Source organism: Salvia hispanica, chromosome 1 (genome assembly GCF_023119035.1).
Source record: "Salvia hispanica cultivar TCC Black 2014 chromosome 1, UniMelb_Shisp_WGS_1.0, whole genome shotgun sequence".
NCBI classification, from domain to species: domain Eukaryota; kingdom Viridiplantae; phylum Streptophyta; class Magnoliopsida; order Lamiales; family Lamiaceae; genus Salvia; species Salvia hispanica.
In genome coordinates, this window is record NC_062965.1 from 25,858,217 (window position 1) to 25,930,305 (window position 72,089).

The window sequence follows — 72,089 nt, forward strand, 5'->3', positions numbered from 1 at the left end:
CTAGAGTTAATAGTTGATGACGTGGAGTCGAGAATGCCTTAATTGCGTGAGATGACTCTATGTTGAAAGTTTGAAAAGTCAAACTTATTGATTTGATGATGTGGCATGTGTTTTATTTATTGATTATGTGGCAAATTAATTGTTTAAGGGTGAGTGTGAATGTTAGAGAAAATTTCCATAAATACATGTCGCCCTAATTCTTGAAATTTTCGAACCCTAGCCCCTCTTTGTGGAGGATTCCTATTTTTCCAGATTTAATTTAATCCTTGGGATATTTATTTAAATAAAGTCTAAGAGCCAATTATTTCCTTATTTAGAACACAAAAATCGAGCCTCATATTTTCTAAGTGATTTTCGAAAATCACACATGTAGGAAGGAGATATTATTTTGCCTATTTATTTGATCCCTTGTTTGATTTCCTTCCATACCTAGAATATATTTATTCTACCAAATCTTTCCATATTTCAAGAGATCTTACCTTACTTTATTCTAATTAATATTAAAAAATCCATGCCTTATTTACAAGGCATAGAAATCGGCCCCTACCTTATTCTATGAAGGATTTTCCTTATTTTTATTTTGCTCCATAATATCTTATTCTATATGGAAAAATACCAAAACAAAATTCTTGGCTTATGGAAAGCCTAATTTTCGAAAATAGGGAGATATTGCCATCTCCTATTTTTGTTAATTTTCCTTCTCTACTTCACCCTATTATTTTATTCTATTTAATTATAAGGCAAAAGATCTTACCAAATATTCTATTCTTATTACCTAAAGATCTCATTGGACTCTATAAATAAGAACCAATCTCCAACCCTAGCCCCCCCCCATATTTTCGAAAATTCCACTCCTATATACTCTCTCAATTTTCTTCCACTTTACTCCATAAATCCTTCATCTTTTGAGAAGAAATCGAAGTTTAATCCGTGGATATTGAAGAACCAAATGGATATGTTGAACTCTAAGTGTAGTTGTGTCACCATACATAGCTATGCTTTTCTCTTGGTCGTTTTCCGCTAAGTTTTTGATACTCTGATATTGTTTCGATTGAATGGCACTCTTTTCTTTCGTTTTGAGGCCTTAGTATTTATCTTGTGATTTTGTCTGGGATACCATGTCGTACATTTAAGACCTTTGAACCATTTATGATATCTTCTATTTTCTTTAAAATTTCTAGGTCAAGTCTTTACTATTAATTACTCTGATATTTCTCTCTAAATGTAACCCTGGCCTATATTTACATCTTTGGAGTCGGTTGGGTAGCAGTTCGCCGCATTTATTGTACCCTAGGAGGGCGGGCTGTTACAGTTGGTATCAGAGCCTCAGTTCTTTCCGCTCTGGACCCAAGAGTCTTTTCGAACTTTAGGTTGTCTTTGTAGTCGTGTCGTTAATAAATTAAAATGTGGAAAAGCTCAACACCGCAACTCGTATCATTCAACCGCGAAGAAAGAGGTACTAAATATTTTGTGATTTATGTTTGAAACTTGATGCTTTTGGAAACGCTGTGAATGAGAAGTAACGTTTTCCTAATGAGGATATGTTGAATATGAGAACTTGTGAAAAGCATGCCTTATGTGTTAAGAATTTTATGAATGCGAAGCGATGCTTCTTGAATGTTTGATGAATGTTGTATGAGAACTTGAAATGCGAATGTGATTGTTTGGGACTATGTTGGCTTGTTGTGATGCCTAGACTTGGACTTTCGAACCTAGTATGCTTTAGCGAAACGATCACAGCGCTTGAACCAACTCTAGAAACGCGAAAGAACTAGCTTAAGGCCGTTTGTGTACAAGAAGACTCGACGAAACGTGAACGGAAAACGCACGATTAGTTATCTAGGGACGAGAACCTTGGACGCGACGTTTTGAACTACCATCTTTTGACTCTTATCCACTTTCGCAGCACCATTTGAGATCACGCACTATCTATTCTTTTCCACTTTGGTGATGGTGCTGACTTGTTCCTTTTTCCCTTTTGTAGATGGTCCAACCCTATCACGCCCTTATGCGCAACCGTTACGCTAAGAACAGAGACTTTCCGGTGGAGCGCTTTAGAGAGATGGAATGGGACGGAGAGCAGTTCCTTCTGAACTTCGTCACCGACTTTTATGGTCATTGGCTGGACGCCTACGCGTACGGGACTACCCATCACGAGGGAATCATGCGACTTATCCACATACTACCTTCCCCTTGGAGCGAGTGGACCGCTCAGGCCTCAGTATCCTACGTCTGGTTTAGTCCGCCCAAGTATACGCCTCGAGGAGACTTCGTCGGCCTTATGGGAGTTTTGCTTCCGGCCATGTCGACCGCAGTTGACGGACCTCCGCTCCATCCGCCAACGCAAAAGTACTCGCCAGGAGCAGCACGCCGAATGAAGTATCGCGATGATGAGGAACCGCACGTTGCTCGCGTACCCCGTAGAAGGACCCTTAGGATGCGCGTTTCGGCCCCTCGAGCAGATCATAAGAGAGGCCGGAGAGATGCTTACCTCGATTCCTTCGCCCCTTAGCGACGAGAAGGAAGACGAGGGGATGGGACAGTTCGAGAGAGGAGAGTGTTCGAGCGCCGAGAGTGTTGGAGAGTCGGAAGAACCCGAGGAGGACGAGAACAGAAGTGGCTAGTGCTCAAGTAGCGATTTTGTTTTCCCTTTCCCCATGTTTTTTTTGAAATTCTAGAACCTTTAATTCCGTTGTTGTTTTCACAATTTCTTTGCACTTCTTTTCTTATTCATTGTACCAAGACCTTTTGAGATCTTTATGAAATTTATGGGGAAATCGTACCTTTTGTTCTATTGTTTGCCAAAAGACGTCTTCACTCTTTCTCATCCTTATTGAGTGAGCATAATTGCTTGTTCTATCAATTTTCAAGTGCTTACCACCTCATGGTGCAACCTTATTATGTTCTCTCTTACGCACCTGTTTACCTCACAAATGTTATTATATGGTCTTTCTTTAGACCCTACTTGAAAATGAGTCCAAATGAAAATCTTTGTATATACACATCTTTGTCTCAAAGTACCCTATCGCTACCTTGAAAAAAATAGTGCGCTAACAATTCGAGCTGTGAAAATCAGGATGCCGCCAAGACGCAACGTGAGGAATGAGGAACATGCCTCCCAGGTTTCGGTAGAGGAAAGTGTGACGCAACCAAGACCGCCGTCACCACCACCACCACCACCTCCCCCGCAAGTAGATAGGGAAGTCGTGAAGCTGTTCCTTGACCAGAAGCCTCCTACCTTCGATGGGATGGGTGAACCTGCACGAGCTGAAACTTGGATACGTGCCTTGGAACGCATCTTTAGGACCTTAGTGTGTAACGATGCGGAGAAGATGATCTGCGTGACGCATCAGCTGACCGGATCTGCCGATTTTTGGTGGGACACCAAGTTGAAGACCATGTCCCAGGATCGTATAGACGAAATGACGTGGGAAGAATTCAAGACTGAGATCTACGACAAGTACGTACCCAAGAGCTACCGAAAGGCGAAAGCCGCTGAGTTTCACAACCTCACCCAAGGACGTCTGTCAGTAACCGAGTACGACCGTGCACTTTGCGACATGACCCGCTACGCGCCGGAACAGACCGATACCGATGAGAAGCTGGCCGATAAGTTTCGTGAGGGTCTTAGGCACGAGATTAGGATGGCTTTGGCAGTTCGTGGAACCCTTACGTACGCCGAGGCGTTAGCCCTCGCTTTGGATGTAGAGGACAGCGATGCCAAAAGAGAAGAGCGTGGGAAACACCGTGACGACCCTACCCCCGCCGCGACCTAACCATGATAAGAGGAGATGGGAGGAGAATAGGATCCCCCACGATAACAAGCGATACCGCCCCAATCAGAACAGGCCACCGTACGGAGGAGGACAGACTTCGTTCAACCCCAGGAGTGACCCCCGTGCTAGACCACCCCAGTGCAACGTTTGCACAAGGTACCATTTCGGGGAATGTAGAGGACCGAACCCGACGCGGTGTTACAACTGTGGAGGGAACGGTCATTTCTCGAGAGAGTGTCCGAGCAAAGGAAACGGACTGAGGCAGAACCATAAACCATCAGGGTTTCCGGCAGCAGCAGAGAACGCCACCTACAGGCTCGGGAGCGAACCGGAACCAGCCACTGCGGCTACAGCAGCCTGACCGTCCAAGACTTCCTGCCCCGACTAGAGCGTACACAATAGAGCAGAAGCAGCCCAAAGGCGAGCAAGGAAAGCCCGAGAATGGAAATCTGGCAGGTATAGGCGAAATCCTTAATACCCCCGTTGTTGTTTTGTTTGATACTGGTGCATCTCATTCTTTCATATCCGAGTTGTGTGTTCGAACCCTAAGCTTGCCCACTAGGAAATCCGAACATAAGATGATGGTGTCCTCACCAGTAGGAGGACTAGTAGAAATCTCTCGTTTTTGCTTAAACATAGAGATCGTGCTAGGAGAACGTAGGTTAGTTGCTCGCGACCTGCAAGTCATGACGATGAAAGACGTTGACGTAATCCTAGGAATGGACTGGTTAACTGCGAATTTTGCGACGATTCGCTGCAAGGAGAGGCTAATAACCTTACGAACCCCGGGTGTGGAACCCGCCGTGTGCCACGGAATCTCGATGAACCGACGAACCGCGATAGTTTCCGCATTACAAGCCACCGCCATGCTAAGAAAAGGACGCCCGGCTTACCTTGTCTATCTCCACGGAGAGGAGAAGGAGGAAGCGAGGCTTGAGGACGTTGCTATCGTGCGAGACTTTCCCAATGTTTTTCCCGAGGAGTTACCTGGACCTCCGCCAGATAGGCAGTTAGAGTTTACGATCGACCTCGAACCTGGAGCCGCACCTATCTCGAAGGCGCCGTACCGCATGGCACCCAAGGAGTTGGAGGAGTTAAAGATTCAGCTGCAAGAGCTCATGGACTTAGGTTTCGTTAGGCCCAGTGTTTCGCCATGGGGCGCACCGGTGCTCTTCGTTAAGAAGAAGGATGGGTCAATGAGAATGTGTATCGACTATAGAGAGTTGAACAAATTGACCCTCAAGAATAAGTACCCTTTGCCGAGGATAGATGACCTGTTCGATCAACTCCGAGGAGCCGGAGTGTTCTCTAAGATGGATTTGAAGTCCGGATACCACCAGTTGAAATGCGAAAAGAGGATATCCCTAAAACCGCTTTCCGTACCAGATATGGCCACTATGAGTTCGTTGTGATGCCGTTCGGTTTGACGAATGCCCCAGCCGTATTTATGGACTTGATGAACCGAGTTTTCCACCCGTACCTAGATACGTTCGTCTTAGTGTTCATAGACGATATCCTAGTCTACTCGAAGAACGAGGAGGAGCACGCGGAGCACCTACGGATCGCGCTGGAGACGTTGAGGAAGGAGAAGTTGTACGCCAAATTCAGCAAGTGTGAATTCTGGCTGAAGGAAGTCAACTTCTTAGGGCACATCGTGTCGGCAGAAGGAATCCGAGTGGACCCCGCCAAGGTCGAGGCGGTACAACGATGGAAGGCGCCATCGACGCAGAACGAGATTCGGAGTTTCCTGGGTTTGGCAGGATACTACCGAAGGTTCATAGAAGGGTTCTCTAAGATAGCGAGACCAATGACCCAGCAGCTCAAGAAAGGAATCAAGGTGAATTGGACGCCGGAGTGCGAAGCGAGTTTCCAGCTTGTTGAAGGAGAAACTGACCACCGCACCAGTGTTAGCTGTGCCAGAGCTTGGAGTCGACTACGTAGTTTACACCGACGCTTCGAAAGTCGGATTAGGATGCGTGTTGATGCAGAACAACAAGGTGATCGCTTACGCGTCGCGACAGTTGAAACCGCACGAGTTGAACTACCCCACCCACGATTTAGAGTTAGCCGCGGTAGTGCATGCCCTAAAGATTTGGAGGCACCATCTCTACGGAGTTAGGTGTGAAATCTTTACGGACCATAAGAGTTTAAAGTACTTTTTCGAGCAGAAGGACCTGAACATGCGACAACGAAGATGGCTCGAGCTAGTGAAGGACTACGATTGTGGTATCAACTACCACCCAGGCAAAGCAAACGTAGTGGCAGATGCCCTAAGCCGAAGAGATCATTCGCAACTTGCCGTTTTTCTGGCATAAGAGGAAAGTTTAGTGCGGGAGTTGAGTAAGTTGCGAATAGAAGTAGTTAGAACCCCCGATACCGTGAGAAGTCGAATAGCCGCGTTAGTAGTAGAACCCGACCTACGAACAAGGATCGTTGCAGTGCAACGACTAGATGAAAGTTTGGAGGAGATTCGAGTCGAAGTGAGAACCGGTGAATCCGGGAGTTTTAGTGAGGCTTCCGATAACGCTCTTACCTTCGAAGGGAGACTGTGTGTGCCAAACGATGAGAGCCTTAGGAGCGAGATCTTGAGCGAAGCGCACGAAACCCCATACACTGCTCACCCCGGGAGCACGAAGATGTACCAGGATCTAAAGAAGTCCTTTTGGTGGAGCGGCATGAAGCGAGACGTCGCAGCTTTCGTGGAACGTTGCTTAGCCTGTCAACAGGTGAAAGCCCTGCACCAACGACCGTACGGGAAGTTACAACCGCTGGAGATACCCGAGTGGAAATGGGAGCACATCGCTATGGACTTCGTGACAGCGTTGCCAAAAACCCTTAAAGGGAATACCGCGATCTGGGTGATCATAGACCGACTTACCAAGAGTGCGCACTTCATCCCGATTCCCGTAACCCATGGATCGGATAAGCTGGCTCGGATCTACATTCGAGAGATCGTACGACTACATGGAGTTCCAGTGACGATTACGTCTGATCGTGACCCGAAGTTTACCTCGAAGTTTTGGATTAGTCTACAACGCGAGCTTGGAACACGTTTAAACTTTAGCACCGCTTTCCACCCCCAATCCGATGGACAATCCGAGAGGACGATACTAACTCTCGAGGATATGTTAAGAGCCGTGGTGCTCGACCGAGGCGGAAGTTGGGAGACCGCTCTTCCATTGATCGAGTTCGCCTACAACAACAGCTTTCAAGCAACGATCGGCATGGCGCCATACGAAGCACTTTACGGGAGAAAGTGTAGATCTCCGCTTTATTGGGACGAGGTTGGCGAACGAAGAGCGCTTGGACTCGATGCAGTCGAAGAGATGGTCGGAATCGTTCGACAAATCCGCGCGCGAATGAAGGAAGCTCAGGACAGACAAAAGTCGTACGCCGACGTCCGACGGACGGATTTGCAGTTCCACGCTGGCGATAAAGTTTTTCTCAAAGTATCCCCGTCGAAAGGGATAACGCGTTTCGGAGTCAAGGGCAAACTGAAACCGTGTTTTATCGGGCCGTATGAGATTCTAGAAGGAGTAGGACCCGTAGCTTATCGTTTAGCGTTGCCGCCCAGCCTTGGGAGTGTGCACAACGTGTTTCATGTGTCGCAGTTGCGGAAATACGTGTTCGATCCGAAGCATGTGATTCGTAATGAGGATATTGTTGTAAGTCCGGATCTGAGTTACGAGGAGCAACCCCTGTTAGTCTTAGATCGAAAAGTCCAAACCTTGAGAAATAAAACCACAGCCTTCGTAAAGATTCAGTGGAGAAACCACGGGCCCGAGGAAGCCACGTGGGAACAGGAGGATAAGATGATGGAGCTATATCCGGAACTCTTTCCGTGAAAGGTACCAAATTTCGGGACGAAATTTTCTTTAAGTGTGGTAGGATGTAACGCCCCGAAAATTTAAAACCCTAATCTTAGAGCCCTAGAATTTATAGTTGATGACGTGGAGTCGAGAATGCCTTAATTGCGTGAGATGAGTCTATGTTGAAAGTTTGAAAAGTCAAACTTATTGATTTGATGATGTGGCATGTGTTTTATTTATTGATTATGTGGCAAATTAATTGTTTAAGGGTGAGTGAGAATGTTAGAGAAAATTTCCATAAATACTTGTCACCCTAATTCTTGAAATTTTCGAACCCTAGCCCCTCTTTGTGGAGGATTTCTATTTTTCCGGATTTAATTTAATCCTTGGGATATTTATTTAAATTAAGTCTAAGAGCCAATTATTTCCTTATTTAGAACACAAAAATCGAGCCTCATATTTTCTAAGTGATTTTCGAAAATCACACATGTAGGAAGGAGATATTATTTTGCCTATTTATTTGATCCCTTGTTTGATTTCCTTCCATACCTAGAATATATTTATTCTACCAAATCTTTCCATATTTCAAGAGATCTTACCTTACCTTATTCTAATTAATATTCAAAAATCCATGCCTTATTTACAAGGCATAGAAATCGCCCCTACCTTATTCCATGGAGGATTTTCCTTATTTTTATTTTGCTCCATAATATCTTATTCTATATGGAAAAATACCAAAACAAAATTCTTGGCTTTATGGAAAGCCTAATTTTCGAAAATAGGGAGATATTGCCATCTCCTATTTTTGTTAATTTTCCTTCTCTACTTCACCCTATTATTTTATTCTATTTAATTATAAGGCAAAAGATCTTACCAAATATTCTATTCTTATTACCTAAAGATCTCATTGGACTCTATAAATAAGAACCAATCTCCAACCCTAGCCCCCATATTTTCGAAAATCCCACCCCTATATACTCTCTCAATTTTCTTCCACTTTACTCCATAAATCCTTCATCTTTTGAGAAGAAATCGAAGTTTAATCCGTGGATATTGAAGAACCAAGCCTATACTTTGATTCTACCGATCGATTTTCTCTAAAAAGGTATTTTCGTTTGAGAAATTATGTAGTTCTTCTTCTACCCCTTCTTTTCTTTTTCTTCCAACCGATTTAATCGGTGTTCTTGGACCTTCATGCATATTAATTGAGAGAAACGGGATGAGAAGGGATATGGGAACATGTGTGTGTGTGTGTGTGTGTGTGTGTGTATGCCGAGTGTGTGTGTGCGTGTGTGTGTGTTATGCGTGTGGTGTGTATGTGTTGGAGTGTGTGTTGCGTAGTATGTGCTTGATGGCTAAATATTTTGTACGACTTATGATGATAGATTTAGGGTTAAGACACTAAGAAATATATGTATGATAATCGCGACTAGAAATTAGTAATTCTTGATGAGTGTACTCGAAATCTCTAAGTTATGAAGTTCTAGGAGAATCGTTGGGGAAGAGGGAAGTGACGAGACATGCATGCGTTAAGAACCATAATTGAACCTAATTTGTGAATATGTGCCTATGTGTTTTAGAAGGTGAAATTGTGATTGCGAAGCCGAATAACGGGAGAGCGACACTACTTGAAAACTAAGCAGTCGAGGTGGGCTTTACTCTAAAAACTCTCTTTTTATTTTATAAAACCATTGTACGGTGTTATAAGGGTGGTTTAACTGTTATGCCATGCCTATGTTTGTTTAATTGCGATTGTTGGATATGTTATACGAATTCGGGTCTGAGTACGGGCCGCAAACCCTACCAGGCTGTGTACACGAGGGGATCGTGAGCCGTCCTTGCTAGTCGGCCGGTCTCGTGGGCGAAAAGTGTGGCCACACTTTCGTCGCACATGGATATGATTGTGATTGTGGAATTGTGATGAGAAAATGGGAGATATTTGACTGGCCAGTCTATGAAAATATATTTTGTGATACTCGTGCTATTTCTTTTATAACTGCTTAAAAACTCGAGTTCACTTGGTAAGGGTGGCATAACTTTTGAATAAAATGTTTTGGCAATGAGCTCACTGAGTATTTCAAAATACTCAGCCCTGCATGTGTTTTCCTTATGTGCAGGTTGAATGATGACGAGCGGTGGCGGGTGTTGAGCGGCTTACTTATTAAAAATGGATATGTTGAACTCTAAGTGTAGTTGTGTCGTCATACATAGCTATGCTTTTCTCTTGGTCGTTTACCGCTAAGTTTTGATACTCTGATATTGTTTACGGTTGATTGGCACTCTTTTCTTTTGTTTTGAGGCCCTAGTATTTATCTTGTGATTTCTTCCTGGATTTTATGTCATACATTTAAGACCCCTTTTGAACCATTTATGATATCTTCCTATTCTCCCTTTTAAATCTCTAGGTCAAGTCTTTACTATTATTTATTCTGATGTTCTCTTTAAATGCAACCCTAGCCTATATTTATTTCTTTGGAGTCGGTTGGGTAGCAGTTCGCCGCATTTATTGTACCCTAGGAGGGCGGGTTGTTACAGCTATAGTTCTGTGATATGCCTTACGGTTAGTACTAGGCCTGATATTGCCTATGATGTTTCTTGCTTGAGTAGATATATGTCTAATCCAGGATCTGTGCATTAAGAAGCTCTTAAGTGGTTTGAAAAGTGAGGGAAACTGAGAGTGTGTGTTGCTGTGTAAATTTGAACTTCCCAGATCCAGAGAATCTACTAGACACTGGGTCTAGGAACTCAGAGAATCCTCGAATTACCTGTCGTTGGGCACACAATCACTTCCTACTCCTTTCAAAATCCTCAACCCGCTATGCTAAAAAGATTAGTACAGGGAAGTAGGGATCGAATCCACAGAGACGGATGTGTAAGTAAACATGCTAAAAGACCTGGAAACTATTTTTGGTTGCTGCCACGCAATTTTCGGGGTTGAGATTTAGTTTCTAGACTTGGAAAATGAAATGCTCTATCCTAAAAGCTAGATCTAGGCAAGGATAACATAACATGAATAATGATAACCAAGCATGCTCGAAATTACTATTAAACTTGGTGAACAACTTCATAAACTAGCCTAGACAGAGGAAAACAAGGCATGGGGACCATTTCCCAAATTAGCATGGTACGACAGAAAAAAACTGCAAATCAACTAACAAAAGGTTTAACTAACAATGACTCCATCTTCTCTAAACTTTGATCATAAAATGCAGAGGAGAAACAGAGCAAACGAAGATCGAAACAGAGCAAATTAAACAAACAAAACCGATTAATGCGATTAACTACAGAAACTCAAGCAGATCTACTATTACTAGACGAGGTAAACAAGAAAACAGAATTTAAACATCACATCCATGCAAACGTGAACAGATCCAATCACTGGATGCTTCATCCACTCCGGATCCAAGCCATCCACAACAATCCAACACAAATTCCATCTCCGATCTCACAGATTCAACCAAATTCAGCCGATCAAATACAATTCTCCGTGCAATTTAAACTCCAAACTCAGATCAAGCACCAATAAGCATCAAAATGAACAGAAAATGCAACGATAATGTAAAATGAAACTAAAGCAACAGGTTCCATAGCAAGTGGTGCAATATCCAACAGAAACTTAGCAAAATGCGACCGAGATTCGAACGGCGAAAGCTCGGGAAATCCAAAATATAAACAGAAAGCAGGTAAAGAGATTGTATCTTCGCCTCCCGTGGAGACGGTGTTACACAATGACCGGTGAATTTTTGACCGTAAACCCCTAATTGATTCCCCTAAAAAGTGTGTGTAGAGAATGAGAAAGGATGAGCTAAGAGCTGATGGTGAAAAAGAAGACTCCTCCATGTTAGGCTTGTGCTCTTATTTATAAGGGATGAAGCTTCTAGACTCTTCCTTGTGCTTCCCATTTTGCCCTCCTTTCGGATGCTCCTTCGTCTAGTAAACTCCTCCTCTTCCTACTCACTTTCTCTGTCAGCTTCCTTCTCCAGGTGATCCTCTACTTCTTCCTGGATCTGGCAAATTCTCTACACACCTGGCTTATAAAACCTTATCAGACCCAAGAAATCACAGAATTTATCCCCATAACCAATGCATGAAATTAGCCTTATCATGGTTGCTTAGGTATTTGAAGAATACTTCTAAGTATGGTCTTTGTTTTTCTTAGTGTGAACCAGGTGTTGAACTATGTGATTTTATTGATTCTAACTATGCTAATGACAAGGATAAGAGGAAGTCTACCAATTCCTATATGTTTACTGTATGCAGGTCTTGTAGTTGGAAATTTCAATTGCAACATATTGTTAGTTTTAGTGTTTAAGGGTTTTGTGTAGTGTGAATGACATACTTGGATTTTGCTTGGTTTTAGAGAGTAATCTTGCATGAATTTGATCATATTTGGACATGTTTATATATACTTCTCTATTATATTGGTATGTTGACCATTTTGTTAAGAATGTGTAGAAAAAGGTACAAAATATGTGGATGCGCAACAGCCTTGCTTTGAGACAATATTTACTGGAGATTTTGAATTCCAATCAGCCTATAATGCATATCAATCTCTTCGTCTTCGAAAGATCTTCGCGTGGGTATCTCGTACGCCTCAATCGGAGTTCGGTAGAAGAAGTTATGGCCGTTATAAGAACACTGCGCAGTCCAGAAACCTCCACGCGGCCGGGTGAATTTATACACTGTAAATCCACCCGGCCGGGTACTGTAATTCTGCGGAAATTGGCAGAAAGGGGTCGAAAATGACCACCCGGCCGGGTGGATTTTGCTCTTTATAATTCCACCCGGCCGGGTACGCTATTTTGGCGTATTCTTTTGGCAAAAACGCGATTTTTGATGGAAGATTAAAGGGAAAACGCCTAGGGTTCAGATTATTCAACATTCCACCGCCTACCACACATTTTACACTTCCCCAAGAACACTTTGAAGAGAGATTTGAAGATTGAAGACTACAAATCGAGAGATTGGAGTCTCTAATCCATAGAATCGTTCCACAGGAGTATTTATTTGCTTTCTTTGATGTATTTGATTGAATCCATTGTTTTGGTTTTCATGAAGAACATGCGTAGCTAAATTTATTGTGGAGTTTTGGTGAAAACTACAATGGATATTTGTGATTAATTCAAGGACTTCTTTTGATTGCTTAGCTCTTGTGATTCCTTTGTTCATTCTTGTGCCTTTTCAATTCAATTGCTTAGCTACCAATTGAGTTTGTTTACCTTTATAGTTGTAATCGAGAGATACCTATCTAGGTTTGATAAAGGAGTGAGCATCACTTTGATAATCTACACTCGAGAGAGGGGAACCTTAGTGAGGGCTTGGGTCTTTTGTTCTTTGGAGTTAATCTAAACATATTAGAAGGAGACTTCGATATTAAGGGTTAATCAACGGGGTGAGTACACTCGCGAGGGGGCTCAACCTAGACTAGCGACTTTCCTAGTAATCCTAGAGACATAAAATGGGTAATCGAAGTTGTTGAATCAATCACAATATAATTCCATTGTAGTTGGATCCAAAACTCTACTATTCTCTTTGTGGTATCTTTTCACTTGTGCTTATTTCCTCTTGTTACTTTTAATTTCTTTTCATTGTTATATGCTTATAGTAGTGTTAGAACAAAACATTTTCTCTTGGATTGTCTAGATAGTAATTGAAATTTGTTCGTGGTACTTGAGTTGATACAATCTTGTCTCTGTGGGATACGATACTCTTGCTTGCTAATTGCTACACTAGCCCCGTACACTTGCGGGTATTATTTGTGTTAAAATAAGTCGAGTCAGTGAAATGTCACACCTCCTTCATATCTATTTATAGAGTTTGTGATGGGCTAGGTTAGAGATTCATGGTGCTTGGATTGGACCTTCTTTACTACTCCCTCCTTCCACCAAAATTTGTCCCATTTTTCCATTTCCGTCCGTCCCCCAAAATTTATCCCATTTCACTTTTACCATTTTTGGTAGTGGTAGTGGACCCCATATTCCACTAACTCATTCATACTCACATTTTATTATAAAACTAATATATAAAAGTAGGATCCACAATCCACTAACGTTTTCAACTCACTTTTTATTACATTTCTTAAAACTCGTGCCCGGTCAAACTGGGACGAATTTCGTGGACGCAGGGAGTAAATTATAATCCATAATTTAATATAATGCCAAAGAAATATTTCTTGTAGTGGCGAAGCCAGAACCTTAACATTGGGAGCCCACATTATCATTAACAGTGGTGTATATGTTTGATCAGTGGCGTATCTACATTATAATAGGGGGTACAGTTGTACCTCCAAAACTTGTTGTTTATGATATTATATTTATAGATACAACCAAAATTCAGCTATAGCCTAGTGGTCAAAAACCTAATATTTCTAGAGGTCCAGGATCAAATCCTCTCTCCACCATTTCTTTTCCTTTAATTTCTTCCAAGACTTTTTTCTTTTCCTTTAATTTCTTCCAAGACTTTGTATATATTCAAAGCAATATTTTTTTAACTCAATTTGTTTAATTCCTATTTTTTTATGAAAAAAGTACTGAGAATATTTAAAAAAAAAACCAGAAAAATTGTGAAAACAAAAACAAATAGAACTAAAAGGATTCTTCCAAGACTTTGTATATATTCAAAGCAATATTTTTTAACTCAATTTGTTCAATTCCTATTTTTTTTTTATGAAAAAAATACAGAGAATATTTAAAAATAAAACAGAAAAATTGTGAAAACAAAAACAAAAACAAATAGAACTAAAAGAATTAGCTAAAATTTGAAACTTTAAATCGTTAAAAATATTTTTTGCACCCCCATATTAAAAATTCTGGATACGCCACTGCGTTTGATATTGTCGTTGCTATAAAAAAGTGCGATATACATTATAGGTGCTATAAAAAAGAGATGAATGATGAGAGATATAATTACAACATGGTCTAGCTACTAAATATGTAATGGAAAATTATAATTACCATGTAATAAAAAATGTGTAGTTTAATGTTTTTAGTATAAATTTTAATTTTTATATGAATTTACGGGAACAACAAAAGTTAAAATTGAGAATAAAAACACATAATTTTCCCCCATTAAAATTAAAATTTACAAAAATATGTTAAAATAACAAAAGTAAACAAATAATAAAAAAATAAAGTAGTAAAAAAATATGAATAGAATAGAGAATTTTTTATTATAGTAAAATTGAAAAAACAAAGCCAAAACTATAAATGGGGCTAAGATGAATTTAACCCCAAACCTCATTACACAAAGACAAACTATGAAACCAACTGTGCCTGGACACAACCTCATGATTTATTAACTATATATATTAGCACACTATGAAACCAACTGCGCTTGGACACAACCTCAAGATTTATTAACTATATATTGCTAATATACTAACTACTAAAAATGATGGGGCCAATGGGGGCCCTAATGTGGCTCCGCCACTGATTTCTTGTGTCATTATAGAAAAAATACTGATTACCCATTTAATTTGTGATTACAAGCAATCTGAGTGAACCTATTTAATATATTATTTCATGTGTTTAAGACTTTCTATATCCATTAAATAATTTATAGTCTACTATGGACTTTAAATTAACAGTATATTTTTATTTTCAAGAATTTGTCTAGTACGAGATGTATATTAAATAATATACTTTGCTTTACTATTATTCTTGAATTAAATCCAAACCGGCCGAGTTTCTGAATAATAGAACTTTTCTCTAACACCACTTGGGAATATAGTCAAACCGCAAAAGCACACGATTCAATGTAATAATAAAATTGATACCGTACTAGTTATTAAGTACTACTACACAAGATTGGGTTACGAAAAAACCCACATCTACGAATACGTCAAAGCAGCATATGATTAATAATGTATATCCTATATTATTGTTACAATGATTAAAAAGTATTAAATTTCCAAAACATCGTCTTTCAGTAGATAGCAACAAAGACGTGTCTATACTTTAGATCCTTTCAATTCTATACCCCACCAGTGTCACTAATCATTCTCAAGGTAAAAATGACTTTCGGATGGACCAATAACCTTTCGCGATAGGTAGCCAAAGCTTATCTAGGTTGTGAAAAAGTTTTACTTCTACAAGGTTCTGACCGAGTCACCTACTGTGATGACTTGTTCCACGACCTAGCGTTCAATATAGAAGACTTAGACTAATTTTACTTTATGAAATTTTAATTGAATATAATTAAAACGGTCAATGCCCATTAAAGTAAAATACACAGCATAAAGAAAACATTTATTATTCTCATTAAAAATGAGAGTTTATTAAATAAACCAGAAAAATGTTTTTCAGTGTACATGTTTCAACAGTGACTTTTTGTTGGAGATTGAGGTACTTGGCCCGGTGTAGGTGTATGTGCGACCTGAGCCATATCCTAATCTTGTGACTTGTTCTTTTGGTGTCTTCATTATTTAGATCCTTCGGGGTCAATGTTTAGTGTTACTAATCGGTTATTTAAGTGTGCAAGTGATACTAGTGGAGTAATTGCTTGAAGTTTCAGATCGGTTGAGAGATTTGAACTTAGCAGGGGTTTATCCTTGTATCTTGTACTTAGTCACCGACATGTGTAATCTTGTACTCCCTCCGTTCCAAGTTAATTGAGTTGTATTCTTTTTTGAATTGTCACAAGTTACTTGAGTCATTTCTCTTTTTGGCTAAAAATAAAACATCTAATAACACCTATTTTATTCTTTCTTTTACTTTACTTTCTCTTCTTTCTCTTACTTTATTCCCTCATTTAATTTATTTAACTCACTAAATACAATTTTCTTAAATCCTGTGCCCGAAAAGAAATGCCTCAAGTAACGTGGGACGGAGGGAGTAGTATCTGTTGGAAGATATCGTAGAATATTAGAATTGATCCCTAATTGATCTTCTTCCATAGATAGAGTATAATCCCGATAAATTAGGCAGAGATTATTTTCCTTATGTAAATATTTCTAGACCTATAAATAGGTGAACCATTGTAATGATTATTACTCAAGTAAATACATGAATTTCGATCCCAAACTCTTTCTTTCATGGCGTCAGAGCAGGTTTTAGGGCTCAGAAAAATTTCATCCTAGCCCTAACCATACCAAAAACTCGGCCAAGAGGCTGAAATCAAACCCAGAAAATCCATCCCTATTCACAAAAATATGTCAGACACAGACGATGAAAAACCCATAATCGAACCCTCGAAATTGAGGTCAAGCAAGAATGTTACCGTGGCGTTCAAACTCAACGGGAAAAATTACCCGTTATGGTCACGACTTATGAAAGTCGCGATAGGAGGAAGGAGAGGATACTCCCACATAGTCGATGAGCCACCAGAACCGAACAACAAGGGGTATAGAGATTGGGAGGAAACCGATCTCGTGGTTTTCTCGTGGATAATCGACAATATCGAACATGATATTATTGCCGATTTTGCTCACCACCAAACGTCCAAAGCTCTGTGGGACAACCTTCGAATCACGTTCGAAAGAAAGGCGGATTCATTCCATATCTACGACCTGGAAGACAAAGTGTTATACATCAGACAGGGGAACTTAGACCTTGAGACATATTACCGTCGAATCCACGGATTATGGATCAATGTCGACAGAAGCCAAAAACAACCAGTGACGTGCTGCGATAAGGGGATCAAACAGTTCAGAGATTTCACAAATGAGAAGAGGCTTTTCAAATTCCTCACTGGATTGAACCCGGAGTATAATGCAATCCGGCGAAATATCCTCAAACTCGAGCCGTACCCCTCAGTCGAAGAGGCCTACGCGTTGGTGAAGAAGGAGGCGACTCGATGCAATATCATGTCACCGGCATCCTCTTCACCAATCGGAGATGCCACTGGCATAGGGAGCGCCGATACATCATTGGGGGAGATCGGATATGGATTCGGAGCACAGAGAGACAGATCCAACAGAAACGGACCGCAGCGTCCTCCACCTACCGGAACCGCCGCTCACCAAGTCGGAGGGAAGCCGGACAAGAGCAAATTGTGGTGTTCTCACTGCGGCAAGAACAAACACACGAAGGAGAGTTGTTTTCTCCGAGTAGGATACCCTGAACAAAATGGGGTGGCAGAGAGAAAAAACCGAACCATCCTAGAAGTAACTCGTGCCCTCATGATTGATTCCAATGTCCCTACCTTTCTTTGGCCAGAAGCGATAGCCACCGCCGTTTACCTCATAAACAGACTCCCTACTAAAATCCTAAAAATGAAAACACCCCTCGATATTCTTTCCAAACAAGCCAACATCCCAGAATCCCTTAGCATGACACCGAAAGTTTTTGGGTGTACTGCTTACGTTCACATTCCCAAACACGAGAGAACCAAACTTTCTCCATGTGCGACCAAAGGTGTCTTTGTGGGTTATGGGGTAAATCAGAAAGGGTATCGATGCTTCGACCCAAACACCAAAAAAATCATCACTACTATAAATTGCAATTTCCTAGAAACTGAGTTCTTTTACTCACACCACCTTAACAGTCAGGGGGAAAGAGAACCTGAAAATAATCATGGGGACTGTCTAAGTTGGTTTGTGTCACCTCCAAGCCCTTTGATTGAGGGACTAACAGAGACTGTTCCTGTCACTCCTGCCGAGCAAGCCCTGTCAGAGTCAGCTCATCCGCGCCCTACTGTCTCTCCTCAACCGATATCCGAGGTATGTCTTGAACCCGAAGAAAATACTATTGATGATACTAACAGTGCAGAAACTGAGGAAAATGCAGTAGATGGAGATACGGGTGGATATATGTTTCCACATCGAATCAATCGGGGAGTTCCACCAAACTGATACTCTCCTGGTAAAATAGGGGTGAAAAGTAGGTATGGAGTGGCAAACTTTGCACAGGCTAATCTGACGAAGATGGCCCGAGCTTTTGCGGCAGCATTATATGAGGAGGAAGAAATACCACAAACTGCCGAAGAAGCAATGAAAATCAAGCATTGGAGAGAGGCGATGTTCACAGAGATGAAAGCCTTAACGAGAAACAATACCTGGGTTAAAGGGAAGTTGCCAGAAGGAGTCAAGGCAGTGGGCTGCAGATGGGTGTTTACTATCAAGCGGAGACCCGACGGGTCAATTGAGCGATATAAGGCTCGACTTGTGGCGAAAGGATATACACAGACATACGGAGTTGATTATGCGGAAACATTCTCCCCAGTGGCAAAGATTAATACTGTAAGAGTGCTATTCTCCATTGCAGCAAATAAAGACTGGCCCCTCCACCAATTTGACGTGACAAATGCTTTTCTGCACGGGGAACTACCAAAACCTGTGTACATGGTTCCTCCACCGGGGTTTACTGATGATTTTCAACCAGGTGAAGTGTGCAAGCTTGGAAAGACGCTATATGGACTAAAACAGTCTCCAAGGGCGTGGTTTGGTCGATTCACTGAAGTAATGAAGAAATATGAGTACAAGCAGAGCAACTCAGATCATACATTGTTTATCAAGAAGAAGGATGGAAAGATCACATGCCTAATCATTTATGTAGATGATATGATTATCACTGGGGATGACGAAGAAGAAATAAGTGAACTGCGGAGAAATCTGTTCAAAGAATTTGAAATGAAGGATCTAGGCCCTCTCAAATACTTTCTGGGAATTGAGGTCCTGAGATCGAGACAAGGAATTTTCATCAGCCAAAAGAAGTATGTTCTCGACTTGTTGGCGGAAGTCGGAATGATAGATTGTAAGCCGGCTGACACTCCTATGGTACAAAACCATGGATTGCAGATACACGAAGGGGCGAAGTTAGCTGATAGGGGGAGATACCAGCGGCTGGTGGGGAAGCTTATCTAGCTTTCCCACACTCGACCTGATATAGCATACGCTGTGGGGATAGTCAGCCAGTTTATGCATGCACCACAGGAAGATCATTGGGAGGCAGTACTAAGAATAGTTCGGTATCTGAAAGGTACGGTTGAGCATGGGATATTCTTCAAAAAATATGGCCACTTAGAAGTACATGGATTCACTGATGCAGATTGGGCTGGTAACCCAAATGATAGAAAGTCAACCGCCGGATATTTCACTTTTGTTGGAGGAAATCTAGTCACTTGGAGGAGCAAGAAACAGAAAGTAGTTGCACTCTCAAGTGCCGAAGCAGAATTTAGAGGGATTAAGAGTGGTCTTACAGAGATTTTGTGGTTGAAGAGACTCATGACAGAGCTCGACCTTTAGTCGCCGCAACCTTGCAGGCTATTTTGTGATAATAAAGCTGCAATCAGTATTTCAGAAAATCCAGTACAACATGATAGAACTAAGCATGTGGAGGTGGATCGACACTTCATAAAGGAGAACCTTGAAGCTAAGATAATTGAGTTTCCTTATGTCAAGTCAGAAGATCAATTGGCAGATATACTGAAAAAGGCGGTGAACTCGAAGTCATTCAAAGAGGCGTTGGGCAAGTTAAGTATTGGTAACCCCGTTACTTAACTTGAGGGGGAGTGTTGGAAGATATCGTAGAATATTAGAATTGATCCCTAATTGATCTTCTTCCATAGATAGAGTATAATCCCGATAAATTAGGCAGAGATTATTTTCCTTATGTAAATATTTCTAGACCTATAAATAGGTGAACCATTGTAATGATTATTACTCAAGTAAATACATGAATTTCGATCCCAAACTCTTTCTTTCAGTATCTTGTATTTGTCTTCTTAGCACTGAGATTAACCATCTCAGTAACGGTGTAATACAAAAAATGTCTCAGGTGAATCCCTAGTGACGTGATCCCTACGAATAGAATTAGATCCATGATCACACAAGCTCAAAATTACTGAATACCGAAAATTGGTTGTAAGTAACCATTTAGGGCCTCCATATACCATTATTTGTTTAAAATAAAATTCATAAATAAAAATACCAATTCAGTTTATGTCATCAATATTATTTTCTATGTATTTTATGTTAAAATATTAAATTTGTTTTACTTACGTATATTTTAATAAAATTAGTTTTGGAAAATTACGTATGAAAATGGTGATTTAATAATGATAGACTTTTACGAGACATTATAAGTGCAAGTAAAGGAAGCTTATCTTGGTATTTAACTTGGTATGTAATATTAGTATGACATAAATGCAGCAAAGGGATGGTGTGGTGATAAAATATTTGTGCTGACACCATGAATAAACTGTCATAGTAATGTGTATGGAACCCATTTTTCTAGTAGTGCGAGTTTATTTAACTTGAATTCTTAAATGAAACTAACAATAACATAGAATTAGATACTACTTAAAAAGATTACATAATCAGACAAGAACAAATTATTGAGTTCTACATAAATTCCACGCAAAGTTGAAACGTATATATAAATTGGTTGAAATGTATTATGGAATACTGTAAAATGGTTCAAGTTCAAGTAACCATATTGCCCTTCTATATTCAATTATGAAGCAACCGTATCGAAACTCCTATGACGAAACCACATCCATATCCCAAAACCACCGGTCGCCAACTAAATCCATCCACAAAATTAGAACCTTCTCTTTCTTGAGGATCCAAGGGATCTTGCTTGCATTTTTTAGTCAGAGGAAATCCACATAATCCCGAGTTCGAAATGAAGGATCTGTTATCAAATGTCGGAAACTGGCCGCCAGACTGAGGAATCTCTCCAACAAGATCATTCACTGAAAGATTTAATGCGGAAAGAAAATTCAACATCGTCAGCTGCCTAGGAATCTCACCATTCAATCGGTTTGAAGACAAGTCTAATGATTCCAGTGCTTTCACACTTCCAAGGGATGATGGTATCTTCCCAATGAGACTGTTGTGAGACAGATTCAAGTACTTGAGGGAATTAAGATTCCCAATGGAATCCGGAATCTTTCCCAAGAATTTGTTCCTAGACATGTCAATAGTGGTGAAGGCTTTCAAGATTCTGACCAGTGGTTGATTTGTGCCTTTCAAAACAAACTCCATTGATTCCTCATACTTGACGAACCAGTTAATAATATCTGAAACATCTTCCTTGGCATTGATCATGGCTGGGAGGGTGGTTAAATATCTAGTTGGGAGGGGCCCACTGAATTCATTTTGAGATACATCAAACACTTGCAACTTCAGAAATGGAGCATCACTACTTATCTCACCATTAGAAATAGGTAAAAGCATACTACCATTGAATCTGTTATCTCTCAAAACGAGGACTCGGAGATCAATGTGATCCTCCATCCAAAAGGGAAATCCATCTTGTAGCGCATTGCTTCCGACGTCAAGAACTTGCAGCTTCCCACAGTTTACTAGGGTTCGCGGCAGTGTTCCTTGTAGTTTATTGCTGTTGAGGTTCAGAGACTCGAGAGCGCAACCCTTTGGAAATGATGGTGGAATGAGGCCATCAAAGTTATTCTCCTTCAAGTGCAGAACTTGCAAGGATTTACTCAGGTTTGCCAAACACCTTGGAATTGATCCATGCAGACTGTTGTTTGATAGATGGAGGAATTGGAGGAATCTCAATTTGCAAATAGATGATGGAATCTCTCCAGTGAAGTTGTTGGAATGGAGAATTAGGGTTTTTAAGGAGTAGTGGTTTCCAATGGTGGAAGGTATAGAGCCTGAGAGATTGTTATTTGCCAAGTCAAGATAGGTTAAGTTGAGGGATGTTTCAATAGCTGGTGGTATGAAGCCCTGAAAATGGTTATTGGAGAGATCAACACTCTCGATATTGGCAGTGAACAACTCTTTAGGAATGTTACCTGAAATATATACCAAGTTGGTATTAGTTAGATACTATCTCCGTCCCAAAGAATATGCACTTTGGGTTTGGCATGGGTTTAATGCAAAATTAGTAAAGTGAGAGAGAAGTTAAGAGAAAAATTAATTTAAATATTGTTAATGGGGAATGAGTCTCATATCATCAAAAGGAAAAAAAAGGAAAAAAATGCATTTTCTTGTGGGACGGTGGGAGTATATGTTTATGTTCCGATTGTCAACTGCATTAGTAGTTTGATATTGTCCGCTTTGGATCAAACCAATATGGATCTGTTTTTGAGTCATTCCCAAATGCCTCAAACTGATTAGGGTTGGATAGGAATTATATACACCTTCCACTTCCCTCAAACACCCAATGTGGGATAGATTTGTAATCAACGAACCTCCCTTTCAAACCGAGACCACATCGGGAACAAACAGACACAATCGACACATCGAGACATTACAAGCACGACTGGAACTTGAGTCATCCGGGGCCCCACTCGATCATGGGTCATCCAAGCCCGACCCTTTGGTCATACTAAGCCCGAACCATGCAACCTGGGTTCTGATAGCACTTGTTCGAATTGTCAACTGTAACAGTAGCTTGATATTGTATGCTTTGGGTCAAGTCCGCATAAATTTATTTTTGGGTCAGTTACAAAAAGTCTTAACTAATTAGCGTTGGACAAAGAATTATGTACACCTTTTAACCACGTCGACACAATTAGTTGGTTAATTGATTAAGGATTTTTGGCAAATACCAATAACTAAAACTGGTACCAATTAACCATTTAACGACACCTACTTATACGTGTCGATGCTTGTCAAATTTATGATGGGATAATCATACCAGTCAAAGCATTCTTGTGAAATGATAATGATGTAAGTGATTTCATGTTGAACATGAGTGGAGGCAAATGGCCGATGAAATTGTTGGAACTCATGTATAGTGCAACTAAATTCTCAAGGCCACCAATCTCTTCTGGAATCACACCTGTTGATGTATGAACAACATAGTCATTTTAGTCCTCAAACAGTTATATAAATGTGTATATATATGTATACAGTCTTACTTACCGGTTAAAGTATTGTTAATGAGGTACAATTCTTGGAGTGATTTCATGTTCCCAATTTCTCTTGGCAATGTCCCATTAAGTGTGTTATGTCTCAAGGAAATAGACTTCACACGAGACATGTTAAAAAAGGCCATGGGTAAAGGGCCAGTCAACTTGTTAGAATCAATGGACATATGCTCTAAATTATTAAGCTGGCCAATCTCACCAGGAATAACACCTATAAAAATGTAGAATCATCAAAAGTGATCACTTATAAAGCTTATTAGAAAAATGTTAGTACAGGTGAGGTACATAAAAAGATAGTCAAATTTCTACTTACTGTGTAAAACTGATGGTTGGTATCAAATTGTCAATGAAGAAGGACTAGTCCATTAAATTATTGATAATCAACAAAAGGACAAATTCATACCACTTAATGCATTGTTATCGAGGTATATACAACGGAGGGCTGTTATGTTCCCAATTTCTTTTGGAATCAATCCATTAAGTCCGGAGGATGCCATGCTTAATGTTTGTAAACTATTAAGATGGCCAATCTCTTTCGGAATATTACCTGCGAAAAAAATATTAATATGTTCCATGTATTAATATTAGCGTACATACCAGATGATGTAAAATGATAAAAGAAAATTTTTTAAGAGAGGTATAAATACCAGTTAAGTTATTATTGTAGAGGATCAGATATCGAATGGCTGTCAAATTCTGAAACTCTGGATGCAATGTTCCACTAAATTTGTTGGATTCCATCCACAAAGAATTCACCATGTGAAGTTGACTAATCTCTTTAGGAATATTACCTGTGAAAAAAAAAATTGTTCTACTCTTAAATAAAATAATTGTTATGCTTTTGGTCGACAAATAGCAACACACTATCTCCAAAAATAAGAATAAATACGTACCACATAATTTATGAGTACACGCACGTAATTTGGTCAAATTCTGGTCGCTCTCGTATTTGAAAATGAAATATTAAATCACAATATTTTATTTGTCTCAGTTGTCATATCCGCACACAAAACAACGTCTTTGGTGATGTTCAAAGCGGATTGTTTGATTAAACTAATAAAACAAAGGAAAAAAATAATAATAGTTTCAATAAAACGACGTCTGCCAAAATATATACCTTGTTTCATATACAGATGGAACAATTTAGTAAAACTGAAACCTTATGATTTAATATTTCGTTTTAAAAAGTTGCGAGACTCTAATCAATACAATTTGGTATAGATCCAACAAAAAAAAATGAGATAAACACAATAAATTGTAATTAAGCATAGAGAAAAGAAGGTATATACCAGTTAAACTATTGAACCCAAGGAATAACTGAGTGAGCAATGTCAAGTTCCCAATTTCTTTTGGCACCTCTCCAACCAAGCTGTTGTTGTACAAGGAAAGTACTTCAAGGCTTGAACATTGGCCCAAGCTCGCTGGTATTTCTCCATACAACTTAGTGAAAGATATACGAAGCCATTTGAGGTTGTGAAGATTGTGCATGCACATGTCGTTTGGAAGCTTACTTGACAAAGGATTACCTCTTAAATTTATTGCCCGTATGTATGAGATGTTGAAGATGGATGGAGGAATGGGACCATAGAAGAAGTTATCATTCATCTCTAGAGAAACAAGAGATGAAAGATTTCCGATTTCGGGTGGAATTGTGCCTACGAGTTGCATATAAGAAATATTCAACTTAGTAACACGGTTATTGAGTGAATCACAAGTAATTCCGATCCAGTTACAAACAGGCGTTTCGGTAGTCCAATTTTTTCTCAAGAAATTGAGAGGATCGGATGTGATATGAGATTTTAGGACAAGAAGTGAAGAACGATCAATATTGGAATTGGCTACAACGGCTAAGCTGCAGTTCATTATACAATGAACTGCCAAAAGTGGAGCAAGTAACAATATCTGGGAAAACATTTCAATGTGACTTGATTTTCTGCATGGGCAAATAGGAAGTGGAAAATACTTTAAATAGCCTATTTTGAAGTATCAAACACGAAAAGGAGAAGGTTATACTCCAAAAAGAAGTCATTAAGAATCCTCTATAAAAATTGTTGCAATCTTTTATTGTTAGGAGAAGTATGTACAACATTTCATTTTTCACGTGTCACGTCAACTTTTCATGTCCAGCCACGAACATCAAAATAATCAATCCACAAAGCATGACATACCTCACGTCTGCCACCTCTCGGCTGATTCTTCAGGTGGCGAGGCAATGTTGCAATTCACATGAAGGGCCAGCTGCACGTCGGCATGCGTTGTCTGTACGTCCTGCACCCCACCTGCACCTCGGACCCTGGTGCGGCTTCAATGTGCACCCCTAAATTAATATAATGATTCATCATTCCATCATTAAATTTTGTTATGCATGCATGACATAAATCAATTTAGTTTATATGATAAAATGTTTGGAATTTAATTCATGAATTATGAATCTTAGGAAAAATTCTGGTAATTACTTATTTCGTGTTTGGGTATTAAAAACCGGTTAGACATCATTCTTAATTTATACTTCTACTTTTTGTTTTAATTTAATTAACTAATAGAGATGATAATAGAATTATAAATGCATAATTTCTTTCTATTTATAAAGTAATTTTTCCTGAAATAAGTTATTAATTAAGAAAATAATCATGGTAATAATACATTTATTTAATCTGTTAATAGTAATGTTAATTGGCTACTAAAAAGTATATCACCTTTTATGTAAAATATGTTAACCTAGATTTTCCTAATCTTGAGGAGAAGTTTCCAACTTTCCACGAGTCAAGTCCGCATCTGATCCCTCTTTAATGACTAATGTGGCATTTATTTAATCTAATGGTATTTGCACCATCATTAAATTTAAATATATTCCTTTTTAATGACTAAGCGACATTGATGGTCTTTTTAAAATCGTATATGACCATTGACGTAGAATCTTGGTATCTTTATTAAACTTTCTTGCTATATATTAATTTTCATTTGTAACTTTTTGTTACCAAAGTAAAGAACTTTGTCGCAACATTCAACGTTTTTTTTTGTAACAATAACCTTTTGGAAATTGATTTGAGAAATTTAGCAAGGAAATTTGCTATCATTGGTTGAAAATATGTTGCAAATATAAGAAAATAAGGGGCTGAGTTTCGGGCTCCGATAAACTTAGTTTTTGCACTCTTTCCATGATGACTTTATGTTATTTCTTCGAAGAAACCCGTGTGTTGAAATATGTTGCATTGCAATTTCGAGATTTTTTTTTGTTAAAGTTGATATTTGGTTGTGCCTTCTAGAAAGTGTACAATATATTGGGGACAAATTTTTAGTTGATGGATTGCAGAATATTGAAAAGGAGTTTGATACGAAGATAAAGGAAAAAAATTCAAATTGTAGGTAATCACAAACATATATAAAACCAAATAAACACAGGAGTTGTTTACCCAATACACTATGTAATCTATGTTCGAAGGTGATACTAAGCCAAAGATTTCACCATATATTATCTAACTGCAATTTACGGTACGAGAACAACTCTATATATACGAGATATGAAGAGTGATAATCCTAATAATTGCAATACATGATGTGTAGTCTCAACTTCTTATTAAATCCATGAATATGCATAGTAAATTTCAGCACATATATATGATTACTATATATGATATAATCTTCACATTGCATGTGAAAGGGAGCAAATCATATACCACATTAGAGAATGAACAAGAGTTGCAAGCATATATAATGACTACCACAACTCCATTAGTATGAGGCCTTTTGGGGAGTACCCCAAGAGCGAAATCGTGAGGGCTTTGCCCAAAGCGGACAATATCAAACTAATGTGGAGTTCGGGTGTGCGCCACCGATATCCAACAGCATGGATTAATATAATAATGGAAAGGTTGTTTCGTGGACCAGTTATCAACTGCAAAAGTAAATTCAGTACATAGTGCATGTATGTGGGGTTGAGAGATTCATCGACCTTTAAAGCCTATAGATTCGGAAAATTCCATATATATTAGCCTTTGAAGCTGTCACCTACTTCCCCACGATATGATTGGTACAGCAGAGAGACTTGGAGGGAGAAGGAATTAATTCGGCCATTTTAAATCTCTTTTTTGTGGGCATTATTGATTAAATCCGACATGCTGTTTTAACTAGAGTATTGGGCCTAAGTTTTATTCATTTACATAATGGATTGGGCAATATAAAATCAAAGCATTAGTACTTTCAATGTTGGGTTGAAATTAATCATTTTGGATCCGCAATGACTCTTGATTGGGTTAAGTGCAGAGTATTTTGAAACATCCAGCATACATTTGCGAAATTAAAAAAACTAAATCCCATTAGTAATACTCCTATTTGTCTTTTGTACCCCATACGTTTGCCAACCGCGGCCTCCGCCGCAATCATCACCGGCCACCACAAGGTTCAGATTCACCCGAATTTTGAAGGTCACGCATTGCCCAAATTAATTCAATCCGCGCAGAAATCGAAGAGGATTTTGAGGCGGAAGAAGCAACCATTGCCGGCGATTCTGTATTCTAATTTCCTCTCGCAATTTCCCCATCATCAAAATCAAGGCATTCGTAACAAATTGTTTGCGATCGGTGGGGCGGCGGTGTTTGGGAAATCCAAATTGTAAGTAAGATTTTCTTATTCATACGTTTTTTCAATGATTTTCTGTGATTACAATTTATGCACTTTTATTATCTGTGGCTAATTACATGTTCTTAAGTTAATTTCTAGTATTCAAAATTAACATTGTTGCCAAAGCATATCACATATCATCTGATGTTAGCTGAATTATTATAGTCCTAACTCCTAATAGTTTTTGGAGAAATGATATGATTTAGATAATGATATAAATGGAGACAAGCAAGTAGGGATGTCAATTGGGCTAATCCGCTAGAGTTCGGGTCATTCCATTCGGGTTGTCGGGCTATTTGGATGCGGGTTATTTGGGCTGTGAATTTTTCGAGTTATAAATTTTCGGCCCTAACCCTAAATCTTCGGGTTTCGAGCTAACCCACGGGCTATTCGGGTCAATAGTAATCTTATATGTTACTTTCTATCCAATCCAATATTCTAAATTATTAAAAAGTAGATTGTCGCAAATAGTAAAGTATTATCAAAGTGATCAAGAGAAAGAAAATAATAGCAATTAAAAATTGAAACAAAATAGATAAACATATCGTTTAATTAATAGCACACATGAATCTGACTACAATTAACTAGAAATCATGCATTTCATAATACCCTAACTTTCAATTTGAGAGAGAAGACATAATTATCATATATTCTTCATATAAATGTTGTATTTAATATTGATATTACCAAATATATTTCATAAAAGTATATAATTCAAAATTTTAATTATATTTTTATATTAAATGCTCAACCCGTGGGCCAACCCGCAACCCACCCGGGCCAGTCCACATAACCCGCCGACCCGAACGGGTTAGCCCATGTAACCCGCTTCTGAATATGGGTTGTAATTTTTCGGCCCTAACCCTATCGGGTAATTCGGGTCGACCCGTGGGTTTCAGGCTAGATTGACATCCCTACAAGCAAGATACATGACATAATTAATTAGAAAGTAAAAGAAAAAAAAACATTAGAGCACATTCGTCAAGCTAGATTGAGCTTAAGAAAGAACTCGGACTTGGTGGTATCGGAATCTCAACAGTGCCCTCCAACATTAGCAGGACTTTCTTCATTGTTGGACGCAACGATGGATCATATTGCACACACCATATCCCTATCTTCGCCATCCTCTCCTCCACCATTTCATCCCCCACCAGACTCCCAATCTTCCCTGTTGCATAACAGTCGTAAACCCATTCCTCAAGAATCGCCTCATCCTCATTCATGTCCGAATCAACACACTTCCTACAACATATGATCTCTAGTAGCATCACTCCAAAGCTATACACATCCGCTTTCACTGTGATCGCCTTCTTCTGGTACCACTCCGGCGCAACATATCCCTTAGTGCCCCTTATCCCAGTATGTGTATTGGTCTGATCATGTTTTAGGAGCTTCGCCAGCCCGAAATCCGATATCTTGGCATGCCAATTATCGTCCATGAGTATGTTCTGAGGCTTTATATCGCAGTGAATGATCTGCGTCTCGCACTCTTCGTGCAGATACAGTATCCCTCTCGATATATCTCGAGCGATCTCCATCCGTTCCTCCCAGCTCGGCCGTTTCTCTTGATTGAAAAGTATGTCAAAGAGGGATCCGTTGGCCATGTACTCAAACACCAGTAGTTTGTTTTCTCCATTGAAGCAGTATCCAAGGAGCCGGACCAGGTTCCGGTGATACATCTTCCCAATTGTCCTCAGCTCTGTTTGGAACTCTATCTCTCCTTGTGCAAATTCCTTCTCCAACCTCTTCACCGCCACCATTTTCTCTCCATTCTGCAGAACCCCTTTGAACACCGTGCCTGATGCTCCTCTCCCCACCTCTTCCTTGAAGCCAATTGTTGCTTCGTACAGATGCTCGAATGTGAACACTTGCAGCGAAAGGCCCTCGAAAAAGTTAGCATCATCATCCTTACTTATCTTGTTGTACTTCTTCTGTTTCTTGTGAGCGAATATCACAGAAATTGACAAGGCCAAAATGCCTATAGACATAAGCACAATGCCAATGGGGATGTCTGTACGCCGATCTTTCTTGATGATGATTTTACGGTAGGAATCGCCTGTTATGTCGGGTTCTGTGGTTGAACTGATGCGAACGAGAGCCATGTATGAGTTTTCCAGGGACCTTCTGCCGAATCTCAGTGGAAGCTTCTGCTTTTTGCATTGGCTGTCTATAAACAAAGCTGCTTCACAATTGCAGTCATCAAGGCATGCGTTGCTGCACTCTTCATCACTCTTCATAATACCCAAATTCTCATATGAGTTATCCTCCCATATTGTGTTTTCCACTGTTCTCATATCGTACTTCAGTTTATCGTCAATTTTGGGACAGCCCGGCACAGAGAAGTTTCTAGAACAGCCGGATGTGTTGTTTCCAGACTGAATGGAGACGAAACCTGGAAGACATCGGCACACCTGCGCACTAATGCAAAAAGAGTTGAATCCGCATAAACCTTTGGGAAGGCACTCATCGTCCGTGGAAGACCATCTGCTGGTCGTTGTGAGATTACCGAGAGAGAGAGAGTAGATGCGGAAGATTCCTCCAACGTTGAGCCTCATGAAGTTGATGTATCCTTGCGTAGGGAATTGATCATTGCTTATATTCATTAGAGGCAAGATACCGTTGAGCAGATAAAGGCGGCCGTCTATGTTGAGGTTCAGAGAGACATTACCGCCTTCTCCGACTGTTTGAGATGCGAAGTAAGCGTAAGGCGCTGTGTCATGTGAATTATGGACAGGATACTGCACAAGGTTTCCATCGCTCTGCATCTTGAGCCTGAATTTCCCTCTTCTGTAGTCTGTCTCGGAGGCACTGGAGAAGAGCTCTTTCCCAGGAGTGAGGCGCTGGCCGGGAAGGAGGGTGTTGGTCGGGTTGTCGAAGCTCTGCCAGATAATTCTGGAATCGGAATCGCAGAGAACAAAGTTGCCACTGTCGAGCATTGACGCTGATGCAATGGTTGTTGAGGGGCTGATGACGTCTACGTCTTGGCCTTGCCTCCGGCGCAGGATTAGCCGGCCCTCAGGGGATAATAGTAGGGAGACGACGTCGTCAGGGACGGTTGGATTGGTGTCCCTATTTGCTGTCCAGACGACAGTTTTGTCGGGAAGAAAGATACCGATGGCATAACTGTTGACGTTTTAGGGGAAGAAACCGAAGGCATAGAGGCCGGAGGGGGAATGCCATGAGGAGTTGGGTGTTAGGGAAGAGCCTAAGGTTATGTTGGAAGGCCTTCTTTGGGCTTCTGCTGCTGTAGAAAGGAGAAGGAGAAACAAGATTGTGTGGATGGACATTGCTGTAAGTTCTGAGTATTGCATTGCTGCTTTCACTCTACTTGCCTCTTTTAAAGGTATATTCATTGACTTGTCTCCCTTTTAATGATGTGTAACTTATATTAAGCTCACAGATAATTTATACTCCCCTCATACCACAAAGTTTGTCCCAATTGGAATCTTTTAAAAAATAGACATAGATACACTCTCAATCTCCTCAATGTGGGACCCTTATTCCACTATACACCTCCGTATAATACAAAGTCAAATAATTTCTTAAAACTCTGTGTCCTAATTGGGACAAACTTTGAGAGATGAAGGGAGAACTTGATTTTAGCTAGGGTTGATTATTCCATGACAAAGTAGTGTAAGGCCTTTGACAACCTCAACAGACAACACCATCTTATCACTTTATTTACAATATTCATTGGCTTCACTCTCTCTTGTCACTAAGAGCATACACAACGGCCGAGCCATTTTGCCTCTTTTAAAGGGATATTCATTGTCTTGTCTCACCGAGACGGGAGCGAGACCAACCACAGCGAGTGACGCACAAAAAAGAGAAAAGGGGCGACAAAGCGAGACACACGCCCTCCTCTCCTCTCCTCACCCAATCACAGTTAGGCGTGAAGCCCACTCGCCTCCCATGAATCGGCTTCTTTTGACCAATTTTAAAAATATATTAGTAATAAATAGCAATTAATTATAAAAAATGATTTTAAATTATAAAAACAACTACTTTTAGAATAAAAAATAAAATAAAACTATATTTTCACAATGATCCATATTTAAAGTTGGAATCGTGAATTAGTGAAAAATTATATTTTGAAGTATATAATCCTTTAGATTAGAGAAGTAGGTTTTGTATTGCCTGAAGGAACCATTTGTAGATAGGTTTTCATCTCTAACCTCGAAGGGGACAATTGGTTCTATTATAAATAAGTTTTCAACTTCAACCTTCTATGTGATTATGATGCGGAACAATTGTTTTACACTTAAATTTGTTCTATATATAAATTTGTTTGATTCGAACACTAAATCAATGTTAGTCTAGTGGTATAACGTTTCTTGATAAATCTTTGAGGTTGTGGGTTCTAAACCCAATTCCAATATTTTTTGTTTGATTTTTATTATATTTTTCTTATTTTATTGCATTATTTTTTCTTTTATGCTTTGCTTTTCTAAGAGCATGTTTATACTCTTGTTATCGTGTGGGTTTTTTAATTTGACTAATATTTGTATTTATGATTTTATGTAAATTTAATTTGAATATAAATATCAAATTTTAATTAAACTGAATGAATACATAATTTAAATAAATTTCATAATAAATAAATTAAATAGAAACTAAATAGAAAATAAAGTAGTGAGATCATGGATAGTTAAGAAAATAGATAGTGTAGAGACGATGGTGGCAGATTTTTAATTATGTGTGGATTTAGATTTATATTTATTAATTTCTATAGATATTTCTCCATTTGTTAAAATTTTATTAATTGTGCATAACATCTCATCTTGTCATGTGTTATGCTTATACATAAGTAATATTTTCTATGATTATAAGTGGTGTAAGACTCATAAATAGTTGAAGAAAGAGATGTTAAAACATGATTGTGAATACCCTACACTGACAAACATTTCACTACTCTCGTGGTTCTCATTTCTTTCTTAGGTATTTTTTATTTCATAAATTTTCAATGTGTATATTTATATTTAGGAGTATGTTAATATCCGAATATGCCTTGACTAGACTCCCTTTTAATAGTGTGGTCGTTATATATATATATATATATATATATATAGGGGTGTGTTAGGGTCCTTACAACATCTTAGTGTAAAACACAGCACTAATCACAGCTCTTGGATCATTAGATTGGATGGTTGTGATTACTTACATTATCATACTAAAAATCTACATTATTAGCCGAGGTACATTATTAGACTAGAAATGTACATTGTAAGACTAAAACTGTACATTATTAAACTAAAATGCTACATTATTATCCGAGCTACATTATTAGTCTAAAATTCTACATCATTAGATGACACGTGGCATTAATCTAACCGTTAGATCAAAGGATCCAATGGACTGCAAGTGTTTTGAGTTTTACTTATACTTAGCGTTCTGACCTGAATACATCCCTATATATATATATATATATATAGGGTAGTGATAAAATGCAAACTTATATATTGTACAAACTCAAAACTCTTCAACACAACTTCAATACAATTTCAATACAATATCAACACAAGTGTAAAATTTCAAGATTTTAATGTCAACACAAGTATCAACACAACATCAATCATGATTGCCGTTGAAATTCTATTGACATTTTCTTGTTGATGCTTTTTTGTGATCTGTTGACATTTTTCAATGGTCCAGATCAAAGTTTTGAGTTTGTACCATATTTAGAGTTTTCATTTGATCACATTCCTATATATATATATATATAGAGAGAGAGAGAGAGAGAGAGAGGGTTGTGATCAATTGAGATTTTTTAGGCTAATTGAGAAATGAGATTCAATATCAGCCACTCACTTTTATTAAATGAGTGGTCCAGATTTTGCCACATAAAAAATAATTTTAGATTAATTTATTATGAAAGGGTATAATGGTAATTTGCTCACAACGTTAGAATTTTCTGTTCTACTTTTTCTTTCTCTCAATTCTTCGTTCCCTCACTGATTTCTTCTGCTCCTTGCTTCAATTCTGAGAATAAATAGATTTCTGCGTTAGGATTCGCGAGCAGATTGTTGAGGTTTTCGATCTGATCTCGTTGAAGAAATCCGTGAGAGAGAGGCTGAACGAGCTCATTTTGAGTTCCCCGATTCTCTATCTTCGTTCGCGACAGTTTTGCGGAAAGGAAACACCGAATCAAAGGTGAAAAATAGCGAAGATTATCGAGCAAATCGCGTTAAATCCTGAATCGGAGAAGAAAATCGCCTATCAACCAGATCTACTTCAGAATCTATGCAACCGTTCACCGCAGAGAGCGATTCATCGATTTCGAGCAAACGTTGGTGGCGATAGTGAGGGAATTGGCAGGTGTTGAAGTAGGCGGTCGGAATTTATAAGCCGGCGACGGAGGAATGGTCAAGCGATGGTCGGCGGTGTGAAATCTGGAGGTACCGACCGAATTTGAGCCTCCTTCAAATTGGGGATTTTTATTTGGGGATATTTTTCTCAAAATTGGGGACCCTCAACTTGTAAGAGAGAGGTGGAGGTGGAAGCAGTCGCCATCTCCGGCGAATTGAGGAAGGCGACGGGAGTGAAGGACCTGATTTGGGGAAGAAGGAGGTGAAATGGGTGAGTGTGGTGAATTGATCGGGAAGGTAAAGGGAGAATATGGGTTGACTTTGTTTCTTTTAATTTGGGCCTCCTTTGAGTTATTAATTGGGCTTTTAATTTAATTGGAGGAATATGGCATGGATCCAACTAGTGAGAAAACAGAAGCAGATAACTGTGCTAAGTGAGTTCATTTATCATCTAATACCTTTCATTTATTCTTGCTACTCTTTTCTATCACTAACTGTTGTACTTTGCTCATTCTTGTGTCCAGCTTCGCGAACAGATTAACAAATATCAAGGAGAACCATAAGTTTCAAAAGGATGGGATAGAGGGTGAAAGAATTGAGGATCCAGCAAAAGGAATCCAGCACATTGTTTCAGAAATCAAAGATGAACACTCTGTCAAGTATGGCCTCTTAGTGATCTTGTTTACATTTTAAGTGTTATTTGTTAGTTGTTGATATTAGATATTCTCGATATTGATATGTGAATTTTAAGTGTTATTTTAAGTTGTTGACATGAAGATGTTTATTTTTTACATGAATTATATAGCTCGTTGACATAATAATGTTTGTTGTTGACATGAATTATATAGGTCGTTGGCATAAATTTTATGAAAAATGTTGTTGACATAAATTATATGTAAAACATTGTTGTTGACATAAATTATATGTAAAACGTTGTTGTTGACATAAATAAAATAGGTCGTTGACATGAAAATATTTGTTATTAACATTAATAATTTGTAAAATGTTGTTGTTGACATAATAGTTGACATAAATAACGTTTGTTGTTGACATCGTAGTTGACATGAATAATGTTTGCTGTTGATATCGTAGTTGACATGAATAATGTTTGTTGTTGACATCGTAGTTATATGTGAATTATAAGTGTTATTTTTTAGTTGTTGACATTTTAATACGAGTTGTAGACATTGGATATTCTCGGTATTGATATGTGAATTATAAGTGTTATTTTTTAGTTGTTGACATTGGATATTCTCGGTATTGATATGTCAATTGTAAGTGTTATTTTTTAGTTGTTGACTTAATACGAGTTTTTGACATTCGATATTTTTGGTATTGATATGTGAATTGTAAGTGTTATTTGTTAGTTGTTGACATTTTAATATGAGTTATTGACATTCGATATTTTCAGTATTGATATATGAATTATAAGTGTTATTTTTTAGTTATTGACATTTTAATACGAGTTGTTGACATTGGATATTCTCGGTATTGATATGTGAATTATAAGTGTTATTTTTTAGTTGTTGACATTCGATATTTTTGGTATTGATATGTGAATAGTAAGTGTTATTTGTTAGTTGTTGACATTTTAATACGAGTTGTTGACATTCGATATTCTCGGTATTAATATGTCAATTGTAAGTGTTATTTTTTAGTTGTTGACATTTTAATACGAGTTGTTGACATTCGATATTCTCGGTATTGATATGTGAATAATAAGTGTTATTTATTAGTTGTTGACATTTTAATACGAGTTGTTGACATTCGATATTCTCGGTATTGATATGTGAATAGTAAGTGTTATTTGTTAGTTGTTGACATTTTAATACGAGTTGTTGACATTTGATATTCTCGGTATTGATATGTGAATTGTAAGTGTTATTTTAAGTTGTTGACATTTTAATACGAGTTGTTGACATTCGATATTCTCGGTATTGATATGTGAATAATAAGTGTTATTTTTTAGTTGTTGACATTTGAAAACGTGTTGTTGACATTCGATATTCCCGGTATTGATATGTGAATTGTAAGTGTTATTCGTTGGTTGTTGACATTTTAATACGAGTTGTTGACATTCGATATTCTCGGTATTGATATGTGAATTATAAGTGTTATTTTATTGAACGTTGATTGTTGAAGATTCGAAGATTTGAAGATTTGAATGTTGAAGATTCGAAGATTTGAAGATTTGAATGTTGAAGATTTGAAGATTTGAAGATTTGAAGATTTGAATGTTGAAGATTTGAATGTTCAAGATTTGAAGATTTGAAGATTTGAATGTTGAAGAGATTTGAAGATTCGAAGATTTGAACATTTGAATGTTGAAGATTTGAAGATTTGAAGATATGAATGTTGAAGATTTGAAGATTTGAAGATTTAAATGTTGAATATTTGAAGATTTGAAATTTGAAGCTAGAGTTTTAGAGAGGATTTTAGAAAATGATTTCAAACACAATTTAATGAAAAAACAATTATACCCCCTTGTTGACATAATGTGGTATTTGTTGACATTTTGTTAATCTTGTGGATTAGTGGCCCATATTGCATCTCATTTCTCAATTTAGCTAAATAATCTCAACCTAACAAGACCATATATATATATATATATATATATATATAGGGGTGCATTATAATGATAACCCCAATTTATGTGATAACCCTATAACTAAATCTCCACCACACATTTTTAAAATATGTGGTCTAGATTTAATCTAACAAAACTATCATTTTATCAAATAAAACTATCATTTTCGGATATATTAAGGGCAAAATTGTCATTTCATTTTAAAATTTGGTGGGAAAGAAGGAAACTTGACTCAAACCCTGCATCAATTTCTCTCACAATCAAACCCTCTGAATCGCGTTTCAAAGCCTTCGAATCGAAGGAAAAATCATCCGATTCTGGAAAATGTCGAAGGAAAACGATCAAGCATCATCGAAGAAAGGTTGGATGAAGTTTATTACTTATTTCACTTTTGATTTTGCTCGATTTATCATTTTGCTGGAGATTTTCTCGATTTTTTTAGATTCTGTAGTTTTTTAGTGTAGATATTTCTTATATTTATACAATATCATTCATGCATAACAATATTGAGAACAATCTATATATTTAGATTTACATTTTGCTGTGTGTGCTGCTGGTGTGTGTTTTTCTGTGTTTGTGTGTGTGTTTTGCTTTGTTTATGTGTGTTTTGTTGTGTGTGTGTGTTGCTATGTGTTTGGATGATCTGTTTAAATGTAGAAATTGTGCTTTTGCTTGATAAAATGATACTTTGGGTGCATAAAATGATAGTTTCTGAAAATGATAAAATGATACTTTGTGAATAGTGTTTTGTTCTACTTAAGTGACAAGTTATGCCCTCTCTGCTTTTTTGAACTCATTGAAATTTAGAAAATGATAGTTTCAGAAGATAAAATGATAATTGCTCTTGATAAAATGATAGTTTCAGAAGATAAAATGATAGTTTCAGAAGATAAAATGATAGTTTCAGATTATAAAATGATAGTTGATAAAATGATAATTGCCCTTGATAAAATGATAGTTTCAGAAGATAAAATGATAGTTTCATGGGATAAAATGATAGTTTCAGATTATAAAATGATAGTTGATAAAATGATAATTGCCCTTGATAAAATGATAGTTTCAGAAGATAAAATGATAGTTTCATGGGATAAAATGATAGTTTCAGATTATAAAATGATAGTTGATAAAATGATAATTGCCCTTGATAAAATGATAGTTTCAGAAGATAAAATGATAGTTTCATGGTATAAAATGATAGTTTCATGGGATAAAATGATACTTTATGTTTGTGTGTGTGTGTGTCCTGAGGCTACTGCTGCTGTGTTTGTGTGTGTTGTTGTGTGTGTCTCTGTGTTTTGTGTGTGTGTGTGTGTTGCTATGTGTTTGGATGATCTGTTTAAATGTAGAAATTGTGCTTTTGCTTGATAAAATGATACTTTGGGTGCATAAAATGATAGTTTCTGAAAATGATAAAATGATAATTTGTGAATAGTGTTTTGTTCTACTTAAGTGACAAGTTATGCCCTCTCTGCTTTTTTGAACTCATTGAAATTTAGAAAATGATAGTTTCAGAAGATAAAATGATAATTGCCCTTGATAAAATGATAGTTTCAGAAGATAAAATGATAGTTTCATGGGATAAAATGATACTTTGACTTTATATAATTACATAAACTGTTTAACACACTGAAATCATTTGTTTATTAGGTAAGAACATTGATGATGTTGAATTCTTCTTTCTAGATTTTTCTGCTTCCTGAATATTTTGGTGCTTATTGCTTCCGCAGCCTTCGAAGAGTCCTGCGGCTCAAACGAGAAAGAAGTCCGCCACAAAGCGGAAGAAAACAGAAGCTGTTGTCGCTGACAGTGAACAGCCAGCGCCTGCTGTTAATGGCGCCCAGGAAGATGCCGCCCAACAGGCATGAAGTGCGTAGATGGTGAAGCCAAGCGCGAGCATGATAGGATCTCTAACTGAAACTCAGCGCTTGTTTTAATTACCATACTTCAGCATAGATTTTGTTGGTAGACATTTACTTATGTAGGCTTTAAACATTATTTTGCCATTGTTTGTGGTTCAATTTGAACTAGATTAGACTTTTCATTTGTAGGTCTGTGCAATGTGAAGAGAACTCTTCTGTATTGTTCAATTGAAATTATTTTGGAAGCCCTCTTCAAAGATAGTTTGTCATAGAAGTTTCCTTGTAGATGTAAACCGTTGTAGAAACTTTGTTCCAAGGTTGCTCATTTTATCAGCTAAAAAGTATCATGTTATCAGCCAAAAGTATCATTTTATTAGTAAGAAGTATCATTTTATCAAGTACTATGACTATCATTTTATCAGCTATGACTATCATTTTATCAGCCAAAAGTATCATTTTATCACCTAGGACTATCATTTTATCAGCTATGACACGTCTGAAAAGTATCATTTTATCAGTCAAAAGTATCATTTTATCAGCTATGACTATCATTTTATCAACCAAAAGTATCATTTTATCAGCTATGACTATCATTTTATCAGCAAAAAGTATCATTTTATCAGCTATGGCTATCATTTTATCAGCCAAAAGTATCATTTTATCACCTAGGACTATCATTTTATCAGCTATGACACGTCTGAAAAGTATCATTTTATCAGCTATGACTATCATTTTATCAGCCCAAAGTATCATTTTATCGTAGTATCATTTTATCCGACAAAACTATCATGTCATGCAGTAAACTTAATATTTATAAGCCAAAAGTATCATTTTAACACATAATTGACAATACATAATATAATCAAATAAGAATTTCAGTACATCAGAAACATAAACCAATCGACAACTAATATTAATCTAAAATCAAATTCAATACATGAATATGAACACAATCAATAATGATTGTTATCTTCGTTATTTTCTACAGATTCCATCGAAACAAATTTTCACAGCAATTGAAGAGGTAATCAATGAAAATAAGAACGCAAAATTCAAAACATCTTCCCGATCACAATTATGCGAGAAATATGGAAACAAAATCTGGAGACTACGGAATAATGAACAAATCGAAGAAAATCTGGAGATGTTGAAATAAAATAGGCGAGAAATATGGAAGATGAAGATGAGAGAATCGATCTGTTAATTGTGAAGATGAAGATGAAGATGAAGGTGAGAGAATTGAGTTCAAACAGAATGAAAGCGTGAATCGCGCGTTTAGAGTAAAATTCAGAAACTAAATGAGAAAATTACACTTTTACCCCTCTGCGCCTTTTTTATGAAGTAAATCTAAGTTTGAATCTCAACCACAAGATTATCAAATATGTGTGGTCCAGATTTAGTTATAGAGTTATTATGTGATTTGGGGGTTATGATATGATCACATCTCTCTATATATATATATATATATATATATATATATATATTAACCATTATTTGTATTTATATATAAATAATTTAGTATATTACCTCCTCTTGTAAATGAGATGTTCTTTTATATCACATAATTTTACAAAAAGAGATAGGAGTACTTTAGTTAGTTAAGTGAAGAAAAAAGAAAAAAGAAAAGTATAAAGTAGTATAACAGATTAAAAGTGTTGATTTTTGTAAAAAAAGAAAAGAAAGTGTCACTTAATAATGGATATAGTGTGAGTAATTAATTTTTTTATTTAAGGTAGGTTGCTAACTCCCTCCGTCCGTCCCATAAAAATATGTGCATTCCATTTTACCATATCATTCTCTTCATCTCTATTACTTTATCTATTTTATCTTAATTCTCGTGTCATATCAATTGCTCATTTTTTATGGGATGGAGGGAGTACATAATTAAACCATAGAATAAAAAATAGGAAACTCTATTGCAATTACAAATAAATAAAAAAATATGAAATAAACAAAAAAATAACCTAATTAAACCTTATTAAATTAAAATCGGGGTATGAGTTTATTTATAGGTGTAAAATATTTACAATATATTTTTTTTTTGTAAATAAAAAATGTCATGTGGTAGTACGATAGGAGTCATAGGACTAGGGGTGGGTAGGTAAGGTATACCTTACCGAAACCACCATACCGTATACCTTACTGTAAATACGGTATGCGTAAAAGTCATACCTTTACCTTACTAAAGTTTTCGGTATACCGAACTTCGGTATATCTTATTTTCGGTATGACAAATTTTCATACCGATACCGTACCTCATTTTCGGTATATCGTACCGAAGTTCGGTATACCTTACTTTTGTGGTATACCTGACTTTCAACATCAATTAAAATAGAAAATTAGAGTTTTTAAAATATTATTTATAATTTATAATTTTAAAAATAAATTTAATATAATTTATTCATAATTATATTTATATTTCACAATAGATTTTATAATTTAAAAATATATAAAATATATTTTATCTATAATTGTATTTATATTTTTGTGGTATATACCTTAATTTACGGTATATACCGAATTTCGGTATGCAGCGGTATACCGCGGTATTTGAAAATTCATACCGTTACCTTACCGGAATCTTTCGGTAAGGTATCATACCTTACCGAAAGTCACGGTATACCGAAAATTCGGTATTTTCGATATTTTTTCGGTACGATAAGGCCAATATTTTGGTACTTCGGTATTTTTCCCCAGCCCTACGTAGGACTGATAACGTGCTCAAATAGCGTACGTATTAAGTCAATTCTTAATTTTCGTTTGGGACTTAATTTGGGGATCTTGAAATTTATTCAGGAGTGGACAAACTTGTAGTGTTGTCATTCCAATTTTCCACAAATGCTTCGTTCTTTTCTTCAATTTTCTTGTTGTAACTGTCATATAGTAGAAGTCTTGGTCTTGAAGAAAAGTCCACAACCATACGGACTTGTTTTCTTGCATGGAATATGGATAGCATAATTTTTTTGAAAACCAGGCCAAGCCGGTAAGTGAATAGGTGAAACTAGTGGTTCATAGTTCAATTGGTCGAACCGGATCAACCACTATCTATATATTTATATATATACTAAAAATGAAAATAATAAATTTAAAGATGTTACTCTATCCGTTTCCTAATCATATAAATTCTTTCTTTTTTGAATCGATTCTTAAAAATAGAAACACTCCATTTTATGAAAGTTCTTTCTCTCTACAAGATGAGATCCATTTTTCCCTAATACACTTTCTTTCTATCTCTTTTTTACTTTATCAATTTTGCATTAAAATTCGTACAGTTTTTAAAGTTCATATTTTAGAAAATGAAGGGAGTAAAATACATAGAATTTAAGAATCAATTCACTAGTTTATGAAAAATTATGATGAAATAACTAATTAATTAATTTTTGAAAGTATATAATTATACTATATAGAATATAAGAAATAATTCACTAGTTTATAAAAATTTTATATTAATTAATTAATTAAATTTAGAAAATATATAATTATACTACATAATATATGAAATTTTATTAATTAATACATAAGCATAACAAAAGTTATTGTTATGTCACTATAATTAATGTGTTAGAGTGGTTAAGGAGTTGGCCTATCTAAGGTCAAGCATTTGAATCTCTTGGGCAACAAATATTTTGAAAAATGCTCCTTCTTCCCATAGAATATGATCAGATGACCCACTTCTCTTTTTATTTTGTACCAATAAAAGGATTTGAATCTCTTGGGCAACAAATATTTTGAAAAATGCTCCTTCTTCCCATAGAATATGATCAGATGACCCACTTCTCTTTTTATTTTGTACCAATAAAAGTGACTCATTACTTAAATGAAAAAACTATATATCTACTTTATTTTTCCTCTCTTTTACTTTACTCTCTTAACTTACCACACAAAATAAAGCTGCATAAATTTCGTGCCGTCCAAGGAATGAGTCATCTTCCTTGGAATAGAGGGATCACATTAAACATCAAACACCGGTCCGACTGACCGGCTCACCCAGTTCAAAACGGCCTAACGTGGTGACGGTTTTATGCGGTGTATCGGACTGGATTGGGCACTGACCGGCCGACCGGCCCGTCCGGTCCGGTTTTTAGACAATTGGATAGCAGGCTTTGTCACACGTATTGTATTTTCTTTGTTTTGTATTGTGGACTCCAAAACCCCACGACCTGTGATTTCAGTCTTTGAGCCGCTAAATTCTATTATTTTGTGTGGAAATAGGTGGAAAATTAATCCCACAAATTTGTTGGAATTGCTACCTCTCGAACATGGATAGAGGAGATGAATTACCATAGCAACTTTCTTCATCACAAACTGAAACCATACCACCCCGTCAGGGGCGGACGCAGAAAAAATTGGTTGTAAGGGCTGAGCTTCATTATATATTTAATACGAACTAGTGCAAAATATACTCCCTTCCTCCCATAAAAATATATGCACTTTCCATTTTCGTCCGTTCTTCCACAAAAATATGTGCATTCCATTTTTGTAAAGTTATATTAATTCAATAATGTAGGTCCCACTATCCGCTTAATACTACTTTAACTATCATTCCCCTCTCCTCTGTTACGTTACCAATTTTGTCTTCATTCCTGTGCTATACCCCTTGTCTATATTTTTATGGGACGGAGGGAGTATCTAATAAAAAGAACATGTCAGAGCTTCTAAAGCGGTGACAACTGAATTCTACTTGTTCTCATTAATTGAAAACGTTGTAAGATTCGTTCGTTATCAATAGTTAAAAACAGGTCATTCTCAATATACACAATTAAAATGTCATTTATCCACTCATCTCTCATTAGTTTATATCAATAAGATACTATCAACACCCACGTTATTCTATATATTAGACAATCACAATTCACAACTATTAGCTCGCAACTAACATTGTTATCATTTTTTTAATTTGCAACTATTCTATCAAAATTTTAAAAATACAAAAGGTAAAATATAAAATTAACAACTTTAATAAACTCTTTACCTCACAATTTATGTAAAATTTGAATGTTAATTTCTCTAAAGTCTCAAAAACTCAAACCCTTTGTATTCCTTTGATTTTTTAAAGTCCCAAAACCGTGTACCCACTTCTTCTTAAATTTTAATAAAAACGTGTGCCCACCTTTAAAAGTGATAGCACTTCTATAAAATGCGTTCTCTATTTTTTAAAGTTAAAAACGAATACATATAAAGTGGGGTAAGTGTGGTAAGTTTGACTTTTACTTTTATAATTAATTAATTCATTTATAAAATTACACTTTCTTTATCTTCTTCCCTACGCTGCCAGACATCATTATTACACTTTCTTTCTGCAGATTTTTACTTCCCCCTTCTTTAATTTCAGCCCCTTATAATTCTTCATCACAAGATAATTTGGTCTTCAGTAGCATTAATTGGTAAGGGCTTAACATTATTTTTCCAAATTTTGAAAAAATTGAAAACAGAAAATTAAAAAAAAAAAAAAATTGGGTAAGGGCTTAAGCCCTACCCTCTCTCCACGTGTGTCCGCCCCTGCACCCCGTGATTAAATGAAATCGAACGTGAATATGAAAACAACATTAGTGCGGTACCATATATATATACTTCATCAGCTCATTTAAAATGAAACATTTTCTTTTTTTTATAGTCTCATTAAAAATGAAAAGTTTTCTAAAGTAGAATCAATTACTCCCCCCCGTCTGTGAATATGAGTCTCGCTTTTTCATTTTATTCCATCCGCAAATATGAGTCCTAGTTCACTTCTACCATAGATGATTATAGGATCCCATCTTCCACTAACTCATTCCACTCACATTTCATTTAAAACTAATACTATACTCCCTACGTTTCTTAAAAATAACAATTCTTTTCTTTTCAGTCCATTTCTTAAAAATAACATGTTTCAAACTTTCCATTTTTGGAAATCTTGACACTCTTATACACTTCCCTAATAAAGTGGGGCCCATAATCCATTAACATTAATTCCATTATTTTTTCTTCTCTCCCTCTCTCCTCTACTTTACTAATTTTTTTCTCCTTCTCTCTTACTTTACAAATTTTTCTCCATCTCTCTTACTTTATCAAATTTTGCATTAAAATCCGAGTCATTTCAAATGTCCATATTTTTAAGAGATGGAGTAGGACTCCTATTTCACTAAAAACCGTGCCGCCAAGAATTGGAACTCCTAATGGCAGACGGAAGGAGTATATCTCTAATTTTTCATTTATCTTACTTTACTCTCTTTTTATTAACTCGCAAAACAACGCTACATAAAATCTCATGTTGATTCCCCAATGTTTCACTCTCCTAACAAGGTATTCTTTTGAGATGAATCCTTTTGTTGGTTTATAACACATTGCCTTCGTTTTCTCCAGGCCAATGACCAAACGCTATACATCGATATTACCAACCGGCGGCTGCCGATGTGGAGCTGCAGCCAACAGCTTAAGCGGTGGCGCGGTGATAATTGGCACAAAATTCAAACATCTCTTTCTCTTACTTGCTCTCTTCGTCAGTGGCAAATCCATTAGGCGAATAACTCATGCTCTGATTCAACGTCGGGAAACCGTTTCATCGATTGTTTACCTGGATTTGCACTCAATCAACCCAGTGGGGGCGGGGCTGGATGATGGGTGGGGAAAATATGCCGTCTAGCGTGAGTTCTCTGCCTAAGTTGAGCCCTAGGACAATATTGAAATTTCATCAAATCAACGAGGATTGAATGGTAATTTAAGAGTTGATACATCTCCTACGCGTAACTACAAAAGAAAAATGATGTGATTTCCCAAATCATAGTCTTGTGTATATAAAACACAAATTAGGATAAATTCTAACCTTTTTAATCCTCTAAAAATAATTTTTTTTTTCTCTACACTTAACATATAAAACAAACATCTCCCAAAATTTTGTATAATTACTCAAGTAAAATCTACCTTGAAACGAATGGAGTATTTTGTAAAAGGATAATAGTGGAATATCAATATGTTATAATATACTCCCTTCGTCCCACATAATTCGTCCCACTTTGTCCAGACACGGATTTTAAGAAATGTAATAAAAAGTGAGTTGAAAAAGTTAGTAGAATGTGAGTCCTACTTTTATATGTTAGTTTATTATAATAAAATGTGATTAGCAATGAGTTAGTGGAATATGAGGTCCACTACCAAATAGTATGGTAAAAGTGAAATGTGACAAATTATGTGGGACGGAGGGAGTATAATATAATTATAAATCTTAAGAGAATTATTTATCCACTATATAAAAAATTATTTTATAAAATTCTTTAATTTGCTATCTGTTTCATACTTTCATTGTTAATTTGATTTTTATTGTAAAATGGATCTAGTCTTATATAGCAATAAGTGCCTATTATTAGAGTGAAAATTTAAATAAGTCATTTTCTTTACTTGGAACATAATAATCATACCACCCTCACCCAAAATACACATTCATATTTTATATTATTACAGGTTATTTGCTTATAAATATACAAACTTTTAATATTTTCTAAATTTTTCACTAAACTTTATTTTCTGGAATACATATACACTAATTTTTTTTATTTTCCCGACTTTTTCCTAAATAAAAAAGGCAAATTAAAACTTTGTGGCATCTATGTTTGAAGGAGTTGGCTGATGTAAGGTTTTCGGTGCAGAAAGAGATGGTTGTTGTGCTCTAACAAAACACAAATTTCAAAATTTTAACATACTTCCAAACATAGAATCATCATTCTTGGAATCATAATTCTAAAGTTTATAATCATAAAATCATAATCTCATAAATAGTAACCATAAGAATTAATTTTCTTAACAACCTTTACTTTTTTTTCAAATAAACGGGCCTTACAGTTTTACCAATAATATGATGTTAGTGTCTTATTGATGTTAAGTGAATTATGATATTAGTATTTAAAGAAATGATTTGGATTAATTATTATAATGATTGAGATAAGCAAGATGCAAGACATTGTTAGAAAAAGAAGGAACAAAAAAATAATCATCCATCCATGCAACCTATGTTATTTTTAGTAACAACTAAGCAATTTTGAAACTTGAAACCAACTTAATTATAACATTAAATGATATGATTACCATTATGATACAGATCAAAACGACAAAAATACATGATTTATTAGAATGAAAGAGAGAAAAAAAAGTTTCATATAAGCACATTAGAAGTAAAACTAGATGGAACTTAATAAAGAAGTAGGACTTGGAGGTGTGGGAATCTCAACAGTTCCCTCCAACATTAGCAGAACTTTCTTCACAGTTGGACGCAGTGACGGATCATATTGCACGCACCAAATCCCTATCTTCACCATCCTCTCCACTTTCCTCTCCTCCACCATCTCATCCCCCACTAGACTCCCAATCTTCCCCGATGCATAGCAGTCGTAAGCCCATTCCTCAAGAATTGCCTCATCCTCACTCCTGCTATAATCAACACACCTCCTACAGCATATGATCTCCAGCAGCATCACTCCGAAGCTATAAACATCTGCTTTCACTGTGATCGCATGCTTCTGGTACCACTCCGGTGCAACATAGCCCTTAGTACCTCTTATCCCAGTATGCGTATTGGTCTGATCTTGTTTAAGGTGCTTTGCCAGCCCAAAATCCGATATCTTGGCGCACCACTTCTCGTCCATGAGTATATTCTGAGGCTTTATATCACAGTGAATGATTTGAGTCGTGCATTCTTGATGCAGATACAGTATTCCTCTAGATATATCTCGAGCAATCTCGACCCGTTCCTCCCAGCCCGGCCGTTTTTCTTGATTGAAAAGTATGTCTGCGAGGGATCCGTTGCTCATGTACTCAAACACCAGAAGTTTGTTGTCTCCATCAAAGCAATAACCTAGGAGCCGGACTAAGTTCCGGTGATACGTCTTCCCAATCGTCTTCAACTCTGTCTGGAACTCTCTCTCTCTCTCCTTGTTCAAATTCCTTCTCCAACCTCTTCACCGCCACCATTTTCAGGCCATTCTGCATAACCCCTTTGAACACCGTGCCGGATGTTCCTCTCCCTAGCTCTTCCTTGAAGCCGTTTGTTGCTTTGGACAGATGCTCGAATGTGAACGCTTGCAGCGAAATGCCTTCGAAAAAGTTAACTCCATCTTCCCTACTGATCTTAATGTAGTCCTTCCGTTTCTTGTGAACGAAGATCACTGAAATTGACATGGCCAGGACGCCAATAGACATAACCACAATGCCGGTGATAAGGATGTCTATACTCCGTTTTCTCTTGATGATGATTTTACGGGTGGAATCGCCTCCCGCGTAGGGTACTGTGGTTATGTCTCGAACGAGTGCCATGTTTGCGCTTTCCAGAGATATTCTTCCGAATCTTTACGGAAGCTTTTGCTTTCTGCATTTACTGTAGTTAAAGAAAGCTGCTTCGCAAATGCAATCATCGAGGCATGCTTTGCTGCATTCTTCTTCAGTCATCATAATATCGAAATACTCATACGAGTTATCTTCCCATTCGGTGTTTTCGACTCTTCTCATAACGTAATTCGATCTATCGTCAATTTTGGGACAGCCCTGCATGGAGAAGGTTCTAGAACAGCCGGCTGTGTTGTTGCCGGACTGAACGGAGATGAAACCAGGAAGACACTTGCATACCGGCACACTATCCATGAGAATGCAGAAGGAGTTGACTCCGCATAAACCTATAGGCTTACACTCGTTGTAGGTGGAGGACCATCTCCTGGTGCTGGTGAGATTAAGGAGTGACAGAGAGTAGATCCGGAAGATTCCTCCAACGTCGAGCTTCATGAAATTAACGTATCCTTGCGTAGGGAATCCACCACTGGTTAGATTCCTCAGTGGCAAGTTACCGTTGAGCAGAAAAAGGTGGCCGTCAATGTCGAAGTTGAGAGTGACGTTAACTGCTTTGTTTGGCTCTTCTACATAGTAAGCGTAAGTTTTTGTGTCTCGCGTGTTGGCAGGATACTGCACAAGGTATCCATCGTTCTGCATCTTCAGCCTAAATTTCCCTCTCCCGTAGTCAGTCTCGGAGGCGCTGGAGAAGAGCTCTTTTCCAGAAGTGAGGCGCTGGCCGGGAAGGAGGGTGTTGGTCGGGTTGTCGAAGCTCTACCAGATTATTTTTGAATCAGATGTTGGAATCAAATTAATGATTCACATAATTCATCACATAAATCACACATGTCGAATACGATTGATAAACATAAAGCGGAAGCGTACATGGATTCGGATTCATGATGTTGTTGATGATTCTGAAGTATGGAAATTAATCTTCCAAGTGACAACGCTCTCTCACAGATTCTCTGTAATCTGTAGAGTCTTGATATTACGTGTGGTCAATAGGAATGGGAATCTATTGACCTATTTATAGAGTTGCATTTGGGGACCATAACCATGTATTTAGAGAATAAGTCCTAAACTTTATTATAACTTTAATTTCACCCATAACAAAATTAAAGTTATTCAAAGTAGTATCTGCACAATAGTGCTCATACTTTTATAGATAATCGTTTGACCCTATAAATTATACTCCCTCCGTCCATGAAAATTCGTCCCGGTTTGATCGGGCACGGGTTTTAAGGAGTATAATGGAAAATGAGTAGAAAAAGTTAGTGGATTGTGGGTCCTACTTTTATACATTAGTTTTATAATAAAATGTGAGTAGGAATGAGTTAGTGGAATATAGGGTCCACTACCAAAAATGGTAAAAGTGAAATGGGACAAATTTTGGAGGACGGACGGAAATGGAAAAATGGGACAAATTTTGGTGAACGGAGGGAGTATAACCTTAGTAGATCACGTAATCGGGTCAATCAATAAATAACCATAAATATTATACAATCTTTAGACTATTATGTTGGACCACATTAAAATGTTCCAACAATCTCCCACTTGGGCCAACATAAAAGTCACCAAATGATTGTACATTACTAAAGTTGCGCGCTAACTATTTATATTAATCATCTTTGCCGATCTGACTCATGCTAAACTTGCAATCAAAATGTCACCCACAAGTGTATGGGGGTATGTAGCACGTGGCAAGTTAAAATTATCGATCCTCGAAGACTAAGTGCCGGCTTGAGTACTACGATGCAATTTAGAACACTATCTAGACTATTAGAAGGGCTTTTTTTTTTTGGTTTTTCTACACTAAGATCAAAGAACGAGTAAGTAACTAAGAGCAAAAGGAAATTAAGACAAGAAAAATGATAGTTTTCACTCAAATTGGAAAGGTAGGGATATGGATCCGTTGGTATGGATCACGGGTGTTCACCTAGGGATCATGCTCATCTAAATGGTCTTATGTGTGGCTAGGAAGGTCGGGTTAATTGGTTAGACTCCCTCTCGGGTGCACCTAACACGTTGATCAGCCTCTAAGGTCGGAGTCTCCTCCCTACACTTCGAAACCAACTCCTACAACCTACGGACCCAAGCCCTCTCTCTAGCTATGTCTCTCTCGAGCACATACAACGCACGGAGTTGTTGGTCATTTAACTATCTAATTAAGCATCTTTCAATGACAATAATTAGAATAAGACATATCAAACTGGTAGCTAATCAATTGGATAATGAAAAAGCACAACAACCAACAAAACCACCACATAAGACATAGATAAGCATGAATCAAGGTTTAGCCCATGAATTCCATACAAACTTCACCAATATCCCTAATAAGAACTTAACTACTCATAATGGAAACTAAGACAAAGGAAAATACAAAAACAACTAAAGAAAACATAGTAAGAAAAGATAATAGAACTCCCTAAGGTGGACTTGATGTTGGGGAGAGCCTTCCTCTTCAATGTCTTGAAGATGTAAGCCTCCTTGCCTTCAATCCTCTTGAATCTCTCAATTTTTCTCTCAATTTGCGGTGGGGGAAGTTAGGGTTCGAAAATGAGTGAGAACCCCTTTTATATTTGAAGCTGTCAAAAACACCCGACCGGGTTTTCTCTCTGGAATCCGCAAGTTGCACGAAACACCCGACCGGGTTTTCCGAGAATGGAAAACACCCGGTCGGGTTTCTTCTCTGGAATCAGCCATTTGCTCCATTTTGCTCCGTTTTGACCTGTTTTTACTTCAAAACTCCGACAAACTCATTACTTCATCTAATTGATGACTATATGAGTGAAAACCTATTATAAACACCTTAAACCATCAAAAGCACTCTCTAATCACCCATAAAACAAGCCTAAACTATGAGTTTGTCAACTCCCCCAAACTTAAACACTTGTTTGTCCCTAAACAAGAAGAAGAAAATAAGAAGACAAACTCATGTAAGGATGTTGGAGTGTCATCATTGCCTCAGTAGAAATAAAGTAATCAACAAGTATCAATGGCCTCGTAGACAAGTATAACGTTATAAAGTATTGCTTCAAGCTACTATCATGTACTCAACCTTGCCAATTCGCCCTCACAAGGAGAAAATGCAATGTGCATTTTAGAAATTTCACTCACTCTCAAGGTGTATAGGCTCATGACATAACTCTCAAATCATCAAATCATGCATAGTTTACCATATGCTTGCTCGAAATCTACACTCTCCTCTACTACGGTGTGATTAAAGATCTAAGGTCCGAAAGGTCTTTTCTATAGGTTGTAATGTAGGCTCTTTGGATAGGTGAGGTAATTTTTGGCTAAAGTGACTTTAATCCCCAAGATATGACATATTCAACTTCACCAACTTTCTTCCCCAATCTTAGCTAGTACTAGGCTTTGCCTAGACTCTTCCCATCTACCAACATTCCACTTTTGTTCAATACCTCTTTTTCAACATTCAAGGCACCCCTTTTTCACCAAATGTCAATTGCTCACCATTTTTCGCTTTCATTTTTTTTTCTTTTCTTTTCTTTTTCCCCCTTTTTTTTTTCTTTTTCTCCATGCTTTGCATGGTATCATCACTATTTTTTTTTTCTTTTTCTTTTTCTTTTCTAACTCAACAAACTTGTTTTTCATTTGCCAACACCACTTCCACATTTCTCTTTGATTTTTCAAAAGTACCACATGGCAATTCCAACCCCTCGGTTTGTCAAAGAAAAGGTTTATAGGCTCAAAGTGGGCTAACAAGGATTATTAACATAGCGGGTGAAACTAGGATTTGGCTAATAAAAATGGCCTAACATCCTCCCTTATCTCTATAGCCACTATGTAGACTCAAGGAGATCGCGAGCAAGTTCTAGAAACATATGACATGCTTGAGATAAAACACACATTTAATGATAGTATAGGCTTAATTCTCACAAGGTCATTTTGGCAAAAGACAAGGCACCATGCGATTCACTTTAGGCAATTTGAAATGAAAATTACATGTTACTTAGCCATATCAACAAGATTTTCAAAATTTTTTGCACAAAGTCATCATTGGCAACTCCTCCAACATGTCTCACACTCGTTCAAACTTCACTTTCTCTCACCCTACTATCATTCTACCCAAGGAAGATTATTAAACACACTAAGAAAACAAGAAAAACATTCCTAAAAAGAAACATAAACACAAAAACAACACAAATGGAACAAGGAAAATATTCCACAAAATCCACAAACAAAGAAAATCATAAGTTAGGTTACATGCCCAAATATCATCATCAAATATAGTTAAAAGAATAGGGGTACATGCCGGGTATCATCAAATAAAATCAACGAGAGAGAGAAGTAAAAGGAAATCCACTAGACACCCCCCAAACTTATTCTAAGCAAAGCTAGGATAAGTTTGAAAGAGAGTGGATCTTCCATGGACCTTCACTATCGAAGCATTGAAGGGGACCTAGCCGTTGAAGCAAGTCCCGACATGGTTGTTGTGCAACCTTGTAATCTAACTTGGCCAAGGCATTCCATTTGTAAATCTCTTCATCATTTCGAAGGTTGACCCCGCATTTTTGTACCTACAAATAGAGAGCATTAGATGGCAATGTAACCAAAACCTAGAGAAACTATTAACCAAAGTAAAAGTACTCCCCCAAACTTAGCTCAAGGCTAACATTCAACAAGTTAACATCATGGAGTACTTTTCACTAATCTCTATCATCAAACTAATCATTTAAAACACAAGAGTAGGCATCACCTCCTAATAATTGGTTATAAATATCAACAATCAAAGCATATAACAAAAGAATCTAAGCACAAAATCACAATTGAAGCTCAAGAGATGCACAAATTTATCCTATCCTTGTTCTACCATGTAAAGCGCAAAGATTTCACTTCATCATTTCACAAAAATCATCATCAATCCTCATGCTTGTAGCCAAATTCTCCCCCAAGACCAATCAATCACAATTGTTAACAATTCAAACCAAAATTACTCACAACTACACCATCCTTTGATAGTATTATCATTCAACAACCCAACTCTTCACCAACATTAAACAAATGAACAACAATGTTCAACAAGGCAACATATCAACACATTCAACTTCACATTATGCAAACAAGTTCTAAATTCTCACCCATTCTAGCAATTCTACAACAAATCCACTCTCAATCCTCAAAAACCCACAATTATGCACCAAATTCATCAAATTCTTCCATAAATCACTCAATAAACGACAATGATACATGGGTAGAGAAGAATAGAGGGAGAAATTCATACCTTTAGGGCTTAATTCAAGTAGAACTCGAGAATTAGCTTCTTGCCTTGTTCTCACAAATTCCACTAATTAAATGATTTAAAATGTGTAAAAGAGAGAGTAGAAGAGTTATTAGAGTGTAGAAGTGAGATTGGAAGGGAGAAATTGAGAAGAAATCACCGAAATTTGAAAATTGGGAAGCTAGGGTTCGAGAATTTGGCGTCGGGTGTCTCTGCCGGGTTTTCTGCGAAGCATACTATATATCCGAACAAAACACCCGACCGGGTGATTCGAGAATTAGAAAACACCCGGACGGGTTTTCCCTCTGGACTCCCGCTTGTTACTTAAAAACACCCGACCGGGTTTTTCAGAAAATGGAAAACACCCGGTCGAGTATTTCCACTGGACTTCAACCCATTTTTTTCATTCCTTCCATTTTTCACTCTTTTGTTCCCATTCGGATTTTCCATTGGCTCAACTAAATGTTGAGCACGTGTTCTCCTCCTTCGTCCTCCTCTTCTTCTATTGGCGGCTTCTATCTCTAAATTAATCGGCTCAAGGGGTAGATGCCTTGAGCGCGTGAGCATAAAAACCTACACAACACAAGAGAGGAAACAAAGGAAAATTAGAGCTAAACTAGAAAACTAAACTAAATAAAACAAGTAAATGTCTAAACTAGTATTCTTTATTTTATTACAATATCAAACACAAAAGCAAATTAGTCCCTGGCAACGGCGCCAAAAACTTGACTCATGCTAAACTTGCAATCAAAATGTCACCCACAAGTGTATGGGGGTATGTAGCACGTGGCAAGTTAAAATTATCGATCCTCGAAGACTAAGTGCCGGCTTGAGTACTACGATGCAATTTAGAACACTATCTAGACTATTAGAAGGGGTTTTTTTTTTGGTTTTTCTACACTAAGATCAAAGAACAAGTAAGAAAGTAAGAGCAAAAGGAAATTAAGACAAGAAAAAGGATAGTTTTCACTCAAATTGGAAAGGTAGGGATATGGATCCGTTGGTATGGATCACGGGTGTTCACCTAGGGATCATGCTCATCTAAATGGTCTTATGTATGGCTAGGAAGGTCGGGTTAATTGGTTAGACTCCCTCTCGGGTGCACCTAACACGTTGATCAGCCTCTAAGGTCGGAGTCTCCTCCCTACACTTCGAAACCAACTCCTACAACCTACGGACCCAAGCCCTCTCTCTAGCTATGTCTCTCTCGAGCACATACAACGCACGGAGTTGTTGGTCATTTAACTATCTAATTAAGCATCTTTCAATGACAATAATTAGAATAAGACATATCAAACTGGTAGCTAATCAATTGGATAATGAAAAAGCACAACAACCAACAAAACCACCACATAAGACATAGATAAGCATGAATCAAGGTTTAGCCCATGAATTCCATACAAACTTCACCAATATCCCTAATAAGAACTTAGCTACTCATAATGGAAACTAAGACAAAGGAAAATACAAAAACAACTAAAGAAAACATAGTAAGAAAAGATAATAGAACTCCCTAAGGTGGACTTGATGTTGGGGAGAGCCTTCCTCTTCAATGTCTTGAAGATGTAAGCCTCCTTGCCTTCAATCCTCTTGAATCTCTCAATTTTTCTCTCAATTTGCGGTGGGGGAAGTTAGGGTTCGAAAATGAGTGAGAACCCCTTTTATATTTGAAGCTGTCAAAAACACCCGATTGAGTGATTTGCAGGTGGCAAAACACCCGGTCGGGTTTTCTCTCTGGAATCCGCTAGTTGCACGAAACACCCGACCGGGTTTTCCGAGAATGGAAAACACCCGGTCGGGTTTCTTCTCTGGAATCAGCCATTTGCTCCATTTTGCTCCGTTTTGACCTGTTTTTACTTCAAAACTCCGACAAACTCATTACTTCATCTAATTGATGACTATATGAGTGAAAACCTATTATAAACACCTTAAACCATCAAAAGCACTCTCTAATCACCCATAAAACAAGCCTAAACTATGAGTTTGTCATGATCCGGTCTACTAAACATGTTAATATAGAACCAAAGAAGTTTAAGTCACAACACGTATACATGACTAAACTCATTAGTGATCACAAATATTAACACATCTAGCAACACAAATCAAAATATGAGTGTGCAACATGAAAATTACATGCTATGTGATCTTTTGCATGTCTATTTTCAACTGGTCCTCTGAAACTGTAGTGAGATCAGAAAATACCAAATCATAATTCAAAGTAACTAAAACCAAAGTAACTGAAATTCAATGTTATTACATAGATGAACATAAACTCCCACTAAACCAAAGTATCACAAGGTCGAATACCCATGTGAAATACATGCTCATGAAAGACCGAAGGCGGTAAACCTTTAGTAAAAGGATCCGCAAGCATGGAAGTCGAACCTAAGTGTTCAATTTGCAATTGTCTACTCTGAATTCTATCCTTAACAGCAAGGAACTTGATGTCAATGTGTTTAGACTTCGACGAGCTCCTGTTGTTGTTGGAGTACATGACTGCGGACTTATTGTCACAATATAACTTGAGTGGTCTTTCAATACTATCCACAATTTGCAGTCCTTGAATAAAGTTTCGCAACCATACTCCATGTTGTGATGCCTCAAAACAAGCTATGAATTCTGCTTCCATTGTAGAGGTGGCTATCAATGTTTGTTTAACACTTTTCCAAGATATAGCTCCACCGGCGAGCATAAAGACATAACCTGACGTGGATCAACGACTATCTTGGCATCCCGCGAAATCCGAATCAGAATACCCAATGATCTCAAGCTGATCCGATTTCCTATAAGTGAGCATATAATCCTTTGTTCTTTGCAGATACCGCAAAACACGTTTGACTGCTTTCCAATGATCCATACCGGGATTACTCAAGTATCTGCCTAGCATGCCTACTATGAATGCAATATCCGGATGCGTGCATACTTGTGCATACATAAGACTTCCCACAGCCGATGCATAGGGAAGTAATTCCATTTCCTTTCTTGCAAGCTCGTTTTTGGGACATTGATTCAAACTGAATTTATCACCTTTAGCCACAGGGGTATCTCCTGGTCTACAATCTTTCATGTTGAATCTTGCCTACACTTTATCGATGTAGCTCTTTTGTGATAATCCAAGTACACCTAGGGAATGATCCCGATGTATTTGGATTCCTAATACAAAAGAAGCATCACCAAGATCTTTCATTTCGAATTTTCTTGAAAGAAATTTCTTGGTGTCACGTAATAAATCTACATCGTTGCAAGCAAGTAAAATGTCGTCGACATATAGAACCAGGAAAATGAATTTGCTCCCACTGAACTTATAGTATATACATTCATCAACTGGATTCGTCTCAAAACCAAATGAGACGACACTTGATGAAATTTAACATACCATTGACGAGACGCTTGTTTAAGACCATAGATGGATTTCTTAAGTTTGCATACCATCTTCTTTGGGTCACCAGACACAAAGTTTTCAGGTTGCACCATATAAATCATTTCTGTAATGTCGCCATTAAGAAACGCTGTCTTTACATCCATCTGATGTAGCTCCAAATTAAAATGAGCTACTAGTGCCATGATTATTCTGAATGAGTCTTTCGTCGAAACTGGAGAGAAAGTCTCGGTAAAATCGATGCCTTCCTTTTGAGTAAAGCCTTTTGCTACAAGACGAGCCTTATATCTCTCCACATTGCCTTGCGAATCCCGTTTGGTCTTAAAAATCCACTTGCAACCAATGGGTTTCGCACCTTCAGGCAATGTGACAAGATCCCAAACGTCATTGCTTTGCATAGACTTAATCTCTTCAATCATAGCATCGATCCACTTTTGAGCATTAGGGCTTTCAATGGCTTGACGGAAAGTGACTGGGTCATCTTCCATCACTCCAATATCTACCTCATGCTCTTGGAGATATACAATATATTCATCCGTAGATATTGCAGGTCTCCTCATTCTAGTGGATCTCCTTAGTGGCACTACTTCATCATGTTCTTGAGGAGGTTGTGGTTGTTCTTCATGTTGTTGTTCGGGAGGTGGAACAGGAATTACAAGAGTGTCATCTTTTTCTGGAATGAAAGGAAGTGAAATCGCTTCCTCTTCAAAGACAACATTCTTTATACCATCTTCCCCCCAAAACTCAACTTCCTCAAAGAACCTTGCATTATTCGTCTCAAAAAATGATCTAGTTGTGGGATCATAGAACTTGAAACCCCTAGACCGCTCAGGATAACCTACAAAATAACAACTTACCGTTTTAGAGTCCAATTTATGCTCGTGTGGCCTATAAGGCCGAGCTTCAGCTGGACAACCCCAAACATGTAAATGACCTAAGCTGGGCTTTTTGCCCGTCCATAATTCATAAGGGGTTATGGCAGTTGTTTTAGTAGGTACTCGGTTTAGGATGTATGTTGCGGTCTTAAGTGTCTCTCCCCAAATGGATTCTAGCAAAGTAGAATGACTGATCATGCTTCTAACCATATCCTTGAGGGTTCTATTTCGTCTTTCAGCAACACCATTTATGGTAGGACTACCAGGCATAGTGTACTGTGGGACGATTCCACATTCATCAAGAAATCTAGTGAAGGGTCCTGTACGTTGTTCACCCGAGCCATCATATCTACCATAGTATTCTCCACTACGGTCAGATCTGACGTTCTTAATTCTTTTTCCAAGTTGATTTTCAACTTCGGCCTTATAACTCTTGAACGTATCCAATGCTTGAGATTTTTCACTTATGAGATATAAATAACCATATCGGGAATAATCGTCTATGAACATAATAAAATATCGTTGACCGTTCCAAGATGCAGTAGGGAACGGTCCACATATATCTGTATGGATAAGTTCTAAGACGTCTGTAGTCCGTATCGCTTCAAATCTCCTAATATTTGTTTGTTTCCCCTTAATGCAATCAACACAGAAGTCTGCTATATTGGGAATGGTAAGAATTTCGAATGGTAAGAATTCCATCTGACACAAGTCTTTCTATTCTCCGTTTGGAGATATGACCTAAACGTTTATGCGAAATTGTAGCAGAATTCTCACTTATTAATTTACGCTTTGTACCTTGTGAGTTCACATGCAGGGCTTTATTAAATGAAGTAATAGTATTAAGCAAATAAAGATTATCGCCATAAGAAAGAGAACCGGTGCCAACCAAAGTTGAATTTAGATAAAGACTAAATCTACTATTTCTAAATGAACAAGTATAACCGAATTTGTCCAATACAGGAATAGAAATTAAATTCCGTCTAAATGACGGTACAACAAATGTCTGTTCTAAATCCAAATAACAACCAGTTTTTAGTAATAATCTAAATGTGCCTATTGCCTCCACTTCAACTTGTTTTCCATCGCCCACATAGATGAATCTTTCAGCATCAATCGGCTTTCAGCACTGGAGGCAACCCTGCATGGACACACTTATGTGAGTAGTAGCACCAGAGTCTATCCACCAAGTATGTCCAGGTACAGAAGCTAAATTAACTTCTGAACAAACATAAGTGAAAAATGTACCTTTCTTCACGCGCCAAGCGTGATATTCTTCACAATCATTCTTCTTGTGTCCATCTTTCTTGCAAAAGAAGCAAACTGAAGATGATTTTTCCATCTTAAACTGTTTTGCAGATTGACCCACAACATTTCTAGAGAAATCAGGAAGAATCCTCTTCCCCTTAGCGAACTCGGAAAGAACCCTCTTTCCCTTGTCTCTTCCTCGTTTACCCCTATAGCTTGTTGCTAAGTGAGAACTTTCTGTCTTACTTTGCTTCAATCTCTCTTCCTCTTGAACACAATGAGAAATCAACTCATTCAATGTCCATTTATCCTTCACAGTATTGTAACTAACTTTGAAGTGATCAAATTGATGAGGAAGAGATATCATAACCAAATGCACTAGTTGATCATCACTGATTGTCAAATTAAGTGTCGTAAGCTTTGAAGCAGTGTTTGACATTTCCATAATGTGTTCCCTAATTTCCCCTCGGCCATTATACCTCATAGTCACAAGTTTATGCAACAATGAAGCCGTTTCGGCCTTTTCATTTCTTGCGAAATTCATATCAATGGCCTCGAGAAATTCCTTAGCAGTTGCTTCTTTCGGGACAGTACCGCGAAAGTTTTCAGGGATGACATGTTGCATAATCATAAGACTCATGCGATTGAAGTGTTCCCACCTCTCAAAATTCCGTTTATCCTCATCGGAACTTTCATCAGTAAGAGGGGTGGGTTGCTCCGTCCGAAGTGCATAGTATAAATTTGCAATCCCCAAACCAATCAATAACCTTTCTTCTCCATGATGCATAGGTATTGCCCTTTAGCACAGGAAAGGAATTTAGAAAACCAATAGCAGATTCTTGAGCTAGCAAAGCACAAATATAACAAATAGGACAATAATTAGCTCACATAAATAATAAGTAAATAAATTAAATAATGACAATTCTCATTTCAAGATGTCGGCACAACATTAAAATTTCATCTTTGGACAAAATAATAACTCGCAAGTGACATCTTAACACGTAGTAATCAAATATAGATAATCATTTCCTGTCAAACAATAAATCTTACTTTGGGCTGACTTAGTGTCCACAATGACTTAAGGATAATCTCATATTATTCCACAAAGTACACAAGAAATACGACCAAATAACAATCTTCCTTTGGGCCGATTAATTATTCGCATGTATTTCAAGTATATAAATATCCTATATATTCTAAATAAATTAATTTACGCATCAGAGCTCACTTTGGCAAGTTAATGCTTTAATTAATTTATTTAAAATAATAGATAATAAAAAGCTTAAGTCATTATTTAATTAATTACTTACTAACTAAAACAATCAAATACCATTAATTGTTTATTAAAGAAAAATACTCTTGGGCTCTAGCAAACAATTTTGCATAAATGTTAATAGAGGAAAAGAAGTTCAAAATCCAAAATTGTGGTGGCCCAAACATTTTATAAAATTATGGCCCGAGAAGGAAAAATTGGCTGCTGTTAAAACAATATAGTATTAAGCCAAATTTTAAAAATAGAATCTCAAATCAGTTTTTTTTTTTTTGAAACGGTGGTCGCGTCGTTTCATGAAGTAAGGCCAACGATTCACCGCCGTCAACCGTTAATTTGTTTTTGAGTGAGAAGCTATTTCTCAATTTCTCTCAAACATTCTGTTAAACTCAAGAGAAGCATAAACCGAAGAAACCCAAATTTTGATTTGAAATTTCCCCAAGTAATTTATTTAAGGAACTGGAATGGGTTTGGAGACCAAATATTCAAAAGTTAAAATTGTTGAAAATTTCACGCATATAATCTCTCAATTCATAAACCAATAATATATTGGTTTGCGTGTATTAAAAATCAACTCTATTGAAAAGCTTTTGAATGAATTCAACAAACAATTTCAAATTTTCATCTGAAATTTCTTCAAAAAAATTTCAAAAGAAATCTTGCGCTCACATTAGAAAACAGAGAGGAATTGATGAACAACCTCAATAAGTTCAACGGCAAATCATAAACTGAATCCAAACAATGAAAAAACATAGATAAACGAATTATCAATTCGTTCCAACATGTATTGGCTCTGATACCAATTGTTGGAATTAAATTAATGATTCACATAATTCATCACATAAATCACACATGTCGAATACGATTGATAAATATAAAGCGGAAGCGTACATGGATTCAGATTCATGATGTTGTTGATGATTCTGAAGTATGGAAATTAATCTTCCAAGTGACAACGCTCTCTCACAGATTCTCTGTAATCTGTAGAGTCTTGATATTACGTCTGGTCAATAGGAATGAGAATCTATTGACCTATTTATAGAGTTGCACTTGAGGACCATAACCATGTATTTAGAGAATAAGTCTCCAACTTTATTATAACTTTAATTTCACCCATAACAAAATTAAAGTTATCCAAAGTAGTATCTGCATAATAGTCCTCATACTTTTATAGATAATCGTTTGACCCTATAAATTATATAACCTTAGTAGATCACGTAATCGGGTCAATCAATAAATAGCCATAAATATTATACAATCTTTAGACTATTATGTTGGACCACATTAAAATGTTCCAACATCAGAATCGTAGAGAACAAAGTTGCCGTTGTCGAGCATTTATGCCGATGCAATGGTTGTTGAGGGGGTGATGACGTCTACGTCTTGGCCTTGCTTCCAGCGCAGGATTAGCCGGCCCTCAGGGGATAATAGTAGGGAGACGACGTCGTCAGGGACGGTTGGATTGATGTCCCTATTTGCTGTCCAGACGACAGTTTTGTTGGGAAGAAAGATACCGATGGCATAACTGTTGACGTTTTGGGGGAAGAAACCGAAGGCATAGAGGCCGGAGGGGGAATGCCATGAGGAGTTGGGTGTTAGGGAAGAGCCTAAGGTTATGTTGGAAGGCCTTCTTTGGGCTTCTGCTGCTGTAGAAAGGAGAAGGAGAAACAAGATTGTGAGGATGGACATTGCTGTAAGTTCTGAGTATTGCATTGCTGATTTCACTCTATTTGCCTCTTTTAAAGGGATATTCATTGACTTGTCTCCCTTTTATTGATGTTGTTGGAAAGAAATCATAGCATTAATATGATTTATTCTAATTGATCATTCTTCGAAAATAGAATAGGATCTCCTTGATTGTGTTATCATATGTAAATTGGTATTTTGCCTATAAAAGGCTGTAGACTCTGTAATTCAAAGTGAGCAATAATATTACAACAATTGATTCCCCAAATTCAATTCTTCATGGCTTCAGAGCAGGAGAAATTCTGGCTCAGAAATCTTTCATCATAGCCCCTGTTTTTTTTCATACCCAATTCTCGGCCAACAAAACTAAAACCAAACACAGTATCAATCCCAACCCTTATACACAAAGATGTCAGACTCAGAGGAGGAGAAAACAACAACCGAACCAACATCCAGACTAAGAACGACCAGGAACGTTACCATGGCGTTCAAATTGAACGGGAAGAACTACCCGTTGTGGTCACGACTGATGAAGGTCGCGATAGGGAGTAGAAGGGGATACTCCCATATCAACGACGAACCGCCCAAACCAGATAGCAAGGGATACCGCGAGTGGGAGGAGACTGATCTCCTGGTTTTCTCATGGATCATCGACAATATCGAAATCGATATTCTCGCCGATTTTTCCCATCACCAGACATCCAAAGCATTGTGGGACAACTTACAGATCACCTTCGAGAGCAAGGCTGATCCATATCTCATATATGACCTGGAAGACAAGGTAATCTCAATTAGACAAGGAGATATGGATCTCGAAACGTATTACCGTCGAATCCACGGTTTGTGGGTAAGTGTCGACAGAACCCAAAAATCACCGGGGACGTGCTGTGATAAAGGAGTTAGGCAGTTCCGGCAATTTTCAAGTGAAAAGCGATCGATTAAATTTCTCACTGGATTGAATAAGGAATTCGACGGGATCCGGCTAGACATATTCAAACTGGAACCATACCCCTCAGTCGAAGATCATGCCACCGACATCCTCTTCACTCACCGGAGACCCCTCTAGCGCGGAAAGCGCCAATGCATCATCGGGGGAGATAGGATACGGATTTAGAGAACAAAAAGATCGGTCGAATAACCGGAATGGACCGCGACCGCCACCTGCCGGAGGAGGCAGCCACCAAACCGGAGCAAAACCAGACAAGAGTAAGCTATGGTGCTCCCACTGTGGGAAGAACAAACACACAATAAAGAATTGCTTCCTACGGGTGGGATACCCGGAATGGTGGGACGAGAGGCAGAGGGCGCGGGCTCAGGCGATGTTCGCCGCCGCCAACATCGCAGAGACGAGACAGCGGCAGAATACCCAAATCGCACAGCGAGAAGGGTCAATTGGCGACGGGAACAACACCGAAATTAACGCTGGTGGTGGCGGCAGTAACAGCGGCGGCGGCGGAGCCGGTGGAGTCCAGGTCAGAAATTTTTTGGAGAGAGCCGGAGCAGGGGAAGCGACGAAATGGGGAGGCGGCTGTTTCTCAAGAGGTAACGGGTTTGGTTTACCACCAACCCCTAATAATACTTTCAATTTTTAATTTAGTCCTTCAAGTTTGGTTAAATTCCGTCAGAAACCTCATGTTAGATTTAAGCCCCCAGATTTATTGAAATATGATAAATCACCCACAAAAGTTGATAATTCTAGTTTAGACCCTAAAAATGATGTAATTGTTACCAAGAATCGTTTTTCACCCTTGATAAATTTTTCCGCTGCATTTAACGTGCAAAATGGTGATATAATAAATAAGAAGGGTTGGATTTTTTATTGTGGGGCCACATATACTATGACTCCGGAGAGAGCTGATTTTATTGATTTTGGTGAAATTACTAAAACTTTTATTCGGACTGCGAATGGGGAACTAATTACAGTGGCCGGAACTGGAACTATAGAGATTTCTCCAAATCTTCGATTGTCAAATTGCTAATTTGTTCCGAGTTTATCTTAGAGATTGATGTCTGTGAGTCATGTGACTAGAGTTGAACTGTACATTCCTAATGCATCCGAGTATTTGTATTTTACAGGATATTCAGACGAGGAAGATCGTTGGGCGTGGCACTGAGAACCAAGGACTCTACTACGTGGATGGGGTAGCTCAACATGGTAGTGCGATGCTGGCTCACGGATCCACGAAAGAAGTGGCTTGGCTGTGGGACAGAAGTCTAGGACAACCTTCCCCCGGTTATTTTAAGCTTTTGTTTCCTGATTTTACACTTCCTAAAAATTTTTGTTGTGAGACATGTGTTTTGGCCAAGAGCTACAGACAATCTTTTAAACCTTCAGATACTCGTGTGAAATTTATGTTTAATCTAGTGCATGCTGATGTTTGGGGTCCTGCACCTATAATTGGGTTGAATGGTTACAAATATTTTGTTACCTTTATCGATGATTGCACTAGGATGACTTGGATTTATTTTTTAAAACACAAATCTGAGGTGACCGATAAATTTATCCTTTTCTTCCATATGATTCAAACCCAGTTCCAAACCACCATAAAAATCCTTCGGTCTGATAACAGGAGGGAATTTGTCAACAACACCATGTCTGAATTTTTTAGAGAAAAAGGTCTTATTCATCAAACCTCATGTGCTTATACACCCGAACAAAATGGAGTGGCTTAGAGAAAAAACCGAACCATCTTAGAAGTTACCTGTTTCCTTATGATTGAATCTAAAGTCCCATGTTTTCTTTGGCCTGAAGCTATAGCAACCTCGGTCTACCTTATCAACAGATTGCCCACAAAAATCCTGAACAAGAAAACTCCTCTCGATATTCTCTCCACGCAAGCCAAAATACCTGAATCCCTTAGCATGACACCAAAAGTTTTTGGGTGTACAGTCTACGTCCACATTCCTAAACACGAGAGAACCAAATTCTCCCCTTGTGCAACCAAATGTGTCTTTGTTGGGTATGGGATAAACCAGAAATGGTACAGATGCTTTGATCCATCCACTAAGAAAATTGTCACCACTATAAACTGCAATTTATTGGAAACCGAGTTCTTTTACCCACACCACCTTAGCAGTCAGGGGGAGCAAAATCCTAAAATTAATCACGGGGACTTGTCTAAGTTGGTTTGTGCTACCTCCAAGTCCTTTGATTGGGGATCAAACAGAGGCAGTTGTCACTGCCGCCGAGCAAGCCTCTCCACAAGAGTCTCCTCAACCATTGCCTCCCGATCCTTCTCCCAAAATATCCGAGGTAAACCCTGAACCTGAGACTGAGAAGATTACTACAATTGTTACTAACAGTGCAGAGAATGGGGATAACAATGTGGATAGTGATACTGGGAGATACATCCTTCCGTATATAAGCACTCGAGGCATTCCCCCGAAGAGATACTCTCCCTAGAAGATTGGTGCAAAGAGGCGATATGGAGTGGCAAACTTTGTGCAAGAAAATCTGACCAAGATGGCTCGAGCCTTTGAAGCAGCGCTTGTAGCTTTCCGTACGGTCGTTGGTGTAGGGCTTTCACCTGTTGGCAGGCTAAGCAGCGCTCTACGAAAGCTGCAACATCTCTCTTCATGCCGTTCCACCAAAAGGACTTCTTCAGGTCCTGGTACATCTTCGTGCTCCCGGGGTGAGCAGTGTATGGGGTTTCGTGCGCTTCGCTCATGATCTCGTTCCTAAGCCCTTCGTCGTTCGGCACGCACGATCTTCCTTCAAAGGTGTGAACGTTGTCGGAAGCCTCGCTAAAACACCCGGATTCACCGGTTCTCACTTCGACTCGAATCTCCTCCAATCCTTCGTCTAGCTGTTGTGCTGCAACGATCCTCGCTCGTAGATCAGGTTCTACTACTAACGCGGCGATTCGACCTCTCACGGTATCGGGTGTCCTAACTACTTCTAATCGCATCTTTCTCAACTCACGCACTAGGCTCTCCTCTTCTGTTGGAAAAACAGCGAGTTGCGAATGGTCTCTACGGCTTAAAGCGTCTGCTACTACGTTTGCCTTGCCTGGATGGTAGTTTATACCACAATCGTAGTCCTTCACTAGCTCGAGCCATCTTCGTTGTCGCATGTTCAGGTCTTTCTGCTCGAAAAAGTACTTCAAACTCTTATGGTCCGTAAAGATTTCACACCTAACTCCGTAGAGATGGTGCCTCCAAATCTCTAGGGCATGCACTACTGCGGCTAACTCTAAGTCGTGGGTAGGGTGGTTCAACTCGTGCGGTTTTAACTGTCGCGACGCGTAAGCGATCACCTTGTTGTTCTGCATCAAAACGCATCCTAATCCGACTTTCGAAGCGTCGGTGCAAACTACGTAATCGACTCCGAGTTCTGGCACAGCTAACACTGGTGCGGTGGTCAGCTTTTCCTTCCTTAGCGTCTCCAGCGCGATTCGTAGGTGCTCCGCGTGCTCCTTCTCGTCCTTCGAGTAGACTAAGATATCGTCTATGAACACTAAGACGAACGTATCTAGGTACGGGTGGAAAACTCGGTTCATTAGGTCTATAAATACGGCTGGGGCGTTTGTCAGACCGAACGGCATCACAACGAACTCATAGTGGCCCTATCTGGTACGGAATGCGGCTTCTAGGGATATCCTCCTTTCGCACTTTCAGCTGGTGGTATCCGGATTTTAAATCCATCTTTGAAAACACGACGGCTCCACGGAGTTGATCAACAGGTCGTCTTTCCTCGGCAGTGGGTAGTTGTTCTTAAAGGTCAATTTGTTCAATGGCGCCTAAGGACACAGGTGCGGCTCCTGGTTCGAGATCGGTCGTGAATTCTAGTTGTCGATCTGGCGGCGGTCCCGGTAACGCTTCGGGGAAAAAGTCTGGATAAATTTCGTACGACAGCGACGTCTTCGATCCTTCTCTCCTCCTTCTCCTCTCCGTGGAAAATAGACAAGGTAGACGGGGCGTCCTTTATTTATCATCGCGGTGGCTTGTAGCGCAGAGATTATAGCGGTTTGCCGGTTCATCGAGATTCTGTGGTATACGATGGGTTCCATACTCGGGGCGTGTAGGGATATTCGCCTCTCGTCACAGCGATTCGTCGCAAAGTTAGCGGTCAACCAGTCCATTCCTAAGATTACGTCGACATCTCTTCATTGCCATAATTCGCAGATCGTAAGCGACTAACTTAAGTTCTCCTAGTACGATTCCTACGTTCGAGCAAGTTCGGGAAAATTCTATAACACGACATTCGATTTCCTAGCTGTTCGATATAGCAGTTCGTAAAAGCGAAATATTTTTCGTCCTTCTTTTGGTCATGTCTACACCTCTTGTTGGTGTATCATTTCAGCGCGTGTCTGTCTGTAGAACTTATATCCCACGTGTATCTTAAAAGATTTAAGCTTTCGCCTTCCTTTGTCGTGTCGCATCAAGAACTCAGAGTATGTATTAAGAACTCAAATTTTAATCAGACAGTCTTAACTTGGATATGGGCCGATTTCAATTCAAAGAAGCACCACAAAATGTCTTTCATCGGAAAGGCTCCGAACTTTATCAAGGAAACAAGATTAACATCTCTAGCTTGACACTTTCAAATCTCATCATTGACAATTGGTTTGAAACTGAGCGAGGACATGACTCGTCCATTCTGAGAAAAAGTTTAGAGGTATCAAGAAAACCCATAGAGCTTGGGAATTTAATTCTGATGAGAGCCCGAAAGAACATGGGATGGGTCATGAAAACAGGGTGGAACCTATTCTGATATACTGGTAAAATTTATGATTCTTCCTATAAGTAGGGTTCAAGGAATGATCACACAGTAGTATTGAAAAAAGGCAGTTGTGCAAGAAGAGTCATAGACTAGTTGCACAACACGATGGGAGGTACTTGGAGAAAAATAAAACGGACAAATACATTCGCGAAATAAAATGGAAAAGAGTGGGGACAGCTTACTGCAAGATAAGACGATAAAAAGGTGTGAATTCACGAAATAAGGTAGAAAAGAGCAGATGTAGTTCACGGCGAGTTAAGATGATAGAAAGGTGCGAATTTCAATTTCGCACAATGAGGTAGAAAAGAGTAGAAACAACTCATTGCAAGATAAGGTAGTAGAAAAGTGCGAATTTCGCAAATCTCAAAAATGTGGTCTCAAAAGGGGTCTCAGTACAACGAACGAAAAGGAGTAACGCAAATGCGAAAGTAAAATGGTAAGGTGAATAAAAGCTTTAGAAATCTTAAATCCCATACCAGACTGCCCGATCAAAATTTGCAAAAATTTCGGACAGCGGTTATTGCTCAAACATGTCAAGGCCGAAAACAATCAATCGCGTCAGAATTTAGAAATATAGACAAATGTCATGAAGTAGCACTAATAATGGTTCAACGGGTTCGTTGAGGGCGACTCAAAGTCATTGGGACTTTTCAGAACCGCTAAGGAAGAAGAGAACATGATAGCCTTAACTTGGTGTTGAAGGAAGAAAAATCATTGGGTGTGAAACAAAATATGTAGTAAAACCGAGCTAAAAGAATTTCACTTCTTCCAAAAAGGCTTGCCACAAACGTGGTTACAAAATAAAGGGGTGAACCAAAGTTCTAAGAAGAATATTCCATTCTTTGAAGAGAAACAGGTCTGGAGATGTGATCATACTGAAGGTCATAACTACAAACAACTTTAGGAATGAGGTTCAATGACGGAAGCTCATAAAATCGAATATCGTTCTATGAATTTGAAGAATACTACTCAAACGTGAGGTCCAAAGTTTTAAAGGGCAAACACAAATTTCACGCCAAGTGAATCATGTCTCGATATAGGAAAAGAAATAATGGGTATCACTAAATTTGATGGTCGCACCTTCAAAGTCTTCTTCTGGCCGTGTCACATAGTCTTTTCGATTGCCATTCTACATGTGGTCTTAATGTGTCGTAAACGTCGTCGTATTTGTGTCGCGTCGCCACTTTGGCATGGTATGCAAGACTGCATAGTTTTATTAGATCTTGGGTATGATCTCGCCATTGTAAGGGTACACCAAGGCTCGAAGTATACCTTTTTTCGTTGGTTCTATCACTCAGGAAATCGATACTGCAGTTGTCAACCTACAACTAAGTTCTAGCACGTTCAGTCTGGCCTACTTCTTAGGTACTCTATAATTTCAAGCATAGCTTGGAGTCTCATACTAGTCATTTCACTTTCCTATTGTTGATATAAGCACTGTGATCGTATAACTAAGTCATGCTAGGTTCCAAGTAGTCCAGATCTAAGCATCGCAACATTTCAACATAAATCTCACGTAATCACATTCGCAACAAAATCCAAAAGTTCTCCATTACCACACAAACTTCATATATATATTGCACAATTAACAAGTTTATTTGAATAGCATATTTCACCACATAAATCATTTGATGTTCCATAGTATCTCAAGCATCGTATATTAATATATGTAAAGATTAGCACTTAGTCAATGCATCATCTACAAAATCGCATTTTCAACTTCATGCAGTTCATGTCCATCTATTTCACAATCACATAATCGCAACTACACATGTGTCATACTTCGCCTTCACAATTTCAAAATCATATAATTTCAACCAAATATGCACTAAAATTTTCATCTTCCAAGTAATCAACATGTACGTCCTTCAAGTTAAATTTACAGTTTGAATATGTAATGACAAGTCTCAACATTAAGCAACACGTGTTCACAATCATACCTCAATATGTGATACATCATGCCTCATTATTAAATAAAAGCAATTACACATTTGCATAGTGTCTCCCGTTCCATAACTTCACCACACTTTCCAAAAGCCATAGCATTTACTTCATATTTCACATAGGAGTTGCTTCGTAACAGCTAAGTAACCACATTTCACATTTCACAATTTCACAAACTCGCATACAATACTTGACAGATCACCATTCGGGAAGCATCGCTTCACATTCATAATATTTCCACACTCTTTGTAATCATCATTTAAGAAGCATCGCTTCACAAGCACAACAATATTCCCAACACTTAAGGCATGCTTCTCACAAAAATAACATCTTCCACCAAAATTTCCAAGAGCATAAAGTTTCAATCATAAGTCATAATATTACATTGCACCTCTTTCTTCGTGGTTGAACGAGACGAGTTGCGGTGTTGAGACTTCCACATTTAATTCATTTACGACAAGATTATAAAGACAACCTAAGGTTCGAAAAGACTCTTGGGTCCAGAGCGGAAAGAAACTGAGGCTCTGATACCAACTGTAACAGCCCGCCCTCCTAGGGTACAATAAATACGGCGAACTGCTACCCAACCGACTCCAAAGAAATAAATATAGGCTAGGGTTGCATTTAAAGAGAACATCAGAGTAAATAATAGTAAAGGCTTGACCTAGAGATTTAAAAGAGAGAAAATAACGAAGATATCATGAATGATTCAAAGGTCTTAAAGGTACGACGCAAAAACCAAGGTGGAATTACCAAACAATTACTAAGGCCTCAAACGAAAAGAAAAGAGTGCCATTCAACCGAAACAATATCAGAGTATCAAAAACTTGGCGGAAAACGACCAAGAGAGAAGCATAGCTATGTATGACGACACAACTATACTTAGAGTTCAACATATCCATATTTATTAAGTAAGCCGCTCAACACCCACCACCGCTCGTCATCATTCAACCTGCACATAGGAAAACACATGCAGGGCTGAGTATTTTGAAATACTCAGTGAGCTCATTGCCAAAACATTTTATTTAAAAGTTATGCCACCCTTACCAAGTGAACTCGAGTTTTAAGCAGTTATAAAAGAAATAGCACGAGTATCACAAAATATATTTTCATAGACTGGCCAGTCAAATATCTCCCATTTTCTCATCACAATTCCACAATCACAATCATATCCATGTGCGACGAAAGTGTGGCCACACTTTTCGCCCACGAGACCGGCCGACTAGCAAGGACGGCTCACGATCCCCTCGTGTACACAGCCTGGTAGGGTTTGCGGCCCGTACTCAGACCCGAATTCGTATAACATATCCAACAATCGCAATTAAACAAACGTAGGCATGGCATAACAGTTAAACCACCCTTATAACACCGTACAATATTTTATAAAACAAAAAGAGAGTTTTTAGAGTAAAGCCCACCTCGATTGCTTAGTTTTCAAGTAGTTTCGCTTTTCCGTTATCCGGCTTCGCAATCACAATTTCACCTTCTAGAACACATAGGCACATATTCACAAATTAGGTTCAATTACAGTTCTCAACGTATGCATGTCTCGTTACTTCCCTCTTTCCCAACGTTTCACCTAAATCTTCATAACTTAGAGGTTTCGAGTTACGCTCATCAAGAATTACTAATTTCAAGTCGCGATTATCATACATATATTTCTTAGTGTCTTAACCCTAAATTTATCATCACATGCCATACAAAAATATTTAGCCATCAAGCACATACTACGCAACACACACTCCAACACACACACACCACACGCATAACACACACACACGGCACACACACACTCGGCATACACACACACACACACACACATGTTCCCATATCCCTTCTCATCCCTTTTCTCTCAATTAATATGCATGAAGGTCCAAGAACACCGATTAAATCGGTTGGAAGAGAAAGAAAAGAAGAGGTGGAAGAAGAACTACAAAATTCTCAAACGAAAATACCTTTTTAGAGAAAATCAATCGGTAGAAACAAAGTGGGGACTTGGTTCTTCAATATCCACGGATTAAACTTCGATTTCTTCTCAAAAGATGAAGGATTTATGGTGTAAAGTGGAAGAAAATTGAAAGAGTATATAGGAGTGGGATTTTCGAAAATATGGGGGCTAGGGTTGGAGATTGGTTCTTATTTATAAAGTCCAATGAGATCTTTAGGTAATAAGAATAGAATATTTGGTAAGATCTTTTGCCTTATAAATAAATAGAATAAAATAATAGGGTGAAGTAGAGAAGGAAAATTAACAAAAATAGGAGATGGCAATATCCCCTATTTTTCGAAAACTAGGCCTTCCATAAAGCCAAGATTTTGTTTTGGTATTTTTCCATATAGAATAAGATATTATGGAGCAAAATAAAAATAAGAAAAATCCTCCATGGAACAAGGTAATAGGCGATTTTTATGCCTATTTAAATAAGGCATGGATTTTTGAATATTAATTAGAATAAGGTATGGTAAGATCTCTTGAAGTATGGAAAGATTTGGTAGAATAAATATATTCTAGGTATGGAAGGAAATCAAGTAAGGGATCAAATTAAATAAATTCCTTCCTTCCCAACAATAGTGATTTTCGAAAATCACTATAAAATAAGGGGGCTCGATTTTTGTGTTCTAAATAAGGAAATAATTGGCTCTTAGACTTAATTTAAATAGATACCCCAAGGATTAAATTAAATCCGGAAAAATAGAAA

The 72,089-nt window shown here is 37.9% G+C and overlaps 6 protein-coding genes and 1 pseudogene across 7 annotated transcripts; 2 read left to right on the top strand and 5 right to left on the bottom strand.

The window, feature by feature from the left end:
• Nucleotides 1-3,077: 3,077 nt before the first annotated feature.
• LOC125192252 lies at nucleotides 3,078-3,776 on the top strand. The gene has a single exon (XM_048089778.1). The coding sequence runs from the start codon at nucleotides 3,078-3,080 to the stop codon at nucleotides 3,774-3,776; it is 699 nt and encodes a 232-aa protein (XP_047945735.1).
• A 17,053-nt stretch (nucleotides 3,777-20,829) lies between these two features.
• Nucleotides 20,830-21,586, bottom strand: LOC125205313 (receptor-like protein 9DC3). The gene has a single exon (XM_048104173.1). It carries the CDS (start codon nucleotides 21,570-21,572, stop codon nucleotides 20,973-20,975), a length of 600 nt encoding a protein of 199 aa, XP_047960130.1. The 5' UTR covers nucleotides 21,573-21,586; the 3' UTR covers nucleotides 20,830-20,972.
• A 1,444-nt stretch (nucleotides 21,587-23,030) lies between these two features.
• LOC125192271 (probable leucine-rich repeat receptor-like protein kinase At1g35710) lies at nucleotides 23,031-24,967 on the bottom strand. The gene is made up of 5 exons (XM_048089799.1): nucleotides 24,652-24,967; nucleotides 24,010-24,153; nucleotides 23,766-23,909; nucleotides 23,358-23,573; nucleotides 23,031-23,274 (listed from the first exon to the last, which is right to left on the bottom strand). Exons 1-5 carry the CDS (start codon nucleotides 24,965-24,967, stop codon nucleotides 23,111-23,113), a joined length of 984 nt encoding a protein of 327 aa, XP_047945756.1. The 3' UTR covers nucleotides 23,031-23,110.
• Nucleotides 24,968-27,693: 2,726 nt separating this feature from the next.
• LOC125202081 (probable galactinol--sucrose galactosyltransferase 1) lies at nucleotides 27,694-36,488 on the top strand. Of its 2 annotated transcripts, XM_048100405.1 has the most exons (5): nucleotides 27,694-27,973; nucleotides 33,976-34,584; nucleotides 34,669-34,721; nucleotides 34,812-34,946; nucleotides 36,430-36,488. In XM_048100405.1, the coding sequence occupies exons 2-5, from the start codon at nucleotides 34,555-34,557 to the stop codon at nucleotides 36,449-36,451; spliced, it is 240 nt and encodes a 79-aa protein (XP_047956362.1). In that variant the 5' UTR covers nucleotides 27,694-27,973; nucleotides 33,976-34,554; the 3' UTR covers nucleotides 36,452-36,488. The 2 variants fall into 2 exon arrangements, 1 of the variants encoding a protein (XP_047956362.1); XR_007173028.1 differs by lacking the exons at nucleotides 33,976-34,584; nucleotides 34,669-34,721; nucleotides 36,430-36,488 and having other exon boundaries at nucleotides 34,812-35,049.
• On the bottom strand, nucleotides 28,735-31,180 carry LOC125202080 (G-type lectin S-receptor-like serine/threonine-protein kinase LECRK3). Its single transcript, XM_048100403.1, has one exon. It carries the CDS (start codon nucleotides 30,916-30,918, stop codon nucleotides 28,969-28,971), a length of 1,950 nt encoding a protein of 649 aa, XP_047956360.1. The 5' UTR covers nucleotides 30,919-31,180; the 3' UTR covers nucleotides 28,735-28,968.
• Nucleotides 36,489-46,883: 10,395 nt separating the features above from the next.
• Nucleotides 46,884-48,015, bottom strand: LOC125192278 (annotated as a pseudogene).
• A 10,617-nt stretch (nucleotides 48,016-58,632) lies between these two features.
• On the bottom strand, nucleotides 58,633-59,555 carry LOC125192281. Its single transcript, XM_048089818.1, has 2 exons — nucleotides 58,769-59,555; nucleotides 58,633-58,661 (listed from the first exon to the last, which is right to left on the bottom strand). Exons 1-2 carry the CDS (start codon nucleotides 59,553-59,555, stop codon nucleotides 58,633-58,635), a joined length of 816 nt encoding a protein of 271 aa, XP_047945775.1.
• Nucleotides 59,556-72,089: the final 12,534 nt, after the last annotated feature.

What these genes read in the sequence shown, in the direction of transcription:
- LOC125192252 (XM_048089778.1), top strand. Translation starts at nt 3,078, where the DNA reads ATGCCGCCAAGACGCAACGTGAGGAATGAGGAACATGCCTCCCAGGTT.
- LOC125205313 (XM_048104173.1), bottom strand. Translation starts at nt 21,572, where the DNA reads ATGATCAATGCCAAGGAAGATGTTTCAGATATTATTAACTGGTTCGTC.
- LOC125192271 (XM_048089799.1), bottom strand. Translation starts at nt 24,967, where the DNA reads ATGAATGATAACTTCTTCTATGGTCCCATTCCTCCATCCATCTTCAAC. An exon ending in CTACAATAATAACTTAACTG is followed by an intron (nt 23,910 to 24,009) that starts GTATTTATACCT and finishes TTTTTTTCGCAG; the next exon opens with GTAATATTCCGAAAGAGATT. An exon ending in CGATAACAATGCATTAAGTG is followed by an intron (nt 23,574 to 23,765) that starts GTATGAATTTGT and finishes ACATTTTTATAG; the next exon opens with GTGTTATTCCTGGTGAGATT.
- LOC125202080 (XM_048100403.1), bottom strand. Translation starts at nt 30,918, where the DNA reads ATGCTCGACAGTGGCAACTTTGTTCTCTGCGATTCCGATTCCAGAATT.
- LOC125202081 (XM_048100405.1), top strand. Translation starts at nt 34,555, where the DNA reads ATGGGTGAGTGTGGTGAATTGATCGGGAAG. An exon ending in GTGGTGAATTGATCGGGAAG is followed by an intron (nt 34,585 to 34,668) that starts GTAAAGGGAGAA and finishes ATTTAATTGGAG; the next exon opens with GAATATGGCATGGATCCAAC. An exon ending in AAAGATGAACACTCTGTCAA is followed by an intron (nt 34,947 to 36,429) that starts GTATGGCCTCTT and finishes TGATTGTTGAAG; the next exon opens with ATTCGAAGATTTGAAGATTT.
- LOC125192281 (XM_048089818.1), bottom strand. Translation starts at nt 59,555, where the DNA reads ATGCATCATGGAGAAGAAAGGTTATTGATTGGTTTGGGGATTGCAAAT. An exon ending in CGCTTGGCGCGTGAAGAAAG is followed by an intron (nt 58,662 to 58,768) that starts GTACATTTTTCA and finishes GTGTCCATGCAG; the next exon opens with GGTTGCCTCCAGTGCTGAAA.